The following is a 69,987-nucleotide window of genomic DNA, read 5'->3' as shown; positions in this document are numbered from 1 at the left end:
TCTTCAAACATGTCCAGGTTATCAAAGATAGGACAAAAATGCAGCTGTCACGGAGGAGGAGGAGGAGAGATGACAGTTCACGAAATATGGCCTCTTGGCTGGGCTCTGGAAATAGACAGAGGGTGCCTTGGGAAACTCAAACCAAACTCAATCCCCTGCTCGGAGCTAAAGGTTTGTAAGTTGTGTTAATCTGTTAGAAAAATCAACGTTCGGTTATGTTGGCTTTTCTCTATTGTTCTTCTCTGGTCTAATTTATCTCAGCTCAAATCTTCATTCTTTCATTCCCCTTTCTAGCTATGGGGTCTGGGGATTTAGCTCAGTGGTACTGAGCCTGCCTTGCAAGCTCAAGGTCCTTAGTTTGATCGTGGGTACAGAAAACAAAGAAACAAAGAAACAAACAAACAAACAACAAAGAGAGACTCTTTCTAGCTTTGGGTTTCCTTTGCTGTTCCTTTTTGTTCTTTTGTTTGTTTGGTTTTTTTTTTTTTGGTACCGGGGATCGAACTCGGGACCTTGCGCTTTCGAGGCAGGCACCAGAACCGCTGAGCTAAATCCCCGGCCCGAGTCCCTGACCTTGTTGTCCATAGAGGTTCCAGGTAGTGGCTGTGGGTGCGTGGCAGAAGAAAAAATAAAACTCCTGGCCACCCATTGCGGGAGGGAGCAGCTTCCTGGTAGCTTGTCCCTTTTTGTGGTTGAGACAGGGTCTCCCTACGCAGTTCAGACTGGCCTTGAGCTCACTATGTAGCAGCCCAGGCTGGCCTCGAACTGGCAGAGATCCTCCTGCCTCAGCCTCCTGAGTGCTGGGATTACAGGTGTGCACCTCCACGCCTGGCTGCCCATCAGTTTTTTTGGAACTTCCCCAGAATGGCGGTTCCTGCTTCATGCACATGCGGAGTCTCCATCCACCAGGAGCTCTGTGGGCTGCTTCCCCATTTTATAAAGTCCTATGCCTATGTCTTGCTTGATTTACAAGTCTCTTATTTCAGACTGCTTTGGGCATTAGAACGTATGTCCCTCCGTTCCAATTACCTGTGTTTTTAGATGATTTTCTCTGTGTAACTCCAGCGTGGCTCCTCCTCTATTCAGCTATGCTAAATCTCTGAGTTCACGTTAAGTTTTAAATAACGATGTGAGTCTGCATTTTCATGACTTTCTTGTTTTCTCCTTTCTCATGTTTTGGTTGATGGGACATAGATACTTTTGTCTAAAACTTCATGTCTTGTAGCTTACATCTGGATAATGAGGGACAGCTATATTATCTTTTTTATAGTTTTGTAATTAGTGTAAGACTCAAGTTCACTTACATATTCCCTCAGTCTCTCATTTCCCTCAGTGTGTGGATCATGTGGAGAAGCTTTGTTTGAGGGTAAGCGTCTTGATTGCTTTGGCTGCTCTGGTTTGTGCCTGGAATGTCTTCATCAGGTCCAGGTATTGAAGGCTTGGTCCCTAGCCCCGGGTGCTTGGAAGAGATGGATGATCTCTTAGAAGGTGGAGCCTGGAGGCAGGAAATGAGGTTGTTGGGGGATGCCCTGCAAGGGGCTATAGTGCCCAGCCCCTCCTTTGGTTCTCTTTTGGGTTCTGAGCCACAAGGTGAGAAGCCTCCCCTGCCATGCACTCCCAGCAGGGCTTGGCCACAGGCCCCAAAGCCACGGGGCTGACCGACCACGGGCAGAGACCTGCAAAGTTATGAACCCAAATCAACTTACCCCCTTCGTTGCTATTTTGTGTATTTTGCCCCACTAATGGAAAGCTGATTAATCCGTGGGCATCGGATAGGACACTTGCCCCCCTCTGATTTAGTGCTTTCCCATCCTGATTCCTACCCATCATCAGACTCCTCCAACCCACACCCTCCTTAAAGAGGTAGGAGCCTCTTGTCTAGGGACAGCGAGAGAATTCCTCCCATCTGCACTGTCACTTATCTTTCCCCAGGGAAAGACAGGACACTCGAGGCCCAACCCCTCTTTCTGTCATGCTTCCAGGGTAGCACTGAAGGGCTTATTCTTACTTTCAGTTTGGCTTCCTGTCCTAGTTGGCCATTTAGTTATGTGAGCGTGTGACCCTTGGTGCTGGGCTTTTTATACTTCTAGCTTGCAGCTGCTCATGTTTCAAATATAACTTTAAAATATATTTTTTGAAATGCTATCTTTCTCCCTCAAAGTCTCAGAGATGTAACCTGGTGCTTTGGTGAGGACCAGTGGGTAGGTCTAGGGGAACCTCGAATGTTGCAGGGAAAGTAATGGCAGGGATTGGTGGTCAGCACCCGTCGTATAGCTCTGGGGAGAAAGTGCCCCTTAGGAACCTGGCCAGCAGGGAAAGGTGGATAACACCTCAGGAGCAATTATCAAGCCAGGGCACACCCCTGTGTAACCACAGCTACTTGGGAGGCTGACCTGGGAGCATTGTGAGTCCAAGGCCAGCTTTGACAACATAGCAAGATCCTGTCTGCAAACAAAAGAACAACAACAAAGGAAATAACCGCCACAGGTCGTCATTGCTTAGCCATCTCACCAGGAGCAAGAAGAACAGCTCCAAAGACACTGGGCCTGCTGACACAGGACCGTAATCCTAGCGCTGTGGGAGACCGAGGCAGGAAGATCACACCTTTGAGGCCAATCTCAGCAGCTCAGTGACTTAGTGAGACCCTGCTTCAAAATAAAAAGAGCTGCGGATGTGGCTCAGATTGAAGAGTACAATGTGACAGTGTGACAATTACATGGGGAAGCTTAAAGTGTAAGGTATGCTAAAATCTGTACAATATTCTCCTCATGGCACTTGTTTTGTCCCTGATGATAAGGACGTTGACTTTCCTTGAGAGTGTCTTTCACACTGGCATTTTATCTTCTCTTTGTAAGAAACAGCACAAGGTCAAGGTGATCTTTATTGCACTGGGTAATTTTCAAGTCTTTACCTTAAATAATGAACATGCCAAAATAGTGCATTTTAAATAGCTTTTAGTTCCCCCGTGTGGAACTTCCCATACTAATTGGTGAGTTGGGTTTCGTGGAGAAAAGAATTGGAGGAGCAGCTGGGGATGTAACCTGGACAAAATCCATGGGTAAAGGAGGGGGAGTTGTAGAAAGGAATGGGAGTAGCTTGAGAGGAGAGTCTCCACCAGCTTTGAGACCATAACTGAAAGGAGACAAGCTTTGGAGTTCTAATTGCATCATGAAGCCTCAAGGTGCCAGTTGAGATGGTTTAAACTAATAGGTACGGTCTTCTAACTTAGTTCTAAGAAAAAAATGCTTGGGTAGTTTGAAAATAAAGCCATTGTAAGTCTGACTTACGCTTAGTGTACTGTGTCCATTGGTTAAGTGTGCAAGAGAACTGGCCATAATGTTTGAACCCAGCCAGCTAGAGCCTCACAGACAGTTTATCCGGACTGCCTTGGCATTTGAGAGACCCACTCTGCTCTTTATTAATCTTATGAGAGCAAAGGAGAATTCTGAGTTCTGTTTATCTTTGCTCTTAAAGACGTTCAAAGAGGGAGAAAAAAGTAAAAGAGCCAGGTCATTTCCAGATGTGTGTAAACAATCCAACCAATGTCCTCAGTGGAATCAGCAAGATGACCTCTCCTTATACCAGACAAGACCAGTGAGAAAGATCAATCTTGTGTAGCCCTACCAGGGCGGTGATGGCTGTAATTTTGGCAGTCAAGTCAAAAGTGAAACCTAAATAAAGTCATGGGGCTTCTACGAAAAAGAAGCTAAACCCGGGAGAGCTCAGTGCAACTTTGGACCTGGAGGGCACAGAGGCTTTAGGTGGTTACCGGGCTGGGCTCCATGACAGCGCCTTCTCAAGGGGTTGGCTTCAGATTCCACTGTTGACAATGCATTGTGTCAAACTCAATTACACAGACCCTGCAGGAAAATTAGATTAGTTGGGAATGACCAAGGGAGTATAATCTGGGCTGGGTGTGTTACGAAAGATAGTGGCACCTGTAGAGGTTAGGGAAGAAGCAAATTTCTTTCTGCTACTAGGGATCAAACCCAGAGACACTACCACTGCACTACACGATCATCCTTTTTAATATTAGAAATGATCCACCAAAGCGCTCGGGCGGAATGTGTTTTGCGGTGCACACCTGGAATCCCAGCCCTTGAGAGGCAGAGGAAAGGAAAAACACCACGAGTTTGAGGCCACCGTGAACTACAGAGTAAGACCATCTCAAACCAACGAAAACATTGGGCTAGGGATTCAGCTAAGTGGCACCTGTGGCAGCCTTGGAAGCACAAGGTGCTGAGTTCGATCCCCCCCTACCAAAAAAACCAAAACAGCTTTACCAGGCATGGTGGTGTATGCCTGTAATCCCAGCACTCCAGAGGCTGAAGCAAGAGGATGGCCAGAGTTTAAGGCCAGCCTGGACTACATAGTGAGACCCTGTCCCAGAAAAGAAAAACCAAAAACCAAAATCAAACAAACAAGTGTATTACCCAGGCAGACCCTGAAAGTGCCGTCTTCCTGCCTCAGCTTCCCAAATAGCTGGGATCACAGCTGTGCACAACCGTGCTCAGCGAAGACAAAGGAAAATAGCTTTTCACATCACACAGTAGGCATGGGATTGAAGCACTTCAAGAAAAAAGTCAAGGCAGGAAAATAGCTCCATCAGAAATGTTTACTAGATTTCTCTCACCTTTTCAACAAGTGCTGCCTCTAGCTTTGAGTCAGGTATCAAACACTTCATGACCACCCAACTCCTGTCCTACTGTAACATATTATAACACTCAAAATCAGGCACCAATTTACACTTTGGCAGCAATTTCAACAGTCATACACACAACTTGTTTATTGAAACTGAGATGCCTGAGACCCTACCATGAAACAATGGAGCCAAATAATACCGAAAGGTCAAAAGGACTTCTTGGCGCTGTCCTAGAGTGAAATTCATTAGGTCCACAGGCTCCTTTCAGGGGCTGGTGATGATTTCTGGGCAAGAGCGACTGTTACTGGGGAGAGGTCTTCATAGGAGCTCCTCATATGGGATGCGTTGGTCCACCAGAATCCTTGGTCTGAGTGTGTTCACAGGCCAATGCCCAGGCGGGCCTTCCAGTGTCTCTGCAACAGTTCTGGTCTCTGGCATACCAAGTGTGACGCGACACCCCTCTCCCTCCCTCATTACCTCCCACCTCTCCTTTTCTTGGCATCCACTGTGGGCATTCACAGCTGCCATGATACAGTCTTGACTGCTGTTCAGAGCCAAATCTCAGCCTCACAGCACATGGAAAGCATCACCCAACAGAGGGGAATGACAGGAGAGTGCTTCTGCATCTAGGGCATTGTAGATGGCTCAGTTACCCTGGAGAACACACACAGGTCTTTCTCGGGGGCTTCAGAAGAGATGGAAACTTCCAAGAAAGCACTGACAAACATCCAGCATCTCTCATGTATCGGTGCAGTGGCAGGTACAACACAAGAGCAAAGGCTCGGGGGGAATTTCGTATCAGTGCACGGTTCCTCAGAGACGGCTGGGCTCCAGTCCTAGGCGAAATGCTCTGTGGACTCTCTGATGCTGTGTCAGGTGATCAGATCTGGCGAAACTCTTGGAGCAGGCCTCACACTTGTAGGGCCGCTCCCCGGTGTGCCTTCTCATGTGTCGCTTGAGCTCATCCGAGCGGCTGAATCTCCACTCGCATCCCTGCTCGTTGCATGCATAGGGCTTCTCTCCTGGGAGCCAGAGACAAACAGATGCTTGTGAGGCTGGGGTGGAGGCTGAGGCAGGCAGCTTACAAAGAACCAGGGAAAGGCTAACAAAGGAAATGCACAGCTGTGGCTGGGGCATGGATCGGGCTTGCCCATGCTCCTACTGCAGATCACAGATGTCCCGGATGTTGAACTGGGAGAGGGAGAGACAGATGCAAAGAGACTGGAAGACAGAGAAGGGGAAGAGCTGAAGAATGGGATGAACAGAAAGAAAAAGAGGCAACCTGAAGGACAGAGAGAGAGACAGAGAGAGAGAGAGAGAGAGAGAGAGAGAGAGAGAGAGAGAGAGAGAGAGAGAGAGAGAGAGAGAGAGAGAGAGAGAGAGAGAGAGAGGAAGGAAGGAAGGAAATGGAAGGAAGGGGAAGGAAAAAGAACTAGAGATATATCTCAGTGCTAGTGCCTTTGCCCATCATATGGGCAGACCTAGATTCATCCCCCAGCCACACTGGAGGTGGCAACAATGTGCATTGATCTCAAAGCTTTGTAAACACAGCCATGTGTAGCCACTAGCCCCTCCCCGGGACCTGGCCCCCCTCACTCACCACTGTGTGTGCACTGGTGGACCCGGAGGTAAGAAGACCTTGTGTAAGATTTCCCACAGTCCTGGTGTGGGCACACGTAGGATTTCCACCTGTCTGCCTTCTTCGGGAATGCAGAGCGCTTAGTCTGTAAGTTGCAATGCTTTGGTGGGAGTTGCTCCAGGATCACAGGGGAAACTGTCCAGGCTGGGAGTCCTGGGCGTGGCACCGCTAAGAGCTGATAGCCCCCACTGATGATCTGCTCATTGCTCCGGGTCATCTTCTGGCCCCCATTGAGGCTCTGATCATTAGACGTGTTTGTCATCTGCTTCAGGTAGAGGCTCTGGCTCTGGTCACCGAGAGAGGTTGCCATGGGACCCCAGTAAACAATCTGATGAAGCCCTGAGGCTGTCACCTGGCCCCCAGAGAGGGTTTGGTGGTCCTTGTGGGGATTCACCTGACTGCCACACAGTGTTGTCATCTGGATGTCCTTGAGAGTCTTTTGGCCACTTGTGTCCTGCACCTGGCTACCTGCATCACAGCCAGTCATCTTGTTTGCAGTGACATTCGCCCTCTGGCAGTCAGTGGTGCCCATGGCCTGGGTCTTCTGGTAGGCTGCTGTGAGATTGACCTGTTCGCAGGGCGTCACTTGCTGGTTGCGCTCAAAAATCTCAACGAGGTCCTGAAGGATCGCATCCAGGTCTTCCTCGGGGGCTCCTGCTGAATTCTGGGTGAGGACCTTCCCGGGGACAGAACAGGATGCAGAAGTCATTCCCGTGGGCATGGAGGCTAGCATCACTTGGCTCTGGCTTGAGCCCTGCTGGCTGCCTTCAGCAGAAGCAGTGGCAGCCATGCTGAGCTGTGGCTCGGGCCAGGGCTGGCCTTGCCCGTGCTCATTGTATGGATCAGAGAAGACCTGAAGGAAGTCCTCAATTTCCTCAATGGTCTCAACGGCGGGGTTCATCTCTCTGCTATTGCCGCAAGACTGCAGTGGGTCTTCTTTCGTGGGATCCTACAAGGAAAACAACAAGGTCAAAGTTTGGTCCCAGCTCACATCCTAAAGCCACACACCCTTCTTCTCCATCCCACTCATGCTCTTCTCCTCCGCCCACGCTCATCTCCTGTGTAAAAGCCTGCCACGCCTCTCCACTGGACCAGTGCACCTGCCACACATACTGTCACTGCAGAAGCAGTGGCGGCCATGCCGAGCTGTGGCTCGGGCCATGGCTGGGATTGCCTGTGCTCCTTGTATGGATCAGAGAAGACCTGAAGCAAGTCATCATTTTCTCTGGGCATATACCCTGGAGAACTGAAAATAGCATTTGGATAGTTATTTAAACATCCACATTCATAATGCGGTAGCTAAAACATGACAGTTACCCAAGTGCCTTTCACCAGGGGAAAGGATAAGTGAATGGATAAACGGGATACACAAACAATGGCCTAATATCTGGCCTTAAATGAAAGGGAATGCTGACATAGGCCACAATGGGGAAGACCTCTAGGACATTATGCTTAGCAAGGGAACCTAGTCCTGCTTAGATAAGGTCCTTCAGAGGAAGTCAGTTCACGGAGAGAGATGGGGCAGATAGCTACTCAGAGTCCAAAATTTCTAGTTTCTCAGAGGAGGACCTAGAAATCTGGGTGTGAACCTCAGAAAGCAGGGACTTCTGTGAAAGATTACTAATTTCTACTCTGTGTGTTCAAGTTCTGTCTTGGTCCCTAATGCTTTAGGCCCTAAGGAAAGGAGAGGGCTCTAACTCAGCTTAAGAGATTTTGAAAATAGTCTCACCTGAGGACACAATTATATGAAATCACTAATACTATTTTGTATTTATTTTTTTAAGTGTTTTGAGACAGTGTCTCACTGTGGAATCCAAGTTTAAACCTGGAGATACTCCTGACTCAGCACCCCAAATGCTAGAATCACAGGCTTGCCAGGCCTGGCAGCTGATGCTATATTTACCTGAAACCTCCCAGGTCCCTCTGACTCATCAACCCGTAGTTTCTATTGGTTGGAGTTCCCCACTCACGAATGAGGCTTGCAGATGGCCAACATGAGGCTAAGGCCTGAAACGTGAGCAGACCAGCCAGGCTACTGCTCTGGCCCTGAGGGGCCTTCAGGGTCCTGCCAAGAGGACAAGTCCCACCACTGTGTCCCGTGCAAGGAAGGCCTGGCAGGCGCTCAGTAAACGTCCCTCAGGAAGGAACCATCTCTGCCTCATCTCTCTGCATGGGCCAACTCCCTTGCTGGAATTTCCCATCCTCCCACCCTGAAGTTTGTGCTCTGCCGGCCAAGGACACGGAGCCCTTGGCCAGGACTTTGAAAGTTCAAACTCACCAGAGTGGGGTCCCAGGACTTAGCTCAGCCAGGTCTCTGCCCAAGTAAGATGGCGACCGTGGACAGCTGCACTCCCAAAGAAGAGACTCACAGAGCCCTGAGCTCAGCACGGAGGCCGTAGGTAGCTCTGAGCTTCAGGAGAATGCCAGGGCTTTTACTGGGCCTGGCCTGGCCTGCTGTGTACAGGGTTCAAGATGCCTGCTTTCTGTTGGCCATGACTTCTGGGGGCGGAGCCACCTCAATTCAGGAGTTGATCTCCGCCTATCAGGAACTTAGCTGTCTGGAGTTACCTTCGGATGATGCCTGTGACGACATTTCCTATGTTTCCTTAGGCAGAGTGGCTCTGACTCGGGGAATAATTGTGCCTACGTGAAGGGCTATGTAGTCTTATCTTTCTTTTGAGGTTCCTGACCTCTTATTGAATGAGATTTTCCCCAGTCCCCTGCATCCTGTCTCCATTTGTCTTAGTTACTTTTCTCGTTGCTGAGACAAAATACCCAACATGCAAAGGTAGAAGGGAAAAGGTTTATTTAGTCCACAGTTTGTAGAGGCATCAGTCCACAATCAGGTGCTTCCAAGGCAGGGTGGCACATGGCATAGGAGCAACAGTTCATGGCAGACGAAGGTAGCAAAAGGACAAGGGACCTTAGCAGTGTCTTTCTCCTCCTTTAATCTTATCCGGAAGGCTGGGATTAGGGCGGTGCCAAAACAATCAGTGGATTAAGTCTGAGTAGTCACACACCCTTAATCCCAGCATCACACACTCCAGGTTCAGCCACCGCTGAAGAAGCCCTTTGATCCCATGAGGCTTTTGGGGGGCATGGGGGCCATCTAGACATAAACCATTGCACCGTTCATCCCATACGACCTTAAGATTTACAAGGACCATGCATTCACGTTGGTCACATTAAATCTGTAGTTCCATCCAAAGTATGTATAAACATTTTAATTTTGTGACAGGGTCGCACTAAATTGCCCACATCAGGTTTCGACTTACTACACTCCTGCCTCAGACTACAAAGTGCTGGATTCCAGGCACGTGCCACCACACTCAGCTTGCTAAGCACCGAAGTCCTAAGCTAACCATAAACCTGTCGTCTTTTTTGTTGTTGTTGTTGTGGCTGAGACACAATACCCAACACCCAAAACTCAAAGTTAAAGGAGGAAATGTTTATTGAGCTGAGTTTGTAGAGCTGGCTACAAGGCAGGGTGGTGTGGCAGACAGGAATTGCAGAAGAGAGACCGGTCATGGCAGGCAGAAGGTAGCAAAGAAAGCAAGGGAGGACCACAGATCTTTTTGTCTCTTATATCTTATCAAGGCTACTAAGGGTGGGTAACACTTACCCCTTGATAATAGCACCCTTCATATCAGCATTGCACCATGAAGCCATCTCAGCATTACACCCTCTAGATCTAGCTACCTCTAAACCAAGCCCCACCTGTGACCACATGAGGCTTTGAAGGCACATCTACATACCTACAAATGTTTTGACTCAAAAAAGAGACAATTTGAAATAAATCATCCCTTAAGTTTATTGTGTGGCGTGACTATATAAATACGTGTAATAATACTGACCAGGTTTTCTCCTGCAAACTTCTGCTGATACTAACTTTCTTTTGGATCCTGCTCTCCCTTGCACCCTCTTTTTGCCTGTGCTGTGGCCCAGCTGGTCACTTAAATTGTCAAGGTTTCTTCCTTACCTAATGGTAATCCCTCTATCTCAGGAGGCTGAGAAGAGAGGAGCACCTGAGCTCAGGTGATCAAGCCCAGCCAGGGTCACTTAATGAACCCTGTCTCCTTGGCAAAGAAAAAAAAAGAAGGAGTTTTTCACTCGGGCATGTCCCAGCACTATTGGAAACTGAGGCAGAAGGATCCCAAATTTGAGCCCAGAATGACAAACTTAGCAAGACTCCATCTCAAATAAAAATAAAAAAGAGCTCGGGCTGCACCCCAGTGTGAAGGACCAGTGTTTAGTCCCCAGTACTGGAAAAGAAACAAGGAAAGAAGAAAGAAAGAGAGGAAGGGAGGAAAAGGGCAAAGAAGAGAGTTAGAGAGGAAGGAAGGAAGGATGGATGGATGGAAGGGAGGAAGGGAGGAAGGAAGGAGAGAAGGTATGAAGGATGGAAAACAAGTTTTGCTTCCTCTTTTTTGCTTGGGTGTCCTAAGGCAATGAAGTGCACTCTCAAAGGGGCTCAAGAATGGCCACATTTTTTGTTCCAATAATGTATGAAACATTGTGGGGATACGGAGAGAAAAGTATTGGGGTTACCATAAAGTGGCTTCTACCCAGAAGAGTAACAAATCAAGTTCATAACATGTACCCGAGGGACAGGGAAGCTCTTTGGTGTTCCACCTGCAGATCCAAATCTCAGAGCCTCACCCTGGGTGTGATCATGACACAGGTCAGTTGAGTGATATTTTTAAGACATACATGACGTGTGCTCTTCAAACATGTCCAGGTTATCAAAGATAGGACAAAAATGCAGCTGTCACGGAGGAGGAGGAGGAGAGATGACAGTTCACGAAATATGGCCTCTTGGCTGGGCTCTGGAAATAGACAGAGGGTGCCTTGGGAAACTCAAACCAAACTCAGTCCCCTGCTCGGAGCTAAAGGTTTGTAAGTTGTGTTAATCTGTTAGAAAAATCAACGTTCGGTTATGTTGGCTTTTCTCTATTGTTCTTCTTTGGTCTATTTTATCTCAGCTCAAATCTTTATTCTTTCATTCCTCTTTCTAGCTATGGGGTCTGGGGATTTGACTCAGTGGCCCTGAACCTGCCTCACAATCACAACGTCCTTAGTTTCATTCTGGGTATGGAAAACCAACCAACCAACCAACAACCAACAACAAAGAGAGACTCTTTCTAGCTTTGGGTTTCCTTTGCTGTTTCTTTTTGAATTGCTTGAAGTGTAAAGTTGGGTTATTAATTTGGGATCTTCCTTGATTTTTCATGGTATATAGTGATCCATTGCTTTCTCAGCTTTGCATTCACTACATCTCATATGCTTTGAAAATTTCATTACACATTTTTGTTACCTGGACAAGGGTCTTATCTAGGTTCTTGACATCCTGAACAAAGACTTGAATCGGAGATCAGAAAGGGCCATGAAGATCAAAGATTTATTGAAATTGGATGCAAACTGTACAGCATCGACCGGCCCCTGGGAAGAGGAAGTGTGGCCCTGAGGGTAGTTAGTCTGAGACTTTGGCTGGGGTTTAGGGTTGAGTCTGAGGTTTTGCCCCTACCCATGAGAGACTTGGCTCTGCCTTTCCAGCAGGTGGTGAAACCCTTGTCCTTTTCTGGGCCTTGAAGGAATCTGGTGGAGTCCAGATGGTGTGTGTGTCCAATTGCAGAGTCAATGACTTGGTAATTAGTGCTGGGATCTCCCAGGCTGCAGAAGACCACTGTGCTTCAAGACAGTGTGTGTGATCCTGTCATTGTGGCCCTCTGTGTGTAGACCTGGTATCCTGATCTTGTGATGATATTTAACTTAAGAGACATAACACCAATTTTGTCATAAAGGCACAGAAACTTGGGTGTATAATACCCATGTTTATTCTTTAGAATAGTTCTATTGATGAATTCTTAATTTTATAAATTGTATTGTATTGAATGATGAGTACTTAACAGAAAAAAATATCAAAAAATAAAGTATTGAATATTTAATATTTATTCAGTGTTTATACAATAGCATCAAAATTTTCAAATCGACTGCTTTTTGGTGCACAAAGTCTAAAAAAAGCCAAAAGAAATGAATTCCTACATGAACTGCAATGAAAATACCAAGAATACTCTACCAAAACTTTTTGACTAGGCAAATATGTACTCACACTGGTGTTTTCATCATCTGAATGAAGGAGTTCTCATTCCCTGTGTCTGTATGAGTTGATTATTGCTCCATTTCACTGACACACGGACTTTGGCTCACATGACCAAGGTCAAAGTCGTTATCATCTTCATCATCATGCATGAGTAATCTGATGACTCATTTTTGACCTCCAAAACTTGCAAATCTGGTTTTTCCTATGCCATTGTACTGAATTGGGTTATTTCTACCAGAAAAATCAAAGGGAAACTTTAAAAATTAACAATGAGCATTTCACACCAGCAAATGAACATATGAAAAAATGTTCAACATCACTGGTCATTGAGAGATGCAGATGAAAACAAGACTGAGATTCCACCTCACCCCAGAAAGAATGGCTGCTATCAAGAAATCAACCAGTTACAAATGCTGGCATGGCTGCGGGGAGAAAGGAACCCTTCTCCATTGTTGGTGGGAGTGCAGACTGGTGCAACCACTGAGGAAATCTGTATGGAGATACCTCAAAGAACTAGGACTAGAGGTCCCATTTGACCCAGCTATTCTCCTGCAGGTGTCTTCCCAAAAGAATTAAAAGAATCATACCACAGCGGTATATGTGTACTCATGTTTATAGCTGCACAGTTTGTAATAGCTAAAGCTTGGAAACAGCCCAAGTGTCCATCAACTGGAAACTGGATAAAGAAGATGTGGGGTTTTTTAAAAATAAAATGGAGTACTACTCAGCCATAAAGAATGAGAAACTAGAGACATTTATAGCTAAATGGATGCATATTGAGGCCATACTCTTAAGTGAAATAAGCAGGACACATGTGTAAATATGGAATAGTTTCTCTAGTGTGAGAAACTGAAAGTGTAAATAAGGATTATAATGATAAATGTTACATAATTTGAAATAGGAAGATAAGGTCCAAAGTGGTAAGTGAAGTAGGAGGGGAAGGGAAAGGAAAAAAGGGAAAGGAAAACTTATGAGAAAAGGAAAAACTGGGAACAAAGTCTTTGTAAATAGGGAAAGGTGGAGGGGGTGAAAGGCACACAGGGAATGGGGAAAAAATAAGAACCAAGATACATCGTGTACAAGTACAAGCACCCAATGATAAATGTAAATGTATTGTACACCTAAAATGTACCAATAAAAGAATTTAAGCAAAAAACAAAATAATGAGCATTTCATGAGCAAAACTCAACTGTTGCTGCTTTGGAGCTTCTATACACACCTTGCCATTCATCTGTCAAGTGGCTGAATGCATAGATGGGTTTTGGCTTTCCCTAGTTGCAGCTACTGTGAGTCCCACCCATATTCCATTAGGGTGAAATACATGTTTTCATAACAGAAGAGTGGTGTAGGTATTTTTCACCTCCTGTGATGCTCAGGTAAACATAGGCACCTCTTGGAGCATTATGTGGGTAAAAATCCCAGTTTGACACTGGCACACACGCCATTCGTCATATCAAGTGGGTAAACACAAAGATTGCTTCCTGTATTTTTGTTTGTTTTTCGAGACAAGGTCTGGCATGAAGTTCAGGCTGGCCTTGAACTTGTGGTGATCCCCCTACCTCAGCCTCTCAAGTGCTGGGAATTCAGGCGTGGGCAGCCACACCCAGCTCAAATCAGTTTAAAAAGATGTATCGAGGATTGACTTGAGGACTAGCATATGGTCTATGTTGGAGAATGTCCTCTGTGTACTGTCTGAGAAGGTGTGTTCTCTTGTTGGGTAGAGTGTTCTGTGTGTGTCTGTTAGAACCAATTGGTTCTTAGTGCTGTGAAATCCTCTGATTCCTTAGGTACTATTTGTTCCATCCATTACTGAGGGTGGAATATTGATGCCTCCAACTATTATTGCAGAATTGTCTACCTTCTCCTTTTAAGTTTATCATTTTAAGCCTTATACACTTCATCCATAAATATTTATAATTGCTTTAGCTTTTGTATCTAAACTTTTATTAATATATAATCTCATTCTCTGCTGTTGTAAGATTTTCTAACTAATCGCACGCATTTCCTTAGTCATGTGCAAAAAACAAAAGCGGAGTTAGAAATAAAAGTTTCAATAATTCTAGCTCTTTTTCTGTGTGTGTGTGTGTGTGTGTGTGTTTTGCTGGGAATTAGACATAGAGCTTTGCACAGAGATACAACTCCAGCCCTTTTTTATTTTTTTATCCTGAGACAGAGTGTTGCTAAGTTGCTGCATTTCCCAGGCTATTCTCAAACTTGGATCTTCCTGCCTCAGCCTCCCAGATGCTGGGATTATTGGCCAGCACCACTATGCCTGCTTTATGTTTACTCTTTATTGAAAGTTCCATTCTGTTTATAAATTGTTTTCTTGAGGTTTTTTCTTGCCTTCCTTTACCTATTTGAACATCTTTAACATGTTTTAAATTCTTTCTAGAGTAAATGTGCATCAGCTATTTCTCAAGAAGGTCTTCTTTTCCTTTCTTTCTTTGTATTCTTTTCTTTCTCTTTCTACAAGACTGGGGATTGAACTCAGGGTCTGCATGCTAAACAAAGCAGGCCCTCTACCATTCTACATAGTGCTACATGCCTAGCCCTAGGGATATTTTCTGTGCAAATTTTTTTCCTTTACATAGGGCATACTTTACTATTTCTTTGAGTAACTTGTGATGTTGTTGTTGTTGAAAACTGGACTTTGAATCTTGTGATGTGATAACTCTGGGAATCAGAATCTCCCTTTCACCAGGGTTTATTTTATTTCCTTTTGGTTGTATGGCACCTCTGTGCCGGGGATTAGTGTGAGATGTAAAATTCAGGTCTTCTGGGAGCCCGTGCCTTTGGATGGGACATTCATTGACTGCCTCAGTGTCCTGCTATATGTGGTTGCTTTGGGATGTCTTCGTCCTTAGGTGTCTGATTCCTAAAACAGGAGAAATGGAGGGGACAAACGCCAGCCACTGGCTCTTTACATCACATGAAAGCCTTGCATATGTGAGAGAGTTGTAAGAACTTAATGGAGATGGCACTGATGGCTCCTTCTGTGCCCCACTTCCACAATCAGAAGCAGAGATCTTGTCAGGACACAGATCCCATGGTCCGTCCTGGCCATGCTGTCTCCTGCAAGGGCTACCCTCCATCTCTTGTTTCCTTCTTGTTTTACACTAGGGATTGAATCCATGGCCATCACACCGGGCTACATCCCCAGCCAAGCTTTTACATTTTTATTTTTCAGACACAGTCTCACTGAGTGGCCCTCAGTGAGTTCAAAGTTGTAATCCCCTTGCCTCAGCCTTACAGAGAGCTGGGATTACAGGCATGTGCCACCACCCCTGGCCAGGTTAATTCATTTGCATTTATTTAATTTTTTGTGGTTCTGGGGATTGAACCCAGGGCTTTATGCCTGCTAGGCAAGCTTTCTCACACAGAGATGCATTCCAAGCCCTGTTTGTTTTCATATTATATGATTTTATGAAATTTTCTTAAATTCTTTCTTTCTTTCTTTCTTTCTTTCTTTCTTTCTTTCTTTCTTTCTTTCTTTCTTTCTTTCTTTCTTTCTTTCTTTCTCTGTTAGGGATCAAACCCAGGGCTTTGCACATAGTGAGCATGTGTTTGGCACTGAACTATACTCCCTGGCATTCTTTTTTGAACTTTCTATTTTTACTGTACTCTGAGGTGTGCTTTCTTTGCTCATTTTCATTTGCTTTATTCTTCTTTATCTCATTTTATCAGAAGAGTAGAACCATCTGTACACAGTGGCACATATGCATAATGGTATCAGACATAATGTCACATTAGGATTTCATGAATTTTTCCTTTCAAGACTGTCATCCCTGTGTCTGACAGTTTCCAGAAGTCAGCGGGACATCAGTAAGGAAGGAAAGGCTGGTAGAAAGTGACGAAAGCAGAGAAGGACACACAGAGACTTTTGAGGGCCAACTAGACTAACACCTGAATCTCACTACCTGGAATCTCAAAGCTGCAGGCCACCTAGAGGAAGATGAACTGTCATCTTCTCTTCTCTTCCATGACCGCTTCTTTTGTGTCCTGTCTTTCATAACCTGGGTATGTTTGAAGAGCATAGATCATGTATGTTTTAAGATTATCCCTCAACTAACCTGTGTCATGATCCCATGCGGGGCAAGGCTCGGAGATTTGGATCTGGAGGTGGAATAGGAAAGAGCTGATCTGCCCCTCAGGGTGCACGCTAGGAACATGATTTGTTACTCTTCTAGGTGGAAACAACTATGGCAGCCCTTATATTTTTCTCTCTGTATCTTGACAGTTTTTCTCACATTATTCGAACAAAAATGAGGCTCTTCGAGGGTGCATTGTATTGCCTTAGGACACCCAAGTGAAAAAGAGCAATTGAAACTTGTTTCGCTTCCTTTCTTCCTTCCTTCCTTCCTTCCTTCCTTCCTTCCTTCCTTCCTTCCTTCCTTCTTTCTTCCTTCTTTCCAGCTCCTGACCTCCCTCCCTTCCACCTTCTTTCTTTCTCTTCCTCCCTATCTTCCTTCCTCTCTCTCCTTATTCTTCCTTTTTTTTTTCTATTTCACTACTGGGGATGGAACCCAGGGCCTGCACTCTGAAGTACCCAGATTTTATCATTTTATTTTGAGATGGGGTCTTCCTAAGTTACAAAGTATCCTATACTGGATTCAAATTTGGGATCCTCCTGTGTCATCCGCCCATAGTGCTGGGAAAAGTCTGGGTGCAAAGCATTTTGATTTTTCTTTTTCGCCAAGGAGACAGCGTCTCATTATTTTTCCCCAGCTTGTCTTGGTGACCTGAGCTCAAGCAATCCTCCTGCCACAATGGCCTGAGTTGCTGGGAGTAACAATATGCAAGGAAGAAAACTTGATGATTTATGTAACTATCTGTGTAGGGGCACAGGCAAAAAGAGGGTCCAAGGGGGAAAAGGATCACAGAGAAAGTCAGCATCAGGAAAAGTTGGCAGGAGAAAACATGGTGAAATCAGAAAGATCAAAGGTACCTGAGACCAAGAAATGGATCTTTGCCTAAGAGGCAATATATTACTACATCTCACCTGGAAGTTGAGATATGTACTTGGAAATGTTCCTCTAAATCATTCCAAATACTCCCCCAAAGCTGGATATCTCTCTGTTTCCCAAATATCCCAGGTTGCACATTTAGACACAAAAATGAGATGCCAGTCAATCCCAGTGTGAAGAGTGTTGAGGAGCACAACTCACCCCAGGGGCAGCAAAGGGCGGCACCCGCACAGAAGAGACACAAAGAACATATTCCTTACTCGTTTCCAAGTCAGATTATGGACCCTGAATTCAGTTACTTTTTTCACTGAGCTATCAACCACTGTTTTTTGTACATTTTTGACAACTTCATTTTGCATTTACGGGTGTATATGTACACTTACGCGTATTTATATAGTCATGTCACACAATAAACTTAAGTGATGATTTATTTCAAATTGTCTTTTTTTTTAATCAAAACATTTGTAGGTATGTAGATGTGCCTTCAAAGCCTCATGTGGTCACAGGTGGGGCTTGTTTTAGAGGTAGCTAGATCTAGAGGGTGTAATGCTGAGATGGCTTCATGGTGCAATGCTAATATGAAGGGTGCTATTATCAAGGGGTAAGTGTTACCCACCCTTAGTAGCCTTGATAAGATATAAGAGATAAAAAGATCTGTGGTCCTCCCTTGCTTTCTTTGCTACCTTCTGCCTGCCATGACCGGTCTCTCTTCTGCAATTCCTGTCTGCCACACCACCCTGCCTTGTAGCCAGCTCTACAAACTCAGCTCAATAAACATTTCCTCCTTTAACTTTGAGTTTTGGGTGTTGGGTATTGTGTCTCAGCCACAACAACAACAACAAAAAAGACGACAGATTTATGGTTAGCTTAGGACTTCGGTGCTTAGCAAGCTGAGTGTGGTGGCACGTGCCTGGAATCCAGCACTTTGTAGTCTGAGGCAGGAGTGTAGTAAGTCGAAACCTGATGTGGGCAATTTAGTGCGACCCTGTCACAAAATTAAAATGTTTATACATACTTTGGATGGAACTACAGATTTAATGTGACCAACGTGAATGCATGGTCCTTGTAAATCTTAAGGTCGTATGGGATGAACGGTGCAATGGTTTATGTCTAGATGCCCCCCATGCCCCCCAAAAGCCTCATGGGATCAAAGGGCTTCTTCAGCGGTGGCTGAACCTGGAGTGTGTGATGCTGGGATTAAGGGTGTGTGACTACTCAGACTTAATCCACTGATTGTTTTGGCACCGCCCTAATCCCAGCCTTCCGGATAAGATTAAAGGAGGAGAAAGACACTGCTAAGGTCCCTTGTCCTTTTGCTACCTTCGTCTGCCATGAACTGTTGCTCCTATGCCATGTGCCACCCTGCCTTGGAAGCACCTGATTGTGGACTGATGCCTCTACAAACTGTGGACTAAATAAACCTTTTCCCTTCTACCTTTGCATGTTGGGTATTTTGTCTCAGCAACGAGAAAAGTAACTAAGACAAATGGAGACAGGATGCAGGGGACTGGGGAAAATCTCATTCAATAAGAGGTCAGGAACCTCAAAAGAAAGATAAGACTACATAGCCCTTCACGTAGGCACAATTATTCCCCGAGTCAGAGCCACTCTGCCTAAGGAAACATAGGAAATGTCGTCACAGGCATCATCCGAAGGTAACTCCAGACAGCTAAGTTCCTGATAGGCGGAGATCAACTCCTGAATTGAGGTGGCTCCGCCCCCAGAAGTCATGGCCAACAGAAAGCAGGCATCTTGAACCCTGTACACAGCAGGCCAGGCCAGGCCCAGTAAAAGCCCTGGCATTCTCCTGAAGCTCAGAGCTACCTACGGCCTCCGTGCTGAGCTCAGGGCTCTGTGAGTCTCTTCTTTGGGAGTGCAGCTGTCCACGGTCGCCATCTTACTTGGGCAGAGACCTGGCTGAGCTAAGTCCTGGGACCCCACTCTGGTGAGTTTGAACTTTCAAAGTCCTGGCCAAGGGCTCCGTGTCCTTGGCCGGCAGAGCACAAACTTCAGGGTGGGAGGATGGGAAATTCCAGCAAGGGAGTTGGCCCATGCAGGGAGATGAGGCAGAGATGGTTCCTTCCTGAGGGACGTTTACTGAGCGCCTGCCAGGCCTTCCTTGCACGGGACACAGTGGTGGGACTTGTCCTCTTGGCAGGACCCTGAAGGCCCCTCAGGGCCAGAGCAGTAGCCTGGCTGGTCTGCTCACGTTTCAGGCCTTAGCCTCATGTTGGCCATCTGCAAGCCTCATTCGTGAGTGGGGAACTCCAACCAATAGAAACTACGGGTTGATGAGTCAGAGGGACCTGGGAGGTTTCAGGTAAATATAGCTGCCAGGCCTGGCAAGCCTGTGATTCTAGCATTTGGGGTGCTGAGTCAGGAGTATCTCCAGGTTTAAACTTGGATTCCACAGTGAGACACTGTCTCAAAACACTTAAAAAAATAAATATAAAATAGTATTAGTGATTTCATATAATTGTGTCCTCAGGTGAGACTATTTTCAAAATCTCTTAAGCTGAGTTAGAGCCCTCTCCTTTCCTTAGGGCCTAAAGCATTAGGGACCAAGACAGAACTTGAACACACAGAGTAGAAATTAGTAATCTTTCACAGAAGTCCCTGCTTTCTGAGGATCACACCCAGATTTCTAGGTCCTCCTCTGAGAAACTAGAAATTTTGGACTCTGAGTAGCTATCTGCCCCATCTCTCTCCGTGAACTGACTTCCTCTGAAGGACCTTATCTAAGCAGGACTAGGTTCCCTTGCTAAGCATAATGTCCTAGAGGTCTTCCCCATTGTGGCCTATGTCAGCATTCCCTTTCATTTAAGGCCAGATATTAGGCCATTGTTTGTGTATCCCGTTTATCCATTCACTTATCCTTTCCCCTGGTGAAAGGCACTTGGGTAACTGTCATGTTTTAGCTACCGCATTATGAATGTGGATGTTTAAATAACTATCCAAATGCTATTTTCAGTTCTCCAGGGTATATGCCCAGAGAAAATGATGACTTGCTTCAGGTCTTCTCTGATCCATACAAGGAGCACAGGCAATCCCAGCCATGGCCCGAGCCACAGCTCGGCATGGCCGCCACTGCTTCTGCAGTGACAGTATGTGTGGCAGGTGCACTGGTCCAGTGGAGAGGCGTGGCAGGCTTTTACACAGGAGATGAGCGTGGGCGGAGGAGAAGAGCATGAGTGGGATGGAGAAGAAGGGTGTGTGGCTTTAGGATGTGAGCTGGGACCAAACTTTGACCTTGTTGTTTTCCTTGTAGGATCCCACGAAAGAAGACCCACTGCAGTCTTGCGGCAATAGCAGAGAGATGAACCCCGCCGTTGAGACCATTGAGGAAATTGAGGACTTCCTTCAGGTCTTCTCTGATCCATACAATGAGCACGGGCAAGGCCAGCCCTGGCCCGAGCCACAGCTCAGCATGGCTGCCACTGCTTCTGCTGAAGGCAGCCAGCAGGGCTCAAGCCAGAGCCAAGTGATGCTAGCCTCCATGCCCACGGGAATGACTTCTGCATCCTGTTCTGTCCCCGGGAAGGTCCTCACCCAGAATTCAGCAGGAGCCCCCGAGGAAGACCTGGATGCGATCCTTCAGGACCTCGTTGAGATTTTTGAGCGCAACCAGCAAGTGACGCCCTGCGAACAGGTCAATCTCACAGCAGCCTACCAGAAGACCCAGGCCATGGGCACCACTGACTGCCAGAGGGCGAATGTCACTGCAAACAAGATGACTGGCTGTGATGCAGGTAGCCAGGTGCAGGACACAAGTGGCCAGAAGACTCTCAAGGACATCCAGATGACAACACTGTGTGGCAGTCAGGTGAATCCCCACAAGGACCACCAAACCCTCTCTGGGGGCCAGGTGACAGCCTCAGGGCTTCATCAGATTGTTTACTGGGGTCCCATGGCAACCTCTCTCGGTGACCAGAGCCAGAGCCTCTACCTGAAGCAGATGACAAACACGTCTAATGATCAGAGCCTCAATGGGGGCCAGAAGATGACCCGGAGCAATGAGCAGATCATCAGTGGGGGCTATCAGCTCTTAGCGGTGCCACGCCCAGGACTCCCAGCCTGGACAGTTTCCCCTGTGATCCTGGAGCAACTCCCACCAAAGCATTGCAACTTACAGACTAAGCGCTCTGCATTCCCGAAGAAGGCAGACAGGTGGAAATCCTACGTGTGCCCACACCAGGACTGTGGGAAATCTTACACAAGGTCTTCTTACCTCCGGGTCCACCAGCGCACACACAGTGGTGAGTGAGGGGGGCCAGGTCCCGGGGAGGGGCTAGTGGCTACACATGGCTGTGTTTACAAAGCTTTGAGATCAATGCACATTGTTGCCACCTCCAGTGTGGCTGGGGGATGAATCTAGGTCTGCCCATATGATGGGCAAAGGCACTAGCACTGAGATATATCTCTAGTTCTTTTTCCTTCCCCTTCCTTCCATTTCCTTCCTTCCTTCCTCTCTCTCTCTCTCTCTCTCTCTCTCTCTCTCTCTCTCTCTCTCTCTCTCTCTCTCCTCTCTCTCTCTCTCTCTGTCTCTGTCTCTCTCTCTGTCCTTCAGGTTGCCTCTTTTTCTTTCTGTTCATCCCATTCTTCAGCTCTTCCCCTTCTCTGTCTTCCAGTCTCTTTGCATCTGTCTCTCCCTCTCCCAGTTCAACATCCGGGACATCTGTGATCTGCAGTAGGAGCATGGGCAAGCCCGATCCATGCCCCAGCCACAGCTGTGCATTTCCTTTGTTAGCCTTTCCCTGGTTCTTTGTAAGCTGCCTGCCTCAGCCTCCACCCCAGCCTCACAAGCATCTGTTTGTCTCTGGCTCCCAGGAGAGAAGCCCTATGCATGCAACGAGCAGGGATGCGAGTGGAGATTCAGCCGCTCGGATGAGCTCAAGCGACACATGAGAAGGCACACCGGGGAGCGGCCCTACAAGTGTGAGGCCTGCTCCAAGAGTTTCGCCAGATCTGATCACCTGACACAGCATCAGAGAGTCCACAGAGCATTTCGCCTAGGACTGGAGCCCAGCCGTCTCTGAGGAACCGTGCACTGATACGAAATTCCCCCCGAGCCTTTGCTCTTGTGTTGTACCTGCCACTGCACCGATACATGAGAGATGCTGGATGTTTGTCAGTGCTTTCTTGGAAGTTTCCATCTCTTCTGAAGCCCCCGAGAAAGACCTGTGTGTGTTCTCCAGGGTAACTGAGCCATCTACAATGCCCTAGATGCAGAAGCACTCTCCTGTCATTCCCCTCTGTTGGGTGATGCTTTCCATGTGCTGTGAGGCTGAGATTTGGCTCTGAACAGCAGTCAAGACTGTATCATGGCAGCTGTGAATGCCCACAGTGGATGCCAAGAAAAGGAGAGGTGGGAGGTAATGAGGGAGGGAGAGGGGTGTCGCGTCACACTTGGTATGCCAGAGACCAGAACTGTTGCAGAGACACTGGAAGGCCCGCCTGGGCATTGGCCTGTGAACACACTCAGACCAAGGATTCTGGTGGACCAACGCATCCCATATGAGGAGCTCCTATGAAGACCTCTCCCCAGTAACAGTCGCTCTTGCCCAGAAATCATCACCAGCCCCTGAAAGGAGCCTGTGGACCTAATGAATTTCACTCTAGGACAGCGCCAAGAAGTCCTTTTGACCTTTCGGTATTATTTGGCTCCATTGTTTCATGGTAGGGTCTCAGGCATCTCAGTTTCAATAAACAAGTTGTGTGTATGACTGTTGAAATTGCTGCCAAAGTGTAAATTGGTGTCTGATTTTGAGTGTTATAATATGTTACAGTAGGACAGGAGTTGGGTGGTCATGAAGTGTTTGATACCTGACTCAAAGCTAGAGGCAGCACTTGTTGAAAAGGTGAGAGAAATCTAGTAAACATTTCTGAGGGAGCTATTTTCCTGCCTTGACTTTTTTCTTGAAGTGCTTCAATCCCATGCCTACTGTGTGATGTGAAAAGCTATTTTCCTTTGTCTTCGCTGAGCACGGTTGTGCACAGCTGTGATCCCAGCTATTTGGGAAGCTGAGGCAGGAAGACGGCACTTTCAGGGTCTGCCTGGGTAATACACTTGTTTGTTTGATTTTGGTTTTTGGTTTTTCTTTTCTGGGACAGGGTCTCACTATGTAGTCCAGGCTGGCCTTAAACTCTGGCCATCCTCTTGCTTCAGCCTCTGGAGTGCTGGGATTACAGGCATACACCACCATGCCTGGTAAAGCTGTTTTGGTTTTTTTGGTAGGGGGGGATCGAACTCAGCACCTTGTGCTTCCAAGGCTGCCACAGGTGCCACTTAGCTGAATCCCTAGCCCAATGTTTTCGTTGGTTTGAGATGGTCTCACTCTGTAGTTCACGGTGGCCTCAAACTCATGGTGTTTTTCCTTTCCTCTGCCTCTCAAGGGCTGGGATTCCAGGTGTGCACCGCAAAACACATTCCGCCCGAGCGCTTTGGTGGATCATTTCTAATATTAAAAAGGATGATCGTGTAGTGCAGTGGTAGTGTCTCTGGGTTTGATCCCTAGTAGCAGAAAGAAATTTGCTTCTTCCCTAACCTCTACAGGTGCCACTATCTTTCGTAACACACCCAGCCCAGATTATACTCCCTTGGTCATTCCCAACTAATCTAATTTTCCTGCAGGGTCTGTGTAATTGAGTTTGACACAATGCATTGTCAACAGTGGAATCTGAAGCCAACCCCTTGAGAAGGCGCTGTCATGGAGCCCAGCCCGGTAACCACCTAAAGCCTCTGTGCCCTCCAGGTCCAAAGTTGCACTGAGCTCTCCCGGGTTTAGCTTCTTTTTCGTAGAAGCCCCATGACTTTATTTAGGTTTCACTTTTGACTTGACTGCCAAAATTACAGCCATCACCGCCCTGGTAGGGCTACACAAGATTGATCTTTCTCACTGGTCTTGTCTGGTATAAGGAGAGGTCATCTTGCTGATTCCACTGAGGACATTGGTTGGATTGTTTACACACATCTGGAAATGACCTGGCTCTTTTACTTTTTTCTCCCTCTTTGAACGTCTTTAAGAGCAAAGATAAACAGAACTCAGAATTCTCCTTTGCTCTCATAAGATTAATAAAGAGCAGAGTGGGTCTCTCAAATGCCAAGGCAGTCCGGATAAACTGTCTGTGAGGCTCTAGCTGGCTGGGTTCAAACATTATGGCCAGTTCTCTTGCACACTTAACCAATGGACACAGTACACTAAGCGTAAGTCAGACTTACAATGGCTTTATTTTCAAACTACCCAAGCATTTTTTTCTTAGAACTAAGTTAGAAGACCGTACCTATTAGTTTAAACCATCTCAACTGGCACCTTGAGGCTTCATGATGCAATTAGAACTCCAAAGCTTGTCTCCCTTCAGTTATGGTCTCAAAGCTGGTGGAGACTCTCCTCTCAAGCTACTCCCATTCCTTTCTACAACTCCCCCTCCTTTACCCATGGATTTTGTCCAGGTTACATCCCCAGCTGCTCCTCCAATTCTTTTCTCCACGAAACCCAACTCACCAATTAGTATGGGAAGTTCCACACGGGGGGACTAAAAGCTATTTAAAATGCACTATTTTGGCATGTTCATTATTTAAGGTAAAGACTTGAAAATTACCCAGTGCAATAAAGATCACCTTGACCTTGTGCTGTTTCTTACAAAGAGAAGATAAAATGCCAGTGTGAAAGACACTCTCAAGGAAAGTCAACGTCCTTATCATCAGGGACAAAACAAGTGCCATGAGGAGAATATTGTACAGATTTTAGCATACCTTACACTTTAAGCTTCCCCATGTAATTGTCACACTGTCACATTGTACTCTTCAATCTGAGCCACATCCGCAGCTCTTTTTATTTTGAAGCAGGGTCTCACTAAGTCACTGAGCTGCTGAGATTGGCCTCAAAGGTGTGATCTTCCTGCCTCGGTCTCCCACAGCGCTAGGATTACGGTCCTGTGTCAGCAGGCCCAGTGTCTTTGGAGCTGTTCTTCTTGCTCCTGGTGAGATGGCTAAGCAATGACGACCTGTGGCGGTTATTTCCTTTGTTGTTGTTCTTTTGTTTGCAGACAGGATCTTGCTATGTTGTCAAAGCTGGCCTTGGACTCACAATGCTCCCAGGTCAGCCTCCCAAGTAGCTGTGGTTACACAGGGGTGTGCCCTGGCTTGATAATTGCTCCTGAGGTGTTATCCACCTTTCCCTGCTGGCCAGGTTCCTAAGGGGCACTTTCTCCCCAGAGCTATACGACGGGTGCTGACCACCAATCCCTGCCATTACTTTCCCTGCAACATTCGAGGTTCCCCTAGACCTACCCACTGGTCCTCACCAAAGCACCAGGTTACATCTCTGAGACTTTGAGGGAGAAAGATAGCATTTCAAAAAATATATTTTAAAGTTATATTTGAAACATGAGCAGCTGCAAGCTAGAAGTATAAAAAGCCCAGCACCAAGGGTCACACGCTCACATAACTAAATGGCCAACTAGGACAGGAAGCCAAACTGAAAGTAAGAATAAGCCCTTCAGTGCTACCCTGGAAGCATGACAGAAAGAGGGGTTGGGCCTCGAGTGTCCTGTCTTTCCCTGGGGAAAGATAAGTGACAGTGCAGATGGGAGGAATTCTCTCGCTGTCCCTAGACAAGAGGCTCCTACCTCTTTAAGGAGGGTGTGGGTTGGAGGAGTCTGATGATGGGTAGGAATCAGGATGGGAAAGCACTAAATCAGAGGGGGGCAAGTGTCCTATCCGATGCCCACGGATTAATCAGCTTTCCATTAGTGGGGCAAAATACACAAAATAGCAACGAAGGGGGTAAGTTGATTTGGGTTCATAACTTTGCAGGTCTCTGCCCGTGGTCGGTCAGCCCCGTGGCTTTGGGGCCTGTGGCCAAGCCCTGCTGGGAGTGCATGGCAGGGGAGGCTTCTCACCTTGTGGCTCAGAACCCAAAAGAGAACCAAAGGAGGGGCTGGGCACTATAGCCCCTTGCAGGGCATCCCCCAACAACCTCATTTCCTGCCTCCAGGCTCCACCTTCTAAGAGATCATCCATCTCTTCCAAGCACCCGGGGCTAGGGACCAAGCCTTCAATACCTGGACCTGATGAAGACATTCCAGGCACAAACCAGAGCAGCCAAAGCAATCAAGACGCTTACCCTCAAACAAAGCTTCTCCACATGATCCACACACTGAGGGAAATGAGAGACTGAGGGAATATGTAAGTGAACTTGAGTCTTACACTAATTACAAAACTGTAAAAAAGATAATATAGCTGTCCCTCATTATCCAGATGTAAGCTACAAGACATGAAGTTTTAGACAAAAGTATCTATGTCCCATCAACCAAAACATGAGAAAGGAGAAAACAAGAAAGTCATGAAAATGCAGACTCACATCGTTATTTAAAACTTAACGTGAACTCAGAGATTTAGCATAGCTGAATAGAGGAGGAGCCACGCTGGAGTTACACAGAGAAAATCATCTAAAAACACAGGTAATTGGAACGGAGGGACATACGTTCTAATGCCCAAAGCAGTCTGAAATAAGAGACTTGTAAATCAAGCAAGACATAGGCATAGGACTTTATAAAATGGGGAAGCAGCCCACAGAGCTCCTGGTGGATGGAGACTCCGCATGTGCATGAAGCAGGAACCGCCATTCTGGGGAAGTTCCAAAAAAACTGATGGGCAGCCAGGCGTGGAGGTGCACACCTGTAATCCCAGCACTCAGGAGGCTGAGGCAGGAGGATCTCTGCCAGTTCGAGGCCAGCCTGGGCTGCTACATAGTGAGCTCAAGGCCAGTCTGAACTGCGTAGGGAGACCCTGTCTCAACCACAAAAAGGGACAAGCTACCAGGAAGCTGCTCCCTCCCGCAATGGGTGGCCAGGAGTTTTATTTTTTCTTCTGCCACGCACCCACAGCCACTACCTGGAACCTCTATGGACAACAAGGTCAGGGACTCGGGCCGGGGATTTAGCTCAGCGGTTCTGGTGCCTGCCTCGAAAGCGCAAGGTCCCGAGTTCGATCCCCGGTACCAAAAAAAAAAAAACCAAACAAACAAAAGAACAAAAAGGAACAGCAAAGGAAACCCAAAGCTAGAAAGAGTCTCTCTTTGTTGTTTGTTTGTTTGTTTCTTTGTTTCTTTGTTTTCTGTACCCACGATCAAACTAAGGACCTTGAGCTTGCAAGGCAGGCTCAGTACCACTGAGCTAAATCCCCAGACCCCATAGCTAGAAAGGGGAATGAAAGAATGAAGATTTGAGCTGAGATAAATTAGACCAGAGAAGAACAATAGAGAAAAGCCAACATAACCGAACGTTGATTTTTCTAACAGATTAACACAACTTACAAACCTTTAGCTCCGAGCAGGGGATTGAGTTTGGTTTGAGTTTCCCAAGGCACCCTCTGTCTATTTCCAGAGCCCAGCCAAGAGGCCATATTTCGTGAACTGTCATCTCTCCTCCTCCTCCTCCGTGACAGCTGCATTTTTGTCCTATCTTTGATAACCTGGACATGTTTGAAGAGCACACGTCATGTATGTCTTAAAAATATCACTCAACTGACCTGTGTCATGATCACACCCAGGGTGAGGCTCTGAGATTTGGATCTGCAGGTGGAACACCAAAGAGCTTCCCTGTCCCTCGGGTACATGTTATGAACTTGATTTGTTACTCTTCTGGGTAGAAGCCACTTTATGGTAACCCCAATACTTTTCTCTCCGTATCCCCACAATGTTTCATACATTATTGGAACAAAAAATGTGGCCATTCTTGAGCCCCTTTGAGAGTGCACTTCATTGCCTTAGGACACCCAAGCAAAAAAGAGGAAGCAAAACTTGTTTTCCATCCTTCATACCTTCTCTCCTTCCTTCCTCCCTTCCTCCCTTCCATCCATCCATCCTTCCTTCCTTCCTCTCTAACTCTCTTCTTTGCCCTTTTCCTCCCTTCCTCTCTTTCTTTCTTCTTTCCTTGTTTCTTTTCCAGTACTGGGGACTAAACACTGGTCCTTCACACTGGGGTGTAGCCCGAGCTCTTTTTTATTTTTATTTGAGATGGAGTCTTGCTAAGTTTGTCATTCTGGGCTCAAATTTGGGATCCTTCTGCCTCAGTTTCCAATAGTGCTGGGACATGCCCGAGTGAAAAACTCCTTCTTTTTTTTTCTTTGCCAAGGAGACAGGGTTCATTAAGTGACCCTGGCTGGGCTTGATCACCTGAGCTCAGGTGCTCCTCTCTTCTCAGCCTCCTGAGATAGAGGGATTACCATTAGGTAAGGAAGAAACCTTGACAATTTAAGTGACCAGCTGGGCCACAGCACAGGCAAAAAGAGGGTGCAAGGGAGAGCAGGATCCAAAAGAAAGTTAGTATCAGGAGAAGTTTGCAGGAGAAAACCTGGTCAGTATTATTACACGTATTTATATAGTCACGCCACACAATAAACTTAAGGGATGATTTATTTCAAATTGTCTCTTTTTTGAGTCAAAACATTTGTAGGTATGTAGATGTGCCTTCAAAGCCTCATGTGGTCACAGGTGGGGCTTGGTTTAGAGGTAGCTAGATCTAGAGGGTGTAATGCTGAGATGGCTTCATGGTGCAATGCTGATATGAAGGGTGCTATTATCAAGGGGTAAGTGTTACCCACCCTTAGTAGCCTTGATAAGATATAAGAGACAAAAAGATCTGTGGTCCTCCCTTGCTTTCTTTGCTACCTTCTGCCTGCCATGACCGGTCTCTCTTCTGCAATTCCTGTCTGCCACACCACCCTGCCTTGTAGCCAGCTCTACAAACTCAGCTCAATAAACATTTCCTCCTTTAACTTTGAGTTTTGGGTGTTGGGTATTGTGTCTCAGCCACAACAACAACAACAAAAAAGACGACAGGTTTATGGTTAGCTTAGGACTTCGGTGCTTAGCAAGCTGAGTGTGGTGGCACGTGCCTGGAATCCAGCACTTTGTAGTCTGAGGCAGGAGTGTAGTAAGTCGAAACCTGATGTGGGCAATTTAGTGCGACCCTGTCACAAAATTAAAATGTTTATACATACTTTGGATGGAACTACAGATTTAATGTGACCAACGTGAATGCATGGTCCTTGTAAATCTTAAGGTCGTATGGGATGAACGGTGCAATGGTTTATGTCTAGATGGCCCCCATGCCCCCCAAAAGCCTCATGGGATCAAAGGGCTTCTTCAGCGGTGGCTGAACCTGGAGTGTGTGATGCTGGGATTAAGGGTGTGTGACTACTCAGACTTAATCCACTGATTGTTTTGGCACCGCCCTAATCCCAGCCTTCCGGATAAGATTAAAGGAGGAGAAAGACACTGCTAAGGTCCCTTGTCCTTTTGCTACCTTCGTCTGCCATGAACTGTTGCTCCTATGCCATGTGCCACCCTGCCTTGGAAGCACCTGATTGTGGACTGATGCCTCTACAAACTGTGGACTAAATAAACCTTTTCCCTTCTACCTTTGCATGTTGGGTATTTTGTCTCAGCAACGAGAAAAGTAACTAAGACAAATGGAGACAGGATGCAGGGGACTGGGGAAAATCTCATTCAATAAGAGGTCAGGAACCTCAAAAGAAAGATAAGACTACATAGCCCTTCACGTAGGCACGATTATTCCCCGAGTCAGAGCCACTCTGCCTAAGGAAACATAGGAAATGTCGTCACAGGCATCATCCGAAGGTAACTCCAGACAGCTAAGTTCCTGATAGGCGGAGATCAACTCCTGAATTGAGGTGGCTCCGCCCCCAGAAGTCATGGCCAACAGAAAGCAGGCATCTTGAACCCTGTACACAGCAGGCCAGGCCAGGCCCAGTAAAAGCCCTGGCATTCTCCTGAAGCTCAGAGCTACCTACGGCCTCCGTGCTGAGCTCAGGGCTCTGTGAGTCTCTTCTTTGGGAGTGCAGCTGTCCACGGTCGCCATCTTACTTGGGCAGAGACCTGGCTGAGCTAAGTCCTGGGACCCCACTCTGGTGAGTTTGAACTTTCAAAGTCCTGGCCAAGGGCTCCGTGTCCTTGGCCGGCAGAGCACAAACTTCAGGGTGGGAGGATGGGAAATTCCAGCAAGGGAGTTGGCCCATGCAGAGAGATGAGGCAGAGATGGTTCCTTCCTGAGGGACGTTTACTGAGCGCCTGCCAGGCCTTCCTTGCACGGGACACAGTGGTGGGACTTGTCCTCTTGGCAGGACCCTGAAGGCCCCTCAGGGCCAGAGCAGTAGCCTGGCTGGTCTGCTCACGTTTCAGGCCTTAGCCTCATGTTGGCCATCTGCAAGCCTCATTCGTGAGTGGGGAACTCCAACCAATAGAAACTACGGGTTGATGAGTCAGAGGGACCTGGGAGGTTTCAGGTAAATATAGCATCAGCTGCCAGGCCTGGCAAGCCTGTGATTCTAGCATTTGGGGTGCTGAGTCAGGAGTATCTCCAGGTTTAAACTTGGATTCCACAGTGAGACACTGTCTCAAAACACTTAAAAAAATAAATACAAAATAGTATTAGTGATTTCATATAATTGTGTCCTCAGGTGAGACTATTTTCAAAATCTCTTAAGCTGAGTTAGAGCCCTCTCCTTTCCTTAGGGCCTAAAGCATTAGGGACCAAGACAGAACTTGAACACACAGAGTAGAAATTAGTAATCTTTCACAGAAGTCCCTGCTTTCTGAGGTTCACACCCAGATTTCTAGGTCCTCCTCTGAGAAACTAGAAATTTTGGACTCTGAGTAGCTATCTGCCCCATCTCTCTCCGTGAACTGACTTCCTCTGAAGGACCTTATCTAAGCAGGACTAGGTTCCCTTGCTAAGCATAATGTCCTAGAGGTCTTCCCCATTGTGGCCTATGTCAGCATTCCCTTTCATTTAAGGCCAGATATTAGGCCATTGTTTGTGTATCCCGTTTATCCATTCACTTATCCTTTCCCCTGGTGAAAGGCACTTGGGTAACTGTCATGTTTTAGCTACCGCATTATGAATGTGGATGTTTAAATAACTATCCAAATGCTATTTTCAGTTCTCCAGGGTATATGCCCAGAGAAAATGATGACTTGCTTCAGGTCTTCTCTGATCCATACAAGGAGCACAGGCAATCCCAGCCATGGCCCGAGCCACAGCTCGGCATGGCCGCCACTGCTTCTGCAGTGACAGTATGTGTGGCAGGTGCACTGGTCCAGTGGAGAGGCGTGGCAGGCTTTTACACAGGAGATGAGCGTGGGCGGAGGAGAAGAGCATGAGTGGGATGGAGAAGAAGGGTGTGTGGCTTTAGGATGTGAGCTGGGACCAAACTTTGACCTTGTTGTTTTCCTTGTAGGATCCCACGAAAGAAGACCCACTGCAGTCTTGCGGCAATAGCAGAGAGATGAACCCCGCCGTTGAGACCATTGAGGAAATTGAGGACTTCCTTCAGGTCTTCTCTGATCCATACAATGAGCACGGGCAAGGCCAGCCCTGGCCCGAGCCACAGCTCAGCATGGCTGCCACTGCTTCTGCTGAAGGCAGCCAGCAGGGCTCAAGCCAGAGCCAAGTGATGCTAGCCTCCATGCCCACGGGAATGACTTCTGCATCCTGTTCTGTCCCCGGGAAGGTCCTCACCCAGAATTCAGCAGGAGCCCCCGAGGAAGACCTGGATGCGATCCTTCAGGACCTCGTTGAGATTTTTGAGCGCAACCAGCAAGTGACGCCCTGCGAACAGGTCAATCTCACAGCAGCCTACCAGAAGACCCAGGCCATGGGCACCACTGACTGCCAGAGGGCGAATGTCACTGCAAACAAGATGACTGGCTGTGATGCAGGTAGCCAGGTGCAGGACACAAGTGGCCAGAAGACTCTCAAGGACATCCAGATGACAACACTGTGTGGCAGTCAGGTGAATCCCCACAAGGACCACCAAACCCTCTCTGGGGGCCAGGTGACAGCCTCAGGGCTTCATCAGATTGTTTACTGGGGTCCCATGGCAACCTCTCTCGGTGACCAGAGCCAGAGCCTCTACCTGAAGCAGATGACAAACACGTCTAATGATCAGAGCCTCAATGGGGGCCAGAAGATGACCCGGAGCAATGAGCAGATCATCAGTGGGGGCTATCAGCTCTTAGCGGTGCCACGCCCAGGACTCCCAGCCTGGACAGTTTCCCCTGTGATCCTGGAGCAACTCCCACCAAAGCATTGCAACTTACAGACTAAGCGCTCTGCATTCCCGAAGAAGGCAGACAGGTGGAAATCCTACGTGTGCCCACACCAGGACTGTGGGAAATCTTACACAAGGTCTTCTTACCTCCGGGTCCACCAGCGCACACACAGTGGTGAGTGAGGGGGGCCAGGTCCCGGGGAGGGGCTAGTGGCTACACATGGCTGTGTTTACAAAGCTTTGAGATCAATGCACATTGTTGCCACCTCCAGTGTGGCTGGGGGATGAATCTAGGTCTGCCCATATGATGGGCAAAGGCACTAGCACTGAGATATATCTCTAGTTCTTTTTCCTTCCCCTTCCTGCCATTTCCTTCCTTCCTTCCTCTCTCTCTCTCTCTCTCTCTCTCTCTCTCTCTCTCTCTCTCTCTCTCTCTCTCTCTCCCCTCTCTCTCTCTCTCTCTCTGTCTCTGTCTCTCTCTCTGTCCTTCAGGTTGCCTCTTTTTCTTTCTGTTCATCCCATTCTTCAGCTCTTCCCCTTCTCTGTCTTCCAGTCTCTTTGCATCTGTCTCTCCCTCTCCCAGTTCAACATCCGGGACATCTGTGATCTGCAGTAGGAGCATGGGCAAGCCCGATCCATGCCCCAGCCACAGCTGTGCATTTCCTTTGTTAGCCTTTCCCTGGTTCTTTGTAAGCTGCCTGCCTCAGCCTCCACCCCAGCCTCACAAGCATCTGTTTGTCTCTGGCTCCCAGGAGAGAAGCCCTATGCATGCAACGAGCAGGGATGCGAGTGGAGATTCAGCCGCTCGGATGAGCTCAAGCGACACATGAGAAGGCACACCGGGGAGCGGCCCTACAAGTGTGAGGCCTGCTCCAAGAGTTTCGCCAGATCTGATCACCTGACACAGCATCAGAGAGTCCACAGAGCATTTCGCCTAGGACTGGAGCCCAGCCGTCTCTGAGGAACCGTGCACTGATACGAAATTCCCCCCGAGCCTTTGCTCTTGTGTTGTACCTGCCACTGCACCGATACATGAGAGATGCTGGATGTTTGTCAGTGCTTTCTTGGAAGTTTCCATCTCTTCTGAAGCCCCCGAGAAAGACCTGTGTGTGTTCTCCAGGGTAACTGAGCCATCTACAATGCCCTAGATGCAGAAGCACTCTCCTGTCATTCCCCTCTGTTGGGTGATGCTTTCCATGTGCTGTGAGGCTGAGATTTGGCTCTGAACAGCAGTCAAGACTGTATCATGGCAGCTGTGAATGCCCACAGTGGATGCCAAGAAAAGGAGAGGTGGGAGGTAATGAGGGAGGGAGAGGGGTGTCGCGTCACACTTGGTATGCCAGAGACCAGAACTGTTGCAGAGACACTGGAAGGCCCGCCTGGGCATTGGCCTGTGAACACACTCAGACCAAGGATTCTGGTGGACCAACGCATCCCATATGAGGAGCTCCTATGAAGACCTCTCCCCAGTAACAGTCGCTCTTGCCCAGAAATCATCACCAGCCCCTGAAAGGAGCCTGTGGACCTAATGAATTTCACTCTAGGACAGCGCCAAGAAGTCCTTTTGACCTTTCGGTATTATTTGGCTCCATTGTTTCATGGTAGGGTCTCAGGCATCTCAGTTTCAATAAACAAGTTGTGTGTATGACTGTTGAAATTGCTGCCAAAGTGTAAATTGGTGTCTGATTTTGAGTGTTATAATATGTTACAGTAGGACAGGAGTTGGGTGGTCATGAAGTGTTTGATACCTGACTCAAAGCTAGAGGCAGCACTTGTTGAAAAGGTGAGAGAAATCTAGTAAACATTTCTGATGGAGCTATTTTCCTGCCTTGACTTTTTTCTTGAAGTGCTTCAATCCCATGCCTACTGTGTGATGTGAAAAGCTATTTTCCTTTGTCTTCGCTGAGCACGGTTGTGCACAGCTGTGATCCCAGCTATTTGGGAAGCTGAGGCAGGAAGACGGCACTTTCAGGGTCTGCCTGGGTAATACACTTGTTTGTTTGATTTTGGTTTTTGGTTTTTCTTTTCTGGGACAGGGTCTCACTATGTAGTCCAGGCTGGCCTTAAACTCTGGCCATCCTCTTGCTTCAGCCTCTGGAGTGCTGGGATTACAGGCATACACCACCATGCCTGGTAAAGCTGTTTTGGTTTTTTTGGTAGGGGGGGATCGAACTCAGCACCTTGTGCTTCCAAGGCTGCCACAGGTGCCACTTAGCTGAATCCCTAGCCCAATGTTTTCGTTGGTTTGAGATGGTCTCACTCTGTAGTTCACGGTGGCCTCAAACTCATGGTGTTTTTCCTTTCCTCTGCCTCTCAAGGGCTGGGATTCCAGGTGTGCACCGCAAAACACATTCCGCCCGAGCGCTTTGGTGGATCATTTCTAATATTAAAAAGGATGATCGTGTAGTGCAGTGGTAGTGTCTCTGGGTTTGATCCCTAGTAGCAGAAAGAAATTTGCTTCTTCCCTAACCTCTACAGGTGCCACTATCTTTCGTAACACACCCAGCCCAGATTATACTCCCTTGGTCATTCCCAACTAATCTAATTTTCCTGCAGGGTCTGTGTAATTGAGTTTGACACAATGCATTGTCAACAGTGGAATCTGAAGCCAACCCCTTGAGAAGGCGCTGTCATGGAGCCCAGCCCGGTAACCACCTAAAGCCTCTGTGCCCTCCAGGTCCAAAGTTGCACTGAGCTCTCCCGGGTTTAGCTTCTTTTTCGTAGAAGCCCCATGACTTTATTTAGGTTTCACTTTTGACTTGACTGCCAAAATTACAGCCATCACCGCCCTGGTAGGGCTACACAAGATTGATCTTTCTCACTGGTCTTGTCTGGTATAAGGAGAGGTCATCTTGCTGATTCCACTGAGGACATTGGTTGGATTGTTTACACACATCTGGAAATGACCTGGCTCTTTTACTTTTTTCTCCCTCTTTGAACGTCTTTAAGAGCAAAGATAAACAGAACTCAGAATTCTCCTTTGCTCTCATAAGATTAATAAAGAGCAGAGTGGGTCTCTCAAATGCCAAGGCAGTCCGGATAAACTGTCTGTGAGGCTCTAGCTGGCTGGGTTCAAACATTATGGCCAGTTCTCTTGCACACTTAACCAATGGACACAGTACACTAAGCGTAAGTCAGACTTACAATGGCTTTATTTTCAAACTACCCAAGCATTTTTTTCTTAGAACTAAGTTAGAAGACCGTACCTATTAGTTTAAACCATCTCAACTGGCACCTTGAGGCTTCATGATGCAATTAGAACTCCAAAGCTTGTCTCCCTTCAGTTATGGTCTCAAAGCTGGTGGAGACTCTCCTCTCAAGCTACTCCCATTCCTTTCTACAACTCCCCCTCCTTTACCCATGGATTTTGTCCAGGTTACATCCCCAGCTGCTCCTCCAATTCTTTTCTCCACGAAACCCAACTCACCAATTAGTATGGGAAGTTCCACACGGGGGGACTAAAAGCTATTTAAAATGCACTATTTTGGCATGTTCATTATTTAAGGTAAAGACTTGAAAATTACCCAGTGCAATAAAGATCACCTTGACCTTGTGCTGTTTCTTACAAAGAGAAGATAAAATGCCAGTGTGAAAGACACTCTCAAGGAAAGTCAACGTCCTTATCATCAGGGACAAAACAAGTGCCATGAGGAGAATATTGTACAGATTTTAGCATACCTTACACTTTAAGCTTCCCCATGTAATTGTCACACTGTCACATTGTACTCTTCAATCTGAGCCACATCCGCAGCTCTTTTTATTTTGAAGCAGGGTCTCACTAAGTCACTGAGCTGCTGAGATTGGCCTCAAAGGTGTGATCTTCCTGCCTCGGTCTCCCACAGCGCTAGGATTACGGTCCTGTGTCAGCAGGCCCAGTGTCTTTGGAGCTGTTCTTCTTGCTCCTGGTGAGATGGCTAAGCAATGACGACCTGTGGCGGTTATTTCCTTTGTTGTTGTTCTTTTGTTTGCAGACAGGATCTTGCTATGTTGTCAAAGCTGGCCTTGGACTCACAATGCTCCCAGGTCAGCCTCCCAAGTAGCTGTGGTTACACAGGGGTGTGCCCTGGCTTGATAATTGCTCCTGAGGTGTTATCCACCTTTCCCTGCTGGCCAGGTTCCTAAGGGGCACTTTCTCCCCAGAGCTATACGACGGGTGCTGACCACCAATCCCTGCCATTACTTTCCCTGCAACATTCGAGGTTCCCCTAGACCTACCCACTGGTCCTCACCAAAGCACCAGGTTACATCTCTGAGACTTTGAGGGAGAAAGATAGCATTTCAAAAAATATATTTTAAAGTTATATTTGAAACATGAGCAGCTGCAAGCTAGAAGTATAAAAAGCCCAGCACCAAGGGTCACACGCTCACATAACTAAATGGCCAACTAGGACAGGAAGCCAAACTGAAAGTAAGAATAAGCCCTTCAGTGCTACCCTGGAAGCATGACAGAAAGAGGGGTTGGGCCTCGAGTGTCCTGTCTTTCCCTGGGGAAAGATAAGTGACAGTGCAGATGGGAGGAATTCTCTCGCTGTCCCTAGACAAGAGGCTCCTACCTCTTTAAGGAGGGTGTGGGTTGGAGGAGTCTGATGATGGGTAGGAATCAGGATGGGAAAGCACTAAATCAGAGGGGGGCAAGTGTCCTATCCGATGCCCACGGATTAATCAGCTTTCCATTAGTGGGGCAAAATACACAAAATAGCAACGAAGGGGGTAAGTTGATTTGGGTTCATAACTTTGCAGGTCTCTGCCCGTGGTCGGTCAGCCCCGTGGCTTTGGGGCCTGTGGCCAAGCCCTGCTGGGAGTGCATGGCAGGGGAGGCTTCTCACCTTGTGGCTCAGAACCCAAAAGAGAACCAAAGGAGGGGCTGGGCACTATAGCCCCTTGCAGGGCATCCCCCAACAACCTCATTTCCTGCCTCCAGGCTCCACCTTCTAAGAGATCATCCATCTCTTCCAAGCACCCGGGGCTAGGGACCAAGCCTTCAATACCTGGACCTGATGAAGACATTCCAGGCACAAACCAGAGCAGCCAAAGCAATCAAGACGCTTACCCTCAAACAAAGCTTCTCCACATGATCCACACACTGAGGGAAATGAGAGACTGAGGGAATATGTAAGTGAACTTGAGTCTTACACTAATTACAAAACTATAAAAAAGATAATATAGCTGTCCCTCATTATCCAGATGTAAGCTACAAGACATGAAGTTTTAGACAAAAGTATCTATGTCCCATCAACCAAAACATGAGAAAGGAGAAAACAAGAAAGTCATGAAAATGCAGACTCACATCGTTATTTAAAACTTAACGTGAACTCAGAGATTTAGCATAGCTGAATAGAGGAGGAGCCACGCTGGAGTTACACAGAGAAAATCATCTAAAAACACAGGTAATTGGAACGGAGGGACATACGTTCTAATGCCCAAAGCAGTCTGAAATAAGAGACTTGTAAATCAAGCAAGACATAGGCATAGGACTTTATAAAATGGGGAAGCAGCCCACAGAGCTCCTGGTGGATGGAGACTCCGCATGTGCATGAAGCAGGAACCGCCATTCTGGGGAAGTTCCAAAAAAACTGATGGGCAGCCAGGCGTGGAGGTGCACACCTGTAATCCCAGCACTCAGGAGGCTGAGGCAGGAGGATCTCTGCCAGTTCGAGGCCAGCCTGGGCTGCTACATAGTGAGCTCAAGGCCAGTCTGAACTGCGTAGGGAGACCCTGTCTCAACCACAAAAAGGGACAAGCTACCAGGAAGCTGCTCCCTCCCGCAATGGGTGGCCAGGAGTTTTATTTTTTCTTCTGCCACGCACCCACAGCCACTACCTGGAACCTCTATGGACAACAAGGTCAGGGACTCGGGCCGGGGATTTAGCTCAGCGGTTCTGGTGCCTGCCTCGAAAGCGCAAGGTCCCGAGTTCGATCCCCGGTACCAAAAAAAAAAAAACCAAACAAACAAAAGAACAAAAAGGAACAGCAAAGGAAACCCAAAGCTAGAAAGAGTCTCTCTTTGTTGTTTGTTTGTTTGTTTCTTTGTTTCTTTGTTTTCTGTACCCACGATCAAACTAAGGACCTTGAGCTTGCAAGGCAGGCTCAGTACCACTGAGCTAAATCCCCAGACCCCATAGCTAGAAAGGGGAATGAAAGAATGAAGATTTGAGCTGAGATAAATTAGACCAGAGAAGAACAATAGAGAAAAGCCAACATAACCGAACGTTGATTTTTCTAACAGATTAACACAACTTACAAACCTTTAGCTCCGAGCAGGGGATTGAGTTTGGTTTGAGTTTCCCAAGGCACCCTCTGTCTATTTCCAGAGCCCAGCCAAGAGGCCATATTTCGTGAACTGTCATCTCTCCTCCTCCTCCTCCGTGACAGCTGCATTTTTGTCCTATCTTTGATAACCTGGACATGTTTGAAGAGCACACGTCATGTATGTCTTAAAAATATCACTCAACTGACCTGTGTCATGATCACACCCAGGGTGAGGCTCTGAGATTTGGATCTGCAGGTGGAACACCAAAGAGCTTCCCTGTCCCTCGGGTACATGTTATGAACTTGATTTGTTACTCTTCTGGGTAGAAGCCACTTTATGGTAACCCCAATACTTTTCTCTCCGTATCCCCACAATGTTTCATACATTATTGGAACAAAAAATGTGGCCATTCTTGAGCCCCTTTGAGAGTGCACTTCATTGCCTTAGGACACCCAAGCAAAAAAGAGGAAGCAAAACTTGTTTTCCATCCTTCATACCTTCTCTCCTTCCTTCCTCCCTTCCTCCCTTCCATCCATCCATCCTTCCTTCCTTCCTCTCTAACTCTCTTCTTTGCCCTTTTCCTCCCTTCCTCTCTTTCTTTCTTCTTTCCTTGTTTCTTTTCCAGTACTGGGGACTAAACACTGGTCCTTCACACTGGGGTGTAGCCCGAGCTCTTTTTTATTTTTATTTGAGATGGAGTCTTGCTAAGTTTGTCATTCTGGGCTCAAATTTGGGATCCTTCTGCCTCAGTTTCCAATAGTGCTGGGACATGCCCGAGTGAAAAACTCCTTCTTTTTTTTTCTTTGCCAAGGAGACAGGGTTCATTAAGTGACCCTGGCTGGGCTTGATCACCTGAGCTCAGGTGCTCCTCTCTTCTCAGCCTCCTGAGATAGAGGGATTACCATTAGGTAAGGAAGAAACCTTGACAATTTAAGTGACCAGCTGGGCCACAGCACAGGCAAAAAGAGGGTGCAAGGGAGAGCAGGATCCAAAAGAAAGTTAGTATCAGGAGAAGTTTGCAGGAGAAAACCTGGTCAGTATTATTACACGTATTTATATAGTCACGCCACACAATAAACTTAAGGGATGATTTATTTCAAATTGTCTCTTTTTTGAGTCAAAACATTTGTAGGTATGTAGATGTGCCTTCAAAGCCTCATGTGGTCACAGGTGGGGCTTGGTTTAGAGGTAGCTAGATCTAGAGGGTGTAATGCTGAGATGGCTTCATGGTGCAATGCTGATATGAAGGGTGCTATTATCAAGGGGTAAGTGTTACCCACCCTTAGTAGCCTTGATAAGATATAAGAGACAAAAAGATCTGTGGTCCTCCCTTGCTTTCTTTGCTACCTTCTGCCTGCCATGACCGGTCTCTCTTCTGCAATTCCTGTCTGCCACACCACCCTGCCTTGTAGCCAGCTCTACAAACTCAGCTCAATAAACATTTCCTCCTTTAACTTTGAGTTTTGGGTGTTGGGTATTGTGTCTCAGCCACAACAACAACAACAAAAAAGACGACAGGTTTATGGTTAGCTTAGGACTTCGGTGCTTAGCAAGCTGAGTGTGGTGGCACGTGCCTGGAATCCAGCACTTTGTAGTCTGAGGCAGGAGTGTAGTAAGTCGAAACCTGATGTGGGCAATTTAGTGCGACCCTGTCACAAAATTAAAATGTTTATACATACTTTGGATGGAACTACAGATTTAATGTGACCAACGTGAATGCATGGTCCTTGTAAATCTTAAGGTCGTATGGGATGAACGGTGCAATGGTTTATGTCTAGATGGCCCCCATGCCCCCCAAAAGCCTCATGGGATCAAAGGGCTTCTTCAGCGGTGGCTGAACCTGGAGTGTGTGATGCTGGGATTAAGGGTGTGTGACTACTCAGACTTAATCCACTGATTGTTTTGGCACCGCCCTAATCCCAGCCTTCCGGATAAGATTAAAGGAGGAGAAAGACACTGCTAAGGTCCCTTGTCCTTTTGCTACCTTCGTCTGCCATGAACTGTTGCTCCTATGCCATGTGCCACCCTGCCTTGGAAGCACCTGATTGTGGACTGATGCCTCTACAAACTGTGGACTAAATAAACCTTTTCCCTTCTACCTTTGCATGTTGGGTATTTTGTCTCAGCAACGAGAAAAGTAACTAAGACAAATGGAGACAGGATGCAGGGGACTGGGGAAAATCTCATTCAATAAGAGGTCAGGAACCTCAAAAGAAAGATAAGACTACATAGCCCTTCACGTAGGCACGATTATTCCCCGAGTCAGAGCCACTCTGCCTAAGGAAACATAGGAAATGTCGTCACAGGCATCATCCGAAGGTAACTCCAGACAGCTAAGTTCCTGATAGGCGGAGATCAACTCCTGAATTGAGGTGGCTCCGCCCCCAGAAGTCATGGCCAACAGAAAGCAGGCATCTTGAACCCTGTACACAGCAGGCCAGGCCAGGCCCAGTAAAAGCCCTGGCATTCTCCTGAAGCTCAGAGCTACCTACGGCCTCCGTGCTGAGCTCAGGGCTCTGTGAGTCTCTTCTTTGGGAGTGCAGCTGTCCACGGTCGCCATCTTACTTGGGCAGAGACCTGGCTGAGCTAAGTCCTGGGACCCCACTCTGGTGAGTTTGAACTTTCAAAGTCCTGGCCAAGGGCTCCGTGTCCTTGGCCGGCAGAGCACAAACTTCAGGGTGGGAGGATGGGAAATTCCAGCAAGGGAGTTGGCCCATGCAGAGAGATGAGGCAGAGATGGTTCCTTCCTGAGGGACGTTTACTGAGCGCCTGCCAGGCCTTCCTTGCACGGGACACAGTGGTGGGACTTGTCCTCTTGGCAGGACCCTGAAGGCCCCTCAGGGCCAGAGCAGTAGCCTGGCTGGTCTGCTCACGTTTCAGGCCTTAGCCTCATGTTGGCCATCTGCAAGCCTCATTCGTGAGTGGGGAACTCCAACCAATAGAAACTACGGGTTGATGAGTCAGAGGGACCTGGGAGGTTTCAGGTAAATATAGCATCAGCTGCCAGGCCTGGCAAGCCTGTGATTCTAGCATTTGGGGTGCTGAGTCAGGAGTATCTCCAGGTTTAAACTTGGATTCCACAGTGAGACACTGTCTCAAAACACTTAAAAAAATAAATACAAAATAGTATTAGTGATTTCATATAATTGTGTCCTCAGGTGAGACTATTTTCAAAATCTCTTAAGCTGAGTTAGAGCCCTCTCCTTTCCTTAGGGCCTAAAGCATTAGGGACCAAGACAGAACTTGAACACACAGAGTAGAAATTAGTAATCTTTCACAGAAGTCCCTGCTTTCTGAGGTTCACACCCAGATTTCTAGGTCCTCCTCTGAGAAACTAGAAATTTTGGACTCTGAGTAGCTATCTGCCCCATCTCTCTCCGTGAACTGACTTCCTCTGAAGGACCTTATCTAAGCAGGACTAGGTTCCCTTGCTAAGCATAATGTCCTAGAGGTCTTCCCCATTGTGGCCTATGTCAGCATTCCCTTTCATTTAAGGCCAGATATTAGGCCATTGTTTGTGTATCCCGTTTATCCATTCACTTATCCTTTCCCCTGGTGAAAGGCACTTGGGTAACTGTCATGTTTTAGCTACCGCATTATGAATGTGGATGTTTAAATAACTATCCAAATGCTATTTTCAGTTCTCCAGGGTATATGCCCAGAGAAAATGATGACTTGCTTCAGGTCTTCTCTGATCCATACAAGGAGCACAGGCAATCCCAGCCATGGCCCGAGCCACAGCTCGGCATGGCCGCCACTGCTTCTGCAGTGACAGTATGTGTGGCAGGTGCACTGGTCCAGTGGAGAGGCGTGGCAGGCTTTTACACAGGAGATGAGCGTGGGCGGAGGAGAAGAGCATGAGTGGGATGGAGAAGAAGGGTGTGTGGCTTTAGGATGTGAGCTGGGACCAAACTTTGACCTTGTTGTTTTCCTTGTAGGATCCCACGAAAGAAGACCCACTGCAGTCTTGCGGCAATAGCAGAGAGATGAACCCCGCCGTTGAGACCATTGAGGAAATTGAGGACTTCCTTCAGGTCTTCTCTGATCCATACAATGAGCACGGGCAAGGCCAGCCCTGGCCCGAGCCACAGCTCAGCATGGCTGCCACTGCTTCTGCTGAAGGCAGCCAGCAGGGCTCAAGCCAGAGCCAAGTGATGCTAGCCTCCATGCCCACGGGAATGACTTCTGCATCCTGTTCTGTCCCCGGGAAGGTCCTCACCCAGAATTCAGCAGGAGCCCCCGAGGAAGACCTGGATGCGATCCTTCAGGACCTCGTTGAGATTTTTGAGCGCAACCAGCAAGTGACGCCCTGCGAACAGGTCAATCTCACAGCAGCCTACCAGAAGACCCAGGCCATGGGCACCACTGACTGCCAGAGGGCGAATGTCACTGCAAACAAGATGACTGGCTGTGATGCAGGTAGCCAGGTGCAGGACACAAGTGGCCAGAAGACTCTCAAGGACATCCAGATGACAACACTGTGTGGCAGTCAGGTGAATCCCCACAAGGACCACCAAACCCTCTCTGGGGGCCAGGTGACAGCCTCAGGGCTTCATCAGATTGTTTACTGGGGTCCCATGGCAACCTCTCTCGGTGACCAGAGCCAGAGCCTCTACCTGAAGCAGATGACAAACACGTCTAATGATCAGAGCCTCAATGGGGGCCAGAAGATGACCCGGAGCAATGAGCAGATCATCAGTGGGGGCTATCAGCTCTTAGCGGTGCCACGCCCAGGACTCCCAGCCTGGACAGTTTCCCCTGTGATCCTGGAGCAACTCCCACCAAAGCATTGCAACTTACAGACTAAGCGCTCTGCATTCCCGAAGAAGGCAGACAGGTGGAAATCCTACGTGTGCCCACACCAGGACTGTGGGAAATCTTACACAAGGTCTTCTTACCTCCGGGTCCACCAGCGCACACACAGTGGTGAGTGAGGGGGGCCAGGTCCCGGGGAGGGGCTAGTGGCTACACATGGCTGTGTTTACAAAGCTTTGAGATCAATGCACATTGTTGCCACCTCCAGTGTGGCTGGGGGATGAATCTAGGTCTGCCCATATGATGGGCAAAGGCACTAGCACTGAGATATATCTCTAGTTCTTTTTCCTTCCCCTTCCTTCCATTTCCTTCCTTCCTTCCTCTCTCTCTCTCTCTCTCTCTCTCTCTCTCTCTCTCTCTCTCTCCCCTCTCTCTCTCTCTCTCTCTGTCTCTGTCTCTCTCTCTGTCCTTCAGGTTGCCTCTTTTTCTTTCTGTTCATCCCATTCTTCAGCTCTTCCCCTTCTCTGTCTTCCAGTCTCTTTGCATCTGTCTCTCCCTCTCCCAGTTCAACATCCGGGACATCTGTGATCTGCAGTAGGAGCATGGGCAAGCCCGATCCATGCCCCAGCCACAGCTGTGCATTTCCTTTGTTAGCCTTTCCCTGGTTCTTTGTAAGCTGCCTGCCTCAGCCTCCACCCCAGCCTCACAAGCATCTGTTTGTCTCTGGCTCCCAGGAGAGAAGCCCTATGCATGCAACGAGCAGGGATGCGAGTGGAGATTCAGCCGCTCGGATGAGCTCAAGCGACACATGAGAAGGCACACCGGGGAGCGGCCCTACAAGTGTGAGGCCTGCTCCAAGAGTTTCGCCAGATCTGATCACCTGACACAGCATCAGAGAGTCCACAGAGCATTTCGCCTAGGACTGGAGCCCAGCCGTCTCTGAGGAACCGTGCACTGATACGAAATTCCCCCCGAGCCTTTGCTCTTGTGTTGTACCTGCCACTGCACCGATACATGAGAGATGCTGGATGTTTGTCAGTGCTTTCTTGGAAGTTTCCATCTCTTCTGAAGCCCCCGAGAAAGACCTGTGTGTGTTCTCCAGGGTAACTGAGCCATCTACAATGCCCTAGATGCAGAAGCACTCTCCTGTCATTCCCCTCTGTTGGGTGATGCTTTCCATGTGCTGTGAGGCTGAGATTTGGCTCTGAACAGCAGTCAAGACTGTATCATGGCAGCTGTGAATGCCCACAGTGGATGCCAAGAAAAGGAGAGGTGGGAGGTAATGAGGGAGGGAGAGGGGTGTCGCGTCACACTTGGTATGCCAGAGACCAGAACTGTTGCAGAGACACTGGAAGGCCCGCCTGGGCATTGGCCTGTGAACACACTCAGACCAAGGATTCTGGTGGACCAACGCATCCCATATGAGGAGCTCCTATGAAGACCTCTCCCCAGTAACAGTCGCTCTTGCCCAGAAATCATCACCAGCCCCTGAAAGGAGCCTGTGGACCTAATGAATTTCACTCTAGGACAGCGCCAAGAAGTCCTTTTGACCTTTCGGTATTATTTGGCTCCATTGTTTCATGGTAGGGTCTCAGGCATCTCAGTTTCAATAAACAAGTTGTGTGTATGACTGTTGAAATTGCTGCCAAAGTGTAAATTGGTGTCTGATTTTGAGTGTTATAATATGTTACAGTAGGACAGGAGTTGGGTGGTCATGAAGTGTTTGATACCTGACTCAAAGCTAGAGGCAGCACTTGTTGAAAAGGTGAGAGAAATCTAGTAAACATTTCTGAGGGAGCTATTTTCCTGCCTTGACTTTTTTCTTGAAGTGCTTCAATCCCATGCCTACTGTGTGATGTGAAAAGCTATTTTCCTTTGTCTTCGCTGAGCACGGTTGTGCACAGCTGTGATCCCAGCTATTTGGGAAGCTGAGGCAGGAAGACGGCACTTTCAGGGTCTGCCTGGGTAATACACTTGTTTGTTTGATTTTGGTTTTTGGTTTTTCTTTTCTGGGACAGGGTCTCACTATGTAGTCCAGGCTGGCCTTAAACTCTGGCCATCCTCTTGCTTCAGCCTCTGGAGTGCTGGGATTACAGGCATACACCACCATGCCTGGTAAAGCTGTTTTGGTTTTTGTGGTAGGGGGGGATCGAACTCAGCACCTTGTGCTTCCAAGGCTGCCACAGGTGCCACTTAGCTGAATCCCTAGCCCAATGTTTTCGTTGGTTTGAGATGGTCTCACTCTGTAGTTCACGGTGGCCTCAAACTCATGGTGTTTTTCCTTTCCTCTGCCTCTCAAGGGCTGGGATTCCAGGTGTGCACCGCAAAACACATTCCGCCCGAGCGCTTTGGTGGATCATTTCTAATATTAAAAAGGATGATCGTGTAGTGCAGTGGTAGTGTCTCTGGGTTTGATCCCTAGTAGCAGAAAGAAATTTGCTTCTTCCCTAACCTCTACAGGTGCCACTATCTTTCGTAACACACCCAGCCCAGATTATACTCCCTTGGTCATTCCCAACTAATCTAATTTTCCTGCAGGGTCTGTGTAATTGAGTTTGACACAATGCATTGTCAACAGTGGAATCTGAAGCCAACCCCTTGAGAAGGCGCTGTCATGGAGCCCAGCCCGGTAACCACCTAAAGCCTCTGTGCCCTCCAGGTCCAAAGTTGCACTGAGCTCTCCCGGGTTTAGCTTCTTTTTCGTAGAAGCCCCATGACTTTATTTAGGTTTCACTTTTGACTTGACTGCCAAAATTACAGCCATCACCGCCCTGGTAGGGCTACACAAGATTGATCTTTCTCACTGGTCTTGTCTGGTATAAGGAGAGGTCATCTTGCTGATTCCACTGAGGACATTGGTTGGATTGTTTACACACATCTGGAAATGACCTGGCTCTTTTACTTTTTTCTCCCTCTTTGAACGTCTTTAAGAGCAAAGATAAACAGAACTCAGAATTCTCCTTTGCTCTCATAAGATTAATAAAGAGCAGAGTGGGTCTCTCAAATGCCAAGGCAGTCCGGATAAACTGTCTGTGAGGCTCTAGCTGGCTGGGTTCAAACATTATGGCCAGTTCTCTTGCACACTTAACCAATGGACACAGTACACTAAGCGTAAGTCAGACTTACAATGGCTTTATTTTCAAACTACCCAAGCATTTTTTTCTTAGAACTAAGTTAGAAGACCGTACCTATTAGTTTAAACCATCTCAACTGGCACCTTGAGGCTTCATGATGCAATTAGAACTCCAAAGCTTGTCTCCCTTCAGTTATGGTCTCAAAGCTGGTGGAGACTCTCCTCTCAAGCTACTCCCATTCCTTTCTACAACTCCCCCTCCTTTACCCATGGATTTTGTCCAGGTTACATCCCCAGCTGCTCCTCCAATTCTTTTCTCCACGAAACCCAACTCACCAATTAGTATGGGAAGTTCCACACGGGGGGACTAAAAGCTATTTAAAATGCACTATTTTGGCATGTTCATTATTTAAGGTAAAGACTTGAAAATTACCCAGTGCAATAAAGATCACCTTGACCTTGTGCTGTTTCTTACAAAGAGAAGATAAAATGCCAGTGTGAAAGACACTCTCAAGGAAAGTCAACGTCCTTATCATCAGGGACAAAACAAGTGCCATGAGGAGAATATTGTACAGATTTTAGCATACCTTACACTTTAAGCTTCCCCATGTAATTGTCACACTGTCACATTGTACTCTTCAATCTGAGCCACATCCGCAGCTCTTTTTATTTTGAAGCAGGGTCTCACTAAGTCACTGAGCTGCTGAGATTGGCCTCAAAGGTGTGATCTTCCTGCCTCGGTCTCCCACAGCGCTAGGATTACGGTCCTGTGTCAGCAGGCCCAGTGTCTTTGGAGCTGTTCTTCTTGCTCCTGGTGAGATGGCTAAGCAATGACGACCTGTGGCGGTTATTTCCTTTGTTGTTGTTCTTTTGTTTGCAGACAGGATCTTGCTATGTTGTCAAAGCTGGCCTTGGACTCACAATGCTCCCAGGTCAGCCTCCCAAGTAGCTGTGGTTACACAGGGGTGTGCCCTGGCTTGATAATTGCTCCTGAGGTGTTATCCACCTTTCCCTGCTGGCCAGGTTCCTAAGGGGCACTTTCTCCCCAGAGCTATACGACGGGTGCTGACCACCAATCCCTGCCATTACTTTCCCTGCAACATTCGAGGTTCCCCTAGACCTACCCACTGGTCCTCACCAAAGCACCAGGTTACATCTCTGAGACTTTGAGGGAGAAAGATAGCATTTCAAAAAATATATTTTAAAGTTATATTTGAAACATGAGCAGCTGCAAGCTAGAAGTATAAAAAGCCCAGCACCAAGGGTCACACGCTCACATAACTAAATGGCCAACTAGGACAGGAAGCCAAACTGAAAGTAAGAATAAGCCCTTCAGTGCTACCCTGGAAGCATGACAGAAAGAGGGGTTGGGCCTCGAGTGTCCTGTCTTTCCCTGGGGAAAGATAAGTGACAGTGCAGATGGGAGGAATTCTCTCGCTGTCCCTAGACAAGAGGCTCCTACCTCTTTAAGGAGGGTGTGGGTTGGAGGAGTCTGATGATGGGTAGGAATCAGGATGGGAAAGCACTAAATCAGAGGGGGGCAAGTGTCCTATCCGATGCCCACGGATTAATCAGCTTTCCATTAGTGGGGCAAAATACACAAAATAGCAACGAAGGGGGTAAGTTGATTTGGGTTCATAACTTTGCAGGTCTCTGCCCGTGGTCGGTCAGCCCCGTGGCTTTGGGGCCTGTGGCCAAGCCCTGCTGGGAGTGCATGGCAGGGGAGGCTTCTCACCTTGTGGCTCAGAACCCAAAAGAGAACCAAAGGAGGGGCTGGGCACTATAGCCCCTTGCAGGGCATCCCCCAACAACCTCATTTCCTGCCTCCAGGCTCCACCTTCTAAGAGATCATCCATCTCTTCCAAGCACCCGGGGCTAGGGACCAAGCCTTCAATACCTGGACCTGATGAAGACATTCCAGGCACAAACCAGAGCAGCCAAAGCAATCAAGACGCTTACCCTCAAACAAAGCTTCTCCACATGATCCACACACTGAGGGAAATGAGAGACTGAGGGAATATGTAAGTGAACTTGAGTCTTACACTAATTACAAAACTATAAAAAAGATAATATAGCTGTCCCTCATTATCCAGATGTAAGCTACAAGACATGAAGTTTTAGACAAAAGTATCTATGTCCCATCAACCAAAACATGAGAAAGGAGAAAACAAGAAAGTCATGAAAATGCAGACTCACATCGTTATTTAAAACTTAACGTGAACTCAGAGATTTAGCATAGCTGAATAGAGGAGGAGCCACGCTGGAGTTACACAGAGAAAATCATCTAAAAACACAGGTAATTGGAACGGAGGGACATACGTTCTAATGCCCAAAGCAGTCTGAAATAAGAGACTTGTAAATCAAGCAAGACATAGGCATAGGACTTTATAAAATGGGGAAGCAGCCCACAGAGCTCCTGGTGGATGGAGACTCCGCATGTGCATGAAGCAGGAACCGCCATTCTGGGGAAGTTCCAAAAAAACTGATGGGCAGCCAGGCGTGGAGGTGCACACCTGTAATCCCAGCACTCAGGAGGCTGAGGCAGGAGGATCTCTGCCAGTTCGAGGCCAGCCTGGGCTGCTACATAGTGAGCTCAAGGCCAGTCTGAACTGCGTAGGGAGACCCTGTCTCAACCACAAAAAGGGACAAGCTACCAGGAAGCTGCTCCCTCCCGCAATGGGTGGCCAGGAGTTTTATTTTTTCTTCTGCCACGCACCCACAGCCACTACCTGGAACCTCTATGGACAACAAGGTCAGGGACTCGGGCCGGGGATTTAGCTCAGCGGTTCTGGTGCCTGCCTCGAAAGCGCAAGGTCCCGAGTTCGATCCCCGGTACCAAAAAAAAAAAAACCAAACAAACAAAAGAACAAAAAGGAACAGCAAAGGAAACCCAAAGCTAGAAAGAGTCTCTCTTTGTTGTTTGTTTGTTTGTTTCTTTGTTTCTTTGTTTTCTGTACCCACGATCAAACTAAGGACCTTGAGCTTGCAAGGCAGGCTCAGTACCACTGAGCTAAATCCCCAGACCCCATAGCTAGAAAGGGGAATGAAAGAATGAAGATTTGAGCTGAGATAAATTAGACCAGAGAAGAACAATAGAGAAAAGCCAACATAACCGAACGTTGATTTTTCTAACAGATTAACACAACTTACAAACCTTTAGCTCCGAGCAGGGGATTGAGTTTGGTTTGAGTTTCCCAAGGCACCCTCTGTCTATTTCCAGAGCCCAGCCAAGAGGCCATATTTCGTGAACTGTCATCTCTCCTCCTCCTCCTCCGTGACAGCTGCATTTTTGTCCTATCTTTGATAACCTGGACATGTTTGAAGAGCACACGTCATGTATGTCTTAAAAATATCACTCAACTGACCTGTGTCATGATCACACCCAGGGTGAGGCTCTGAGATTTGGATCTGCAGGTGGAACACCAAAGAGCTTCCCTGTCCCTCGGGTACATGTTATGAACTTGATTTGTTACTCTTCTGGGTAGAAGCCACTTTATGGTAACCCCAATACTTTTCTCTCCGTATCCCCACAATGTTTCATACATTATTGGAACAAAAAATGTGGCCATTCTTGAGCCCCTTTGAGAGTGCACTTCATTGCCTTAGGACACCCAAGCAAAAAAGAGGAAGCAAAACTTGTTTTCCATCCTTCATACCTTCTCTCCTTCCTTCCTCCCTTCCTCCCTTCCATCCATCCATCCTTCCTTCCTTCCTCTCTAACTCTCTTCTTTGCCCTTTTCCTCCCTTCCTCTCTTTCTTTCTTCTTTCCTTGTTTCTTTTCCAGTACTGGGGACTAAACACTGGTCCTTCACACTGGGGTGTAGCCCGAGCTCTTTTTTATTTTTATTTGAGATGGAGTCTTGCTAAGTTTGTCATTCTGGGCTCAAATTTGGGATCCTTCTGCCTCAGTTTCCAATAGTGCTGGGACATGCCCGAGTGAAAAACTCCTTCTTTTTTTTTCTTTGCCAAGGAGACAGGGTTCATTAAGTGACCCTGGCTGGGCTTGATCACCTGAGCTCAGGTGCTCCTCTCTTCTCAGCCTCCTGAGATAGAGGGATTACCATTAGGTAAGGAAGAAACCTTGACAATTTAAGTGACCAGCTGGGCCACAGCACAGGCAAAAAGAGGGTGCAAGGGAGAGCAGGATCCAAAAGAAAGTTAGTATCAGGAGAAGTTTGCAGGAGAAAACCTGGTCAGTATTATTACACGTATTTATATAGTCACGCCACACAATAAACTTAAGGGATGATTTATTTCAAATTGTCTCTTTTTTGAGTCAAAACATTTGTAGGTATGTAGATGTGCCTTCAAAGCCTCATGTGGTCACAGGTGGGGCTTGGTTTAGAGGTAGCTAGATCTAGAGGGTGTAATGCTGAGATGGCTTCATGGTGCAATGCTGATATGAAGGGTGCTATTATCAAGGGGTAAGTGTTACCCACCCTTAGTAGCCTTGATAAGATATAAGAGACAAAAAGATCTGTGGTCCTCCCTTGCTTTCTTTGCTACCTTCTGCCTGCCATGACCGGTCTCTCTTCTGCAATTCCTGTCTGCCACACCACCCTGCCTTGTAGCCAGCTCTACAAACTCAGCTCAATAAACATTTCCTCCTTTAACTTTGAGTTTTGGGTGTTGGGTATTGTGTCTCAGCCACAACAACAACAACAAAAAAGACGACAGGTTTATGGTTAGCTTAGGACTTCGGTGCTTAGCAAGCTGAGTGTGGTGGCACGTGCCTGGAATCCAGCACTTTGTAGTCTGAGGCAGGAGTGTAGTAAGTCGAAACCTGATGTGGGCAATTTAGTGCGACCCTGTCACAAAATTAAAATGTTTATACATACTTTGGATGGAACTACAGATTTAATGTGACCAACGTGAATGCATGGTCCTTGTAAATCTTAAGGTCGTATGGGATGAACGGTGCAATGGTTTATGTCTAGATGGCCCCCATGCCCCCCAAAAGCCTCATGGGATCAAAGGGCTTCTTCAGCGGTGGCTGAACCTGGAGTGTGTGATGCTGGGATTAAGGGTGTGTGACTACTCAGACTTAATCCACTGATTGTTTTGGCACCGCCCTAATCCCAGCCTTCCGGATAAGATTAAAGGAGGAGAAAGACACTGCTAAGGTCCCTTGTCCTTTTGCTACCTTCGTCTGCCATGAACTGTTGCTCCTATGCCATGTGCCACCCTGCCTTGGAAGCACCTGATTGTGGACTGATGCCTCTACAAACTGTGGACTAAATAAACCTTTTCCCTTCTACCTTTGCATGTTGGGTATTTTGTCTCAGCAACGAGAAAAGTAACTAAGACAAATGGAGACAGGATGCAGGGGACTGGGGAAAATCTCATTCAATAAGAGGTCAGGAACCTCAAAAGAAAGATAAGACTACATAGCCCTTCACGTAGGCACGATTATTCCCCGAGTCAGAGCCACTCTGCCTAAGGAAACATAGGAAATGTCGTCACAGGCATCATCCGAAGGTAACTCCAGACAGCTAAGTTCCTGATAGGCGGAGATCAACTCCTGAATTGAGGTGGCTCCGCCCCCAGAAGTCATGGCCAACAGAAAGCAGGCATCTTGAACCCTGTACACAGCAGGCCAGGCCAGGCCCAGTAAAAGCCCTGGCATTCTCCTGAAGCTCAGAGCTACCTACGGCCTCCGTGCTGAGCTCAGGGCTCTGTGAGTCTCTTCTTTGGGAGTGCAGCTGTCCACGGTCGCCATCTTACTTGGGCAGAGACCTGGCTGAGCTAAGTCCTGGGACCCCACTCTGGTGAGTTTGAACTTTCAAAGTCCTGGCCAAGGGCTCCGTGTCCTTGGCCGGCAGAGCACAAACTTCAGGGTGGGAGGATGGGAAATTCCAGCAAGGGAGTTGGCCCATGCAGAGAGATGAGGCAGAGATGGTTCCTTCCTGAGGGACGTTTACTGAGCGCCTGCCAGGCCTTCCTTGCACGGGACACAGTGGTGGGACTTGTCCTCTTGGCAGGACCCTGAAGGCCCCTCAGGGCCAGAGCAGTAGCCTGGCTGGTCTGCTCACGTTTCAGGCCTTAGCCTCATGTTGGCCATCTGCAAGCCTCATTCGTGAGTGGGGAACTCCAACCAATAGAAACTACGGGTTGATGAGTCAGAGGGACCTGGGAGGTTTCAGGTAAATATAGCATCAGCTGCCAGGCCTGGCAAGCCTGTGATTCTAGCATTTGGGGTGCTGAGTCAGGAGTATCTCCAGGTTTAAACTTGGATTCCACAGTGAGACACTGTCTCAAAACACTTAAAAAAATAAATACAAAATAGTATTAGTGATTTCATATAATTGTGTCCTCAGGTGAGACTATTTTCAAAATCTCTTAAGCTGAGTTAGAGCCCTCTCCTTTCCTTAGGGCCTAAAGCATTAGGGACCAAGACAGAACTTGAACACACAGAGTAGAAATTAGTAATCTTTCACAGAAGTCCCTGCTTTCTGAGGTTCACACCCAGATTTCTAGGTCCTCCTCTGAGAAACTAGAAATTTTGGACTCTGAGTAGCTATCTGCCCCATCTCTCTCCGTGAACTGACTTCCTCTGAAGGACCTTATCTAAGCAGGACTAGGTTCCCTTGCTAAGCATAATGTCCTAGAGGTCTTCCCCATTGTGGCCTATGTCAGCATTCCCTTTCATTTAAGGCCAGATATTAGGCCATTGTTTGTGTATCCCGTTTATCCATTCACTTATCCTTTCCCCTGGTGAAAGGCACTTGGGTAACTGTCATGTTTTAGCTACCGCATTATGAATGTGGATGTTTAAATAACTATCCAAATGCTATTTTCAGTTCTCCAGGGTATATGCCCAGAGAAAATGATGACTTGCTTCAGGTCTTCTCTGATCCATACAAGGAGCACAGGCAATCCCAGCCATGGCCCGAGCCACAGCTCGGCATGGCCGCCACTGCTTCTGCAGTGACAGTATGTGTGGCAGGTGCACTGGTCCAGTGGAGAGGCGTGGCAGGCTTTTACACAGGAGATGAGCGTGGGCGGAGGAGAAGAGCATGAGTGGGATGGAGAAGAAGGGTGTGTGGCTTTAGGATGTGAGCTGGGACCAAACTTTGACCTTGTTGTTTTCCTTGTAGGATCCCACGAAAGAAGACCCACTGCAGTCTTGCGGCAATAGCAGAGAGATGAACCCCGCCGTTGAGACCATTGAGGAAATTGAGGACTTCCTTCAGGTCTTCTCTGATCCATACAATGAGCACGGGCAAGGCCAGCCCTGGCCCGAGCCACAGCTCAGCATGGCTGCCACTGCTTCTGCTGAAGGCAGCCAGCAGGGCTCAAGCCAGAGCCAAGTGATGCTAGCCTCCATGCCCACGGGAATGACTTCTGCATCCTGTTCTGTCCCCGGGAAGGTCCTCACCCAGAATTCAGCAGGAGCCCCCGAGGAAGACCTGGATGCGATCCTTCAGGACCTCGTTGAGATTTTTGAGCGCAACCAGCAAGTGACGCCCTGCGAACAGGTCAATCTCACAGCAGCCTACCAGAAGACCCAGGCCATGGGCACCACTGACTGCCAGAGGGCGAATGTCACTGCAAACAAGATGACTGGCTGTGATGCAGGTAGCCAGGTGCAGGACACAAGTGGCCAGAAGACTCTCAAGGACATCCAGATGACAACACTGTGTGGCAGTCAGGTGAATCCCCACAAGGACCACCAAACCCTCTCTGGGGGCCAGGTGACAGCCTCAGGGCTTCATCAGATTGTTTACTGGGGTCCCATGGCAACCTCTCTCGGTGACCAGAGCCAGAGCCTCTACCTGAAGCAGATGACAAACACGTCTAATGATCAGAGCCTCAATGGGGGCCAGAAGATGACCCGGAGCAATGAGCAGATCATCAGTGGGGGCTATCAGCTCTTAGCGGTGCCACGCCCAGGACTCCCAGCCTGGACAGTTTCCCCTGTGATCCTGGAGCAACTCCCACCAAAGCATTGCAACTTACAGACTAAGCGCTCTGCATTCCCGAAGAAGGCAGACAGGTGGAAATCCTACGTGTGCCCACACCAGGACTGTGGGAAATCTTACACAAGGTCTTCTTACCTCCGGGTCCACCAGCGCACACACAGTGGTGAGTGAGGGGGGCCAGGTCCCGGGGAGGGGCTAGTGGCTACACATGGCTGTGTTTACAAAGCTTTGAGATCAATGCACATTGTTGCCACCTCCAGTGTGGCTGGGGGATGAATCTAGGTCTGCCCATATGATGGGCAAAGGCACTAGCACTGAGATATATCTCTAGTTCTTTTTCCTTCCCCTTCCTTCCATTTCCTTCCTTCCTTCCTCTCTCTCTTTCTCTCTCTCTCTCTCTCTCTCTCTCTCTCCCCTCTCTCTCTGTCTCTCTGTCTCTCTCTCTCTCTCTCTGTCCTTCAGGTTGCCTCTTTTTCTTTCTGTTCATCCCATTCTTCAGCTCTTCCCCTTCTCTGTCTTCCAGTCTCCTTGCATCTGTCTCTCCCTCTCCCAGTTCAACATCCGGGACATCTGTGATCTGCAGTAGGAGCATGGGCAAGCCCGATCCATGCCCCAGCCACAGCTGTGCATTTCCTTTGTTAGCCTTTCCCTGGTTCTTTGTAAGCTGCCTGCCTCAGCCTCCACCCCAGCCTCAGAAGCATCTGTTTGTCTCTGGCTTCCAGGAGAGAAGCCCTATGCATGCAACGAGCAGGGATGCGAGTGGAGATTCAGCCGCTCGGATGAGCTCAAGCGACACATGAGAAGGCACACCGGGGAGCGGCCCTACAAGTGTGAGGCCTGCTCCAAGAGTTTCGCCAGATCTGATCACCTGACACAGCATCAGAGAGTCCACAGAGCATTTCGCCTAGGACTGGAGCCCAGCCGTCTCTGAGGAACCGTGCACTGATACGAAATTCCCCCCGAGCCTTTGCTCTTGTGTTGTACCTGCCACTGCACCGATACATGAGAGATGCTGGATGTTTGTCAGTGCTTTCTTGGAAGTTTCCATCTCTTCTGAAGCCCCCGAGAAAGACCTGTGTGTGTTCTCCAGGGTAACTGAGCCATCTACAATGCCCTAGATGCAGAAGCACTCTCCTGTCATTCCCCTCTGTTGGGTGATGCTTTCCATGTGCTGTGAGGCTGAGATTTGGCTCTGAACAGCAGTCAAGACTGTATCATGGCAGCTGTGAATGCCCACAGTGGATGCCAAGAAAAGGAGAGGTGGGAGGTAATGAGGGAGGGAGAGGGGTGTCGCGTCACACTTGGTATGCCAGAGACCAGAACTGTTGCAGAGACACTGGAAGGCCCGCCTGGGCATTGGCCTGTGAACACACTCAGACCAAGGATTCTGGTGGACCAACGCATCCCATATGAGGAGCTCCTATGAAGACCTCTCCCCAGTAACAGTCGCTCTTGCCCAGAAATCATCACCAGCCCCTGAAAGGAGCCTGTGGACCTAATGAATTTCACTCTAGGACAGCGCCAAGAAGTCCTTTTGACCTTTCGGTATTATTTGGCTCCATTGTTTCATGGTAGGGTCTCAGGCATCTCAGTTTCAATAAACAAGTTGTGTGTATGACTGTTGAAATTGCTGCCAAAGTGTAAATTGGTGTCTGATTTTGAGTGTTATAATATGTTACAGTAGGACAGGAGTTGGGTGGTCATGAAGTGTTTGATACCTGACTCAAAGCTAGAGGCAGCACTTGTTGAAAAGGTGAGAGAAATCTAGTAAACATTTCTGAGGGAGCTATTTTCCTGCCTTGACTTTTTTCTTGAAGTGCTTCAATCCCATGCCTACTGTGTGATGTGAAAAGCTATTTTCCTTTGTCTTCGCTGAGCACGGTTGTGCACAGCTGTGATCCCAGCTATTTGGGAAGCTGAGGCAGGAAGACGGCACTTTCAGGGTCTGCCTGGGTAATACACTTGTTTGTTTGATTTTGGTTTTTGGTTTTTCTTTTCTGGGACAGGGTCTCACTATGTAGTCCAGGCTGGCCTTAAACTCTGGCCATCCTCTTGCTTCAGCCTCTGGAGTGCTGGGATTACAGGCATACACCACCATGCCTGGTAAAGCTGTTTTGGTTTTTGTGGTAGGGGGGGATCGAACTCAGCACCTTGTGCTTCCAAGGCTGCCACAGGTGCCACTTAGCTGAATCCCTAGCCCAATGTTTTCGTTGGTTTGAGATGGTCTCACTCTGTAGTTCACGGTGGCCTCAAACTCATGGTGTTTTTCCTTTCCTCTGCCTCTCAAGGGCTGGGATTCCAGGTGTGCACCGCAAAACACATTCCGCCCGAGCGCTTTGGTGGATCATTTCTAATATTAAAAAGGATGATCGTGTAGTGCAGTGGTAGTGTCTCTGGGTTTGATCCCTAGTAGCAGAAAGAAATTTGCTTCTTCCCTAACCTCTACAGGTGCCACTATCTTTCGTAACACACCCAGCCCAGATTATACTCCCTTGGTCATTCCCAACTAATCTAATTTTCCTGCAGGGTCTGTGTAATTGAGTTTGACACAATGCATTGTCAACAGTGGAATCTGAAGCCAACCCCTTGAGAAGGCGCTGTCATGGAGCCCAGCCCGGTAACCACCTAAAGCCTCTGTGCCCTCCAGGTCCAAAGTTGCACTGAGCTCTCCCGGGTTTAGCTTCTTTTTCGTAGAAGCCCCATGACTTTATTTAGGTTTCACTTTTGACTTGACTGCCAAAATTACAGCCATCACCGCCCTGGTAGGGCTACACAAGATTGATCTTTCTCACTGGTCTTGTCTGGTATAAGGAGAGGTCATCTTGCTGATTCCACTGAGGACATTGGTTGGATTGTTTACACACATCTGGAAATGACCTGGCTCTTTTACTTTTTTCTCCCTCTTTGAACGTCTTTAAGAGCAAAGATAAACAGAACTCAGAATTCTCCTTTGCTCTCATAAGATTAATAAAGAGCAGAGTGGGTCTCTCAAATGCCAAGGCAGTCCGGATAAACTGTCTGTGAGGCTCTAGCTGGCTGGGTTCAAACATTATGGCCAGTTCTCTTGCACACTTAACCAATGGACACAGTACACTAAGCGTAAGTCAGACTTACAATGGCTTTATTTTCAAACTACCCAAGCATTTTTTTCTTAGAACTAAGTTAGAAGACCGTACCTATTAGTTTAAACCATCTCAACTGGCACCTTGAGGCTTCATGATGCAATTAGAACTCCAAAGCTTGTCTCCCTTCAGTTATGGTCTCAAAGCTGGTGGAGACTCTCCTCTCAAGCTACTCCCATTCCTTTCTACAACTCCCCCTCCTTTACCCATGGATTTTGTCCAGGTTACATCCCCAGCTGCTCCTCCAATTCTTTTCTCCACGAAACCCAACTCACCAATTAGTATGGGAAGTTCCACACGGGGGGACTAAAAGCTATTTAAAATGCACTATTTTGGCATGTTCATTATTTAAGGTAAAGACTTGAAAATTACCCAGTGCAATAAAGATCACCTTGACCTTGTGCTGTTTCTTACAAAGAGAAGATAAAATGCCAGTGTGAAAGACACTCTCAAGGAAAGTCAACGTCCTTATCATCAGGGACAAAACAAGTGCCATGAGGAGAATATTGTACAGATTTTAGCATACCTTACACTTTAAGCTTCCCCATGTAATTGTCACACTGTCACATTGTACTCTTCAATCTGAGCCACATCCGCAGCTCTTTTTATTTTGAAGCAGGGTCTCACTAAGTCACTGAGCTGCTGAGATTGGCCTCAAAGGTGTGATCTTCCTGCCTCGGTCTCCCACAGCGCTAGGATTACGGTCCTGTGTCAGCAGGCCCAGTGTCTTTGGAGCTGTTCTTCTTGCTCCTGGTGAGATGGCTAAGCAATGACGACCTGTGGCGGTTATTTCCTTTGTTGTTGTTCTTTTGTTTGCAGACAGGATCTTGCTATGTTGTCAAAGCTGGCCTTGGACTCACAATGCTCCCAGGTCAGCCTCCCAAGTAGCTGTGGTTACACAGGGGTGTGCCCTGGCTTGATAATTGCTCCTGAGGTGTTATCCACCTTTCCCTGCTGGCCAGGTTCCTAAGGGGCACTTTCTCCCCAGAGCTATACGACGGGTGCTGACCACCAATCCCTGCCATTACTTTCCCTGCAACATTCGAGGTTCCCCTAGACCTACCCACTGGTCCTCACCAAAGCACCAGGTTACATCTCTGAGACTTTGAGGGAGAAAGATAGCATTTCAAAAAATATATTTTAAAGTTATATTTGAAACATGAGCAGCTGCAAGCTAGAAGTATAAAAAGCCCAGCACCAAGGGTCACACGCTCACATAACTAAATGGCCAACTAGGACAGGAAGCCAAACTGAAAGTAAGAATAAGCCCTTCAGTGCTACCCTGGAAGCATGACAGAAAGAGGGGTTGGGCCTCGAGTGTCCTGTCTTTCCCTGGGGAAAGATAAGTGACAGTGCAGATGGGAGGAATTCTCTCGCTGTCCCTAGACAAGAGGCTCCTACCTCTTTAAGGAGGGTGTGGGTTGGAGGAGTCTGATGATGGGTAGGAATCAGGATGGGAAAGCACTAAATCAGAGGGGGGCAAGTGTCCTATCCGATGCCCACGGATTAATCAGCTTTCCATTAGTGGGGCAAAATACACAAAATAGCAACGAAGGGGGTAAGTTGATTTGGGTTCATAACTTTGCAGGTCTCTGCCCGTGGTCGGTCAGCCCCGTGGCTTTGGGGCCTGTGGCCAAGCCCTGCTGGGAGTGCATGGCAGGGGAGGCTTCTCACCTTGTGGCTCAGAACCCAAAAGAGAACCAAAGGAGGGGCTGGGCACTATAGCCCCTTGCAGGGCATCCCCCAACAACCTCATTTCCTGCCTCCAGGCTCCACCTTCTAAGAGATCATCCATCTCTTCCAAGCACCCGGGGCTAGGGACCAAGCCTTCAATACCTGGACCTGATGAAGACATTCCAGGCACAAACCAGAGCAGCCAAAGCAATCAAGACGCTTACCCTCAAACAAAGCTTCTCCACATGATCCACACACTGAAGGAAATGAGAGACTGAGGGAATATGTAAGTGAACTTGAGTCTTACACTAATTACAAAACTATAAAAAAGATAATATAGCTGTCCCTCATTATCCAGATGTAAGCTACAAGACATGAAGTTTTAGACAAAAGTATCTATGTCCCATCAACCAAAACATGAGAAAGGAGAAAACAAGAAAGTCATGAAAATGCAGACTCACATCGTTATTTAAAACTTAACGTGAACTCAGAGATTTAGCATAGCTGAATAGAGGAGGAGCCACGCTGGAGTTACACAGAGAAAATCATCTAAAAACACAGGTAATTGGAACGGAGGGACATACGTTCTAATGCCCAAAGCAGTCTGAAATAAGAGACTTGTAAATCAAGCAAGACATAGGCATAGGACTTTATAAAATGGGGAAGCAGCCCACAGAGCTCCTGGTGGATGGAGACTCCGCATGTGCATGAAGCAGGAACCGCCATTCTGGGGAAGTTCCAAAAAAACTGATGGGCAGCCAGGCGTGGAGGTGCACACCTGTAATCCCAGCACTCAGGAGGCTGAGGCAGGAGGATCTCTGCCAGTTCGAGGCCAGCCTGGGCTGCTACATAGTGAGCTCAAGGCCAGTCTGAACTGCGTAGGGAGACCCTGTCTCAACCACAAAAAGGGACAAGCTACCAGGAAGCTGCTCCCTCCCGCAATGGGTGGCCAGGAGTTTTATTTTTTCTTCTGCCACGCACCCACAGCCACTACCTGGAACCTCTATGGACAACAAGGTCAGGGACTCGGGCCGGGGATTTAGCTCAGCGGTTCTGGTGCCTGCCTGGAAAGCACAAGGTCCCGAGTTCGATCCCCGGTACCAAAACAAACAAACAAACAAACAAACAAAAAAACAAAAAGGAACAGCAAAGGAAACCCAAAGCTAGAAAGAGTCTCCCTTTTTGTTTGTTTGTTTGTTTGTTTGTTTCTTTGTTTTCTGTACCCACGATCAAACTAAGGACCTTGAGCTTGCAAGGCAGGCTCAGTACCACTGAGCTAAATCCCCAGACCCCCTAGCTAGAAAGAGGAATGAAAGAATAAAGATTTGAGCTGAGATAAATTAGACCAGAGAAGAACAATAGAGAAAAGCCAACATAACCGAACGTTGATTTTTCTAACAGATTAACACAACTTACAAACCTTTAGCTCCGAGCAGGGGATTGAGTTTGGTTTGAGTTTCCCAAGGCACCCTCTGTCTATTTCCAGAGCCCAGCCAAGAGGCCATATTTCGTGAACTGTCATCTCTCCTCCTCCTCCTCCGTGACAGCTGCATTTTTGTCCTATCTTTGATAACCTGGACATGTTTGAAGAGCACACGTCATGTATGTCTTAAAAATATCACTCAACTGACCTGTGTCATGATCACACCCAGGGTGAGGCTCTGAGATTTGGATCTGCAGGTGGAACACCAAAGAGCTTCCCTGTCCCTCGGGTACATGTTATGAACTTGATTTGTTACTCTTCTGGGTAGAAGCCACTTTATGGTAACCCCAATACTTTTCTCTCCGTATCCCCACAATGTTTCATACATTATTGGAACAAAAAATGTGGCCATTCTTGAGCCCCTTTGAGAGTGCACTTCATTGCCTTAGGACACCCAAGCAAAAAAGAGGAAGCAAAACTTGTTTTCCATCCTTCATACCTTCTCTCCTTCCTTCCTCCCTTCCTCCCTTCCATCCATCCATCCTTCCTTCCTTCCTCTCTAACTCTCTTCTTTGCCCTTTTCCTCCCTTCCTCTCTTTCTTTCTTCTTTCCTTGTTTCTTTTCCAGTACTGGGGACTAAACACTGGTCCTTCACACTGGGGTGTAGCCCGAGCTCTTTTTTATTTTTATTTGAGATGGAGTCTTGCTAAGTTTGTCATTCTGGGCTCAAATTTGGGATCCTTCTGCCTCAGTTTCCAATAGTGCTGGGACATGCCCGAGTGAAAAACTCCTTCTTTTTTTTTCTTTGCCAAGGAGACAGGGTTCATTAAGTGACCCTGGCTGGGCTTGATCACCTGAGCTCAGGTGCTCCTCTCTTCTCAGCCTCCTGAGATAGAGGGATTACCATTAGGTAAGGAAGAAACCTTGACAATTTAAGTGACCAGCTGGGCCACAGCACAGGCAAAAAGAGGGTGCAAGGGAGAGCAGGATCCAAAAGAAAGTTAGTATCAGGAGAAGTTTGCAGGAGAAAACCTGGTCAGTATTATTACACGTATTTATATAGTCACGCCACACAATAAACTTAAGGGATGATTTATTTCAAATTGTCTCTTTTTTGAGTCAAAACATTTGTAGGTATGTAGATGTGCCTTCAAAGCCTCATGTGGTCACAGGTGGGGCTTGGTTTAGAGGTAGCTAGATCTAGAGGGTGTAATGCTGAGATGGCTTCATGGTGCAATGCTGATATGAAGGGTGCTATTATCAAGGGGTAAGTGTTACCCACCCTTAGTAGCCTTGATAAGATATAAGAGATAAAAAGATCTGTGGTCCTCCCTTGCTTTCTTTGCTACCTTCTGCCTGCCATGACCGGTCTCTCTTCTGCAATTCCTGTCTGCCACACCACCCTGCCTTGTAGCCAGCTCTACAAACTCAGCTCAATAAACATTTCCTCCTTTAACTTTGAGTTTTGGGTGTTGGGTATTGTGTCTCAGCCACAACAACAACAACAAAAAAGACGACAGGTTTATGGTTAGCTTAGGACTTCGGTGCTTAGCAAGCTGAGTGTGGTGGCACGTGCCTGGAATCCAGCACTTTGTAGTCTGAGGCAGGAGTGTAGTAAGTCGAAACCTGATGTGGGCAATTTAGTGCGACCCTGTCACAAAATTAAAATGTTTATACATACTTTGGATGGAACTACAGATTTAATGTGACCAACGTGAATGCATGGTCCTTGTAAATCTTAAGGTCGTATGGGATGAACGGTGCAATGGTTTATGTCTAGATGCCCCCCATGCCCCCCAAAAGCCTCATGGGATCAAAGGGCTTCTTCAGCGGTGGCTGAACCTGGAGTGTGTGATGCTGGGATTAAGGGTGTGTGACTACTCAGACTTAATCCACTGATTGTTTTGGCACCGCCCTAATCCCAGCCTTCCGGATAAGATTAAAGGAGGAGAAAGACACTGCTAAGGTCCCTTGTCCTTTTGCTACCTTCGTCTGCCATGAACTGTTGCTCCTATGCCATGTGCCACCCTGCCTTGGAAGCACCTGATTGTGGACTGATGCCTCTACAAACTGTGGACTAAATAAACCTTTTCCCTTCTACCTTTGCATGTTGGGTATTTTGTCTCAGCAACGAGAAAAGTAACTAAGACAAATGGAGACAGGATGCAGGGGACTGGGGAAAATCTCATTCAATAAGAGGTCAGGAACCTCAAAAGAAAGATAAGACTACATAGCCCTTCACGTAGGCACGATTATTCCCCGAGTCAGAGCCACTCTGCCTAAGGAAACATAGGAAATGTCGTCACAGGCATCATCCGAAGGTAACTCCAGACAGCTAAGTTCCTGATAGGCGGAGATCAACTCCTGAATTGAGGTGGCTCCGCCCCCAGAAGTCATGGCCAACAGAAAGCAGGCATCTTGAACCCTGTACACAGCAGGCCAGGCCAGGCCCAGTAAAAGCCCTGGCATTCTCCTGAAGCTCAGAGCTACCTACGGCCTCCGTGCTGAGCTCAGGGCTCTGTGAGTCTCTTCTTTGGGAGTGCAGCTGTCCACGGTCGCCATCTTACTTGGGCAGAGACCTGGCTGAGCTAAGTCCTGGGACCCCACTCTGGTGAGTTTGAACTTTCAAAGTCCTGGCCAAGGGCTCCGTGTCCTTGGCCGGCAGAGCACAAACTTCAGGGTGGGAGGATGGGAAATTCCAGCAAGGGAGTTGGCCCATGCAGAGAGATGAGGCAGAGATGGTTCCTTCCTGAGGGACGTTTACTGAGCGCCTGCCAGGCCTTCCTTGCACGGGACACAGTGGTGGGACTTGTCCTCTTGGCAGGACCCTGAAGGCCCCTCAGGGCCAGAGCAGTAGCCTGGCTGGTCTGCTCACGTTTCAGGCCTTAGCCTCATGTTGGCCATCTGCAAGCCTCATTCGTGAGTGGGGAACTCCAACCAATAGAAACTACGGGTTGATGAGTCAGAGGGACCTGGGAGGTTTCAGGTAAATATAGCATCAGCTGCCAGGCCTGGCAAGCCTGTGATTCTAGCATTTGGGGTGCTGAGTCAGGAGTATCTCCAGGTTTAAACTTGGATTCCACAGTGAGACACTGTCTCAAAACACTTAAAAAAATAAATACAAAATAGTATTAGTGATTTCATATAATTGTGTCCTCAGGTGAGACTATTTTCAAAATCTCTTAAGCTGAGTTAGAGCCCTCTCCTTTCCTTAGGGCCTAAAGCATTAGGGACCAAGACAGAACTTGAACACACAGAGTAGAAATTAGTAATCTTTCACAGAAGTCCCTGCTTTCTGAGGATCACACCCAGATTTCTAGGTCCTCCTCTGAGAAACTAGAAATTTTGGACTCTGAGTAGCTATCTGCCCCATCTCTCTCCGTGAACTGACTTCCTCTGAAGGACCTTATCTAAGCAGGACTAGGTTCCCTTGCTAAGCATAATGTCCTAGAGGTCTTCCCCATTGTGGCCTATGTCAGCATTCCCTTTCATTTAAGGCCAGATATTAGGCCATTGTTTGTGTATCCCGTTTATCCATTCACTTATCCTTTCCCCTGGTGAAAGGCACTTGGGTAACTGTCATGTTTTAGCTACCGCATTATGAATGTGGATGTTTAAATAACTATCCAAATGCTATTTTCAGTTCTCCAGGGTATATGCCCAGAGAAAATGATGACTTGCTTCAGGTCTTCTCTGATCCATACAAGGAGCACAGGCAATCCCAGCCATGGCCCGAGCCACAGCTCGGCATGGCCGCCACTGCTTCTGCAGTGACAGTATGTGTGGCAGGTGCACTGGTCCAGTGGAGAGGCGTGGCAGGCTTTTACACAGGAGATGAGCGTGGGCGGAGGAGAAGAGCATGAGTGGGATGGAGAAGAAGGGTGTGTGGCTTTAGGATGTGAGCTGGGACCAAACTTTGACCTTGTTGTTTTCCTTGTAGGATCCCACGAAAGAAGACCCACTGCAGTCTTGCGGCAATAGCAGAGAGATGAACCCCGCCGTTGAGACCATTGAGGAAATTGAGGACTTCCTTCAGGTCTTCTCTGATCCATACAATGAGCACGGGCAAGGCCAGCCCTGGCCCGAGCCACAGCTCAGCATGGCTGCCACTGCTTCTGCTGAAGGCAGCCAGCAGGGCTCAAGCCAGAGCCAAGTGATGCTAGCCTCCATGCCCACGGGAATGACTTCTGCATCCTGTTCTGTCCCCGGGAAGGTCCTCACCCAGAATTCAGCAGGAGCCCCCGAGGAAGACCTGGATGCGATCCTTCAGGACCTCGTTGAGATTTTTGAGCGCAACCAGCAAGTGACGCCCTGCGAACAGGTCAATCTCACAGCAGCCTACCAGAAGACCCAGGCCATGGGCACCACTGACTGCCAGAGGGCGAATGTCACTGCAAACAAGATGACTGGCTGTGATGCAGGTAGCCAGGTGCAGGACACAAGTGGCCAGAAGACTCTCAAGGACATCCAGATGACAACACTGTGTGGCAGTCAGGTGAATCCCCACAAGGACCACCAAACCCTCTCTGGGGGCCAGGTGACAGCCTCAGGGCTTCATCAGATTGTTTACTGGGGTCCCATGGCAACCTCTCTCGGTGACCAGAGCCAGAGCCTCTACCTGAAGCAGATGACAAACACGTCTAATGATCAGAGCCTCAATGGGGGCCAGAAGATGACCCGGAGCAATGAGCAGATCATCAGTGGGGGCTATCAGCTCTTAGCGGTGCCACGCCCAGGACTCCCAGCCTGGACAGTTTCCCCTGTGATCCTGGAGCAACTCCCACCAAAGCATTGCAACTTACAGACTAAGCGCTCTGCATTCCCGAAGAAGGCAGACAGGTGGAAATCCTACGTGTGCCCACACCAGGACTGTGGGAAATCTTACACAAGGTCTTCTTACCTCCGGGTCCACCAGCGCACACACAGTGGTGAGTGAGGGGGGCCAGGTCCCGGGGAGGGGCTAGTGGCTACACATGGCTGTGTTTACAAAGCTTTGAGATCAATGCACATTGTTGCCACCTCCAGTGTGGCTGGGGGATGAATCTAGGTCTGCCCATATGATGGGCAAAGGCACTAGCACTGAGATATATCTCTAGTTCTTTTTCCTTCCCCTTCCTTCCATTTCCTTCCTTCCTCCTCTCTCTCTTCTCTCTCTCTCTCTCTCTCTCTCTCTCTCTCCCTCTCTCTCTGTCTCTCTGTCTCTCTCTCTGTCCTTCAGGTTGCCTCTTTTTCTTTCTGTTCATCCCATTCTTCAGCTCTTCCCCTTCTCTGTCTTCCAGTCTCCTTGCATCTGTCTCTCCCTCTCCCAGTTCAACATCCGGGACATCTGTGATCTGCAGTAGGAGCATGGGCAAGCCCGATCCATGCCCCAGCCACAGCTGTGCATTTCCTTTGTTAGCCTTTCCCTGGTTCTTTGTAAGCTGCCTGCCTCAGCCTCCACCCCAGCCTCACAAGCATCTGTTTGTCTCTGGCTCCCAGGAGAGAAGCCCTATGCATGCAACGAGCAGGGATGCGAGTGGAGATTCAGCCGCTCGGATGAGCTCAAGCGACACATGAGAAGGCACACCGGGGAGCGGCCCTACAAGTGTGAGGCCTGCTCCAAGAGTTTCGCCAGATCTGATCACCTGACACAGCATCAGAGAGTCCACAGAGCATTTCGCCTAGGACTGGAGCCCAGCCGTCTCTGAGGAACCGTGCACTGATACGAAATTCCCCCCGAGCCTTTGCTCTTGTGTTGTACCTGCCACTGCACCGATACATGAGAGATGCTGGATGTTTGTCAGTGCTTTCTTGGAAGTTTCCATCTCTTCTGAAGCCCCCGAGAAAGACCTGTGTGTGTTCTCCAGGGTAACTGAGCCATCTACAATGCCCTAGATGCAGAAGCACTCTCCTGTCATTCCCCTCTGTTGGGTGATGCTTTCCATGTGCTGTGAGGCTGAGATTTGGCTCTGAACAGCAGTCAAGACTGTATCATGGCAGCTGTGAATGCCCACAGTGGATGCCAAGAAAAGGAGAGGTGGGAGGTAATGAGGGAGGGAGAGGGGTGTCGCGTCACACTTGGTATGCCAGAGACCAGAACTGTTGCAGAGACACTGGAAGGCCCGCCTGGGCATTGGCCTGTGAACACACTCAGACCAAGGATTCTGGTGGACCAACGCATCCCATATGAGGAGCTCCTATGAAGACCTCTCCCCAGTAACAGTCGCTCTTGCCCAGAAATCATCACCAGCCCCTGAAAGGAGCCTGTGGACCTAATGAATTTCACTCTAGGACAGCGCCAAGAAGTCCTTTTGACCTTTCGGTATTATTTGGCTCCATTGTTTCATGGTAGGGTCTCAGGCATCTCAGTTTCAATAAACAAGTTGTGTGTATGACTGTTGAAATTGCTGCCAAAGTGTAAATTGGTGTCTGATTTTGAGTGTTATAATATGTTACAGTAGGACAGGAGTTGGGTGGTCATGAAGTGTTTGATACCTGACTCAAAGCTAGAGGCAGCACTTGTTGAAAAGGTGAGAGAAATCTAGTAAACATTTCTGATGGAGCTATTTTCCTGCCTTGACTTTTTTCTTGAAGTGCTTCAATCCCATGCCTACTGTGTGATGTGAAAAGCTATTTTCCTTTGTCTTCGCTGAGCACGGTTGTGCACAGCTGTGATCCCAGCTATTTGGGAAGCTGAGGCAGGAAGACGGCACTTTCAGGGTCTGCCTGGGTAATACACTTGTTTGTTTGATTTTGGTTTTTGGTTTTTCTTTTCTGGGACAGGGTCTCACTATGTAGTCCAGGCTGGCCTTAAACTCTGGCCATCCTCTTGCTTCAGCCTCTGGAGTGCTGGGATTACAGGCATACACCACCATGCCTGGTAAAGCTGTTTTGGTTTTTGTGGTAGGGGGGGATCGAACTCAGCACCTTGTGCTTCCAAGGCTGCCACAGGTGCCACTTAGCTGAATCCCTAGCCCAATGTTTTCGTTGGTTTGAGATGGTCTCACTCTGTAGTTCACGGTGGCCTCAAACTCATGGTGTTTTTCCTTTCCTCTGCCTCTCAAGGGCTGGGATTCCAGGTGTGCACCGCAAAACACATTCCGCCCGAGCGCTTTGGTGGATCATTTCTAATATTAAAAAGGATGATCGTGTAGTGCAGTGGTAGTGTCTCTGGGTTTGATCCCTAGTAGCAGAAAGAAATTTGCTTCTTCCCTAACCTCTACAGGTGCCACTATCTTTCGTAACACACCTAGCCCAGATTATACTCCCTTGGTCATTCCCAACTAATCTAATTTTCCTGCAGGGTCTGTGTAATTGAGTTTGACACAATGCATTGTCAACAGTGGAATCTGAAGCCAACCCCTTGAGAAGGCGCTGTCATGGAGCCCAGCCCGGTAACCACCTAAAGCCTCTGTGCCCTCCAGGTCCAAAGTTGCACTGAGCTCTCCCGGGTTTAGCTTCTTTTTCGTAGAAGCCCCATGACTTTATTTAGGTTTCACTTTTGACTTGACTGCCAAAATTACAGCCATCACCGCCCTGGTAGGGCTACACAAGATTGATCTTTCTCACTGGTCTTGTCTGGTATAAGGAGAGGTCATCTTGCTGATTCCACTGAGGACATTGGTTGGATTGTTTACACACATCTGGAAATGACCTGGCTCTTTTACTTTTTTCTCCCTCTTTGAACGTCTTTAAGAGCAAAGATAAACAGAACTCAGAATTCTCCTTTGCTCTCATAAGATTAATAAAGAGCAGAGTGGGTCTCTCAAATGCCAAGGCAGTCCGGATAAACTGTCTGTGAGGCTCTAGCTGGCTGGGTTCAAACATTATGGCCAGTTCTCTTGCACACTTAACCAATGGACACAGTACACTAAGCGTAAGTCAGACTTACAATGGCTTTATTTTCAAACTACCCAAGCATTTTTTTCTTAGAACTAAGTTAGAAGACCGTACCTATTAGTTTAAACCATCTCAACTGGCACCTTGAGGCTTCATGATGCAATTAGAACTCCAAAGCTTGTCTCCCTTCAGTTATGGTCTCAAAGCTGGTGGAGACTCTCCTCTCAAGCTACTCCCATTCCTTTCTACAACTCCCCCTCCTTTACCCATGGATTTTGTCCAGGTTACATCCCCAGCTGCTCCTCCAATTCTTTTCTCCACGAAACCCAACTCACCAATTAGTATGGGAAGTTCCACACGGGGGGACTAAAAGCTATTTAAAATGCACTATTTTGGCATGTTCATTATTTAAGGTAAAGACTTGAAAATTACCCAGTGCAATAAAGATCACCTTGACCTTGTGCTGTTTCTTACAAAGAGAAGATAAAATGCCAGTGTGAAAGACACTCTCAAGGAAAGTCAACGTCCTTATCATCAGGGACAAAACAAGTGCCATGAGGAGAATATTGTACAGATTTTAGCATACCTTACACTTTAAGCTTCCCCATGTAATTGTCACACTGTCACATTGTACTCTTCAATCTGAGCCACATCCGCAGCTCTTTTTATTTTGAAGCAGGGTCTCACTAAGTCACTGAGCTGCTGAGATTGGCCTCAAAGGTGTGATCTTCCTGCCTCGGTCTCCCACAGCGCTAGGATTACGGTCCTGTGTCAGCAGGCCCAGTGTCTTTGGAGCTGTTCTTCTTGCTCCTGGTGAGATGGCTAAGCAATGACGACCTGTGGCGGTTATTTCCTTTGTTGTTGTTCTTTTGTTTGCAGACAGGATCTTGCTATGTTGTCAAAGCTGGCCTTGGACTCACAATGCTCCCAGGTCAGCCTCCCAAGTAGCTGTGGTTACACAGGGGTGTGCCCTGGCTTGATAATTGCTCCTGAGGTGTTATCCACCTTTCCCTGCTGGCCAGGTTCCTAAGGGGCACTTTCTCCCCAGAGCTATACGACGGGTGCTGACCACCAATCCCTGCCATTACTTTCCCTGCAACATTCGAGGTTCCCCTAGACCTACCCACTGGTCCTCACCAAAGCACCAGGTTACATCTCTGAGACTTTGAGGGAGAAAGATAGCATTTCAAAAAATATATTTTAAAGTTATATTTGAAACATGAGCAGCTGCAAGCTAGAAGTATAAAAAGCCCAGCACCAAGGGTCACACGCTCACATAACTAAATGGCCAACTAGGACAGGAAGCCAAACTGAAAGTAAGAATAAGCCCTTCAGTGCTACCCTGGAAGCATGACAGAAAGAGGGGTTGGGCCTCGAGTGTCCTGTCTTTCCCTGGGGAAAGATAAGTGACAGTGCAGATGGGAGGAATTCTCTCGCTGTCCCTAGACAAGAGGCTCCTACCTCTTTAAGGAGGGTGTGGGTTGGAGGAGTCTGATGATGGGTAGGAATCAGGATGGGAAAGCACTAAA

The 69,987-nt window shown here is 47.8% G+C and overlaps 4 protein-coding genes across 4 annotated transcripts; all 4 read left to right on the top strand.

Annotated features, from left to right (window-relative positions):
• Positions 1–20,160: 20,160 nt before the first annotated feature.
• On the top strand, positions 20,161–24,075 carry LOC147827168 (uncharacterized). The gene is made up of 2 exons (XM_087215134.1): positions 20,161–21,601; positions 22,173–24,075. Exons 1-2 carry the CDS (start codon positions 20,662–20,664, stop codon positions 22,379–22,381), a joined length of 1,149 nt encoding a protein of 382 aa, XP_087071260.1. The 5' UTR covers positions 20,161–20,661; the 3' UTR covers positions 22,382–24,075.
• Positions 24,076–29,239: 5,164 nt separating this feature from the next.
• LOC147827167 (uncharacterized) lies at positions 29,240–35,076 on the top strand. The gene is made up of 2 exons (XM_087215132.1): positions 29,240–32,596; positions 33,174–35,076. The coding sequence occupies exons 1-2, from the start codon at positions 31,657–31,659 to the stop codon at positions 33,380–33,382; spliced, it is 1,149 nt and encodes a 382-aa protein (XP_087071258.1). The 5' UTR covers positions 29,240–31,656; the 3' UTR covers positions 33,383–35,076.
• Positions 35,077–40,240: 5,164 nt separating this feature from the next.
• Positions 40,241–45,452, top strand: LOC147827166 (uncharacterized). The gene is made up of 2 exons (XM_087215133.1): positions 40,241–43,597; positions 44,161–45,452. Exons 1-2 carry the CDS (start codon positions 42,658–42,660, stop codon positions 44,367–44,369), a joined length of 1,149 nt encoding a protein of 382 aa, XP_087071259.1. The 5' UTR covers positions 40,241–42,657; the 3' UTR covers positions 44,370–45,452.
• A 5,775-nt stretch (positions 45,453–51,227) lies between these two features.
• LOC147827165 (uncharacterized) lies at positions 51,228–67,394 on the top strand. Its single transcript, XM_087215424.1, has 4 exons — positions 51,228–54,584; positions 55,144–55,349; positions 64,581–65,568; positions 66,119–67,394. The coding sequence occupies exons 1-4, from the start codon at positions 53,645–53,647 to the stop codon at positions 66,325–66,327; spliced, it is 2,343 nt and encodes a 780-aa protein (XP_087071550.1). The 5' UTR covers positions 51,228–53,644; the 3' UTR covers positions 66,328–67,394.
• The last annotated feature ends 2,593 nt before the right edge of the window (positions 67,395–69,987 follow it).

The sequence above is a fragment of the Heterocephalus glaber genome, unplaced genomic scaffold (assembly GCF_053883595.1).
Source record: "Heterocephalus glaber isolate CG9 unplaced genomic scaffold, H.glaber_assembly_v1.0 deba00001452, whole genome shotgun sequence".
Classification (NCBI taxonomy): Eukaryota; Metazoa; Chordata; class Mammalia; order Rodentia; family Bathyergidae; genus Heterocephalus; species Heterocephalus glaber.
This window is presented reverse-complemented; position numbering and strand designations above follow the sequence as displayed.

Bases quoted from the DNA above. Each gene is read 5' to 3' on its own strand.
- LOC147827168 (XM_087215134.1), top strand. From the start codon at position 20,662: ATGAACCCCGCCGTTGAGACCATTGAGGAAATTGAGGACTTCCTTCAG. The intron at 21,602-22,172 runs GTGAGTGAGGGG...TCTGGCTCCCAG, and splicing joins CCACCAGCGCACACACAGTG to GAGAGAAGCCCTATGCATGC.
- LOC147827167 (XM_087215132.1), top strand. From the start codon at position 31,657: ATGAACCCCGCCGTTGAGACCATTGAGGAAATTGAGGACTTCCTTCAG. The intron at 32,597-33,173 runs GTGAGTGAGGGG...TCTGGCTCCCAG, and splicing joins CCACCAGCGCACACACAGTG to GAGAGAAGCCCTATGCATGC.
- LOC147827166 (XM_087215133.1), top strand. From the start codon at position 42,658: ATGAACCCCGCCGTTGAGACCATTGAGGAAATTGAGGACTTCCTTCAG. The intron at 43,598-44,160 runs GTGAGTGAGGGG...TCTGGCTCCCAG, and splicing joins CCACCAGCGCACACACAGTG to GAGAGAAGCCCTATGCATGC.
- LOC147827165 (XM_087215424.1), top strand. From the start codon at position 53,645: ATGAACCCCGCCGTTGAGACCATTGAGGAAATTGAGGACTTCCTTCAG. The intron at 54,585-55,143 runs GTGAGTGAGGGG...TCTGGCTTCCAG, and splicing joins CCACCAGCGCACACACAGTG to GAGAGAAGCCCTATGCATGC. The intron at 55,350-64,580 runs TGAGGAACCGTG...TTTTCCTTGTAG, and splicing joins GACTGGAGCCCAGCCGTCTC to GATCCCACGAAAGAAGACCC.